This window comes from Humulus lupulus, chromosome 1, assembly GCF_963169125.1.
Source record: "Humulus lupulus chromosome 1, drHumLupu1.1, whole genome shotgun sequence".
In the NCBI taxonomy this organism is placed as follows: Eukaryota; Viridiplantae; Streptophyta; class Magnoliopsida; order Rosales; family Cannabaceae; genus Humulus; species Humulus lupulus.
Window position 1 is genome coordinate 54,734,702 of NC_084793.1, and position 72,089 is coordinate 54,806,790.

A 72,089-nucleotide genomic window follows, 5' to 3' on the forward strand; every position below is an offset into this window, starting at 1 on the left:
AGAGGACAGAACTACATTTATTGATTATATCAATCGACTACAAGAGAAAACTTTGTAAATATAATTCTATAAATACTTAGAGTGCAATTTCATATTTATAGTGGATTAATCATGGAATTAATAAATAAGATTATTGGATTAAATAGTTTAATTAATAATATGGTCTATTGGAGCTTCATATTATAGGTCTATGGTCCCCAGATGATCTCTGTCATACACTGTCAATGGTAAGGATGTCAAAAGAAAGATTTGTAGAGAGAAAGACTTAATTGCAAATGAATTATTTTTCCAAGACAATGAAATAATTATATGATAGTTATGAGCAATTGGTTAATTATTTAGCTATATAGTTTTTATTTTGAAAAGCTATATGTTAAAATAAATATTAATCTTGTTTGGATTAATATATGAAGAGAGATTAATAATTATCTTATTTAGAATGAGATATTTGTTTATTTATTTAAAACTGATATTTTAAGATAAAATTAATTTTGAATTAATTGATATTTATTTTGGGATAAATATATTGTCTTAAATATTAATTAAATAAACAAATGAGAAAATTAGGGATAACCCTAATGGTGTGGTCGACACACTCACGGTATAGTGAGTGTGATGCCACACAGGGATTCCCTATCCCTAAGATTTGAATTTTGAATTTAAAATAATTTGTTTTATTTAATTATTATTTTTTAAATGTGATTTAAATTAAATAATTAAATAAGATTATAAGTGGTCATTTTAATTTAATAAAATAAAGATTAATTAAATTAGTTAATTCTCTTTATAAATCTGAAAAGAAGCGATACTTTTCAAGTTATTGTTTTTCATAGACTGTCGGACTCTTTCTCTGAAACAGAAGCGATAATTTTCCTAAACCTGAAAACTATTCAATTCCTCTTCTCTCTATCAAATCTTTCTAGATCTAATGTGTTGAGTACATCTAGAGAGTCATAAATCAACATTTTGAATCATACGTGCCCACACACGTCCTTGTGTGTTTGAGAATTGGTCTGGAAGATCAAGGTGTGAGCTTTCAGAACTTGGATACGAAGATCGTTGATTTTATACAAAAAGATTCGAAAACACTTGATAGGCTACAAGAGGTAATCTCTAAGATGATTGTATATGATTTAATATATATATGTGTATGATCTTGGTTGGTATTAATAATTATTAAAAATGGCTCATTCCACGTTGTGTATCTTTGATTTGCTCTTTTAATACCAATAGGTCTGAGGCGAGGGAGGAGGGAGGAGGGTGGTTCGTGGTCAAAGGTGATGCAGGGAGGTGGTCAGAGTGGAGGGTCAACAATGAGAGGCAGGCGATGGCTAGGGTTCTTGGTGAGGGAAGAGAAGAAGATGGAAGATAGAGAAAGGGGGTGGATCTGTTTTTTTTTTCTTTCTATCCTCAGGTCTGTGGTAATTTATTACATACACGTTCTTTGTGTGTATATTTCTGGGGGTAACTGGTTACCTTCACGTTCTTTGTGTATATATTTCTGGTTTCTTTATGGTAACCAGTTACCTTCACGTTCTGATATGTGTTATTTAACCTAGATCTAGGATTATTTTTTTACATAATTGTGAAAGATAAGTCAAGTAACTAGTTACCATGACTTTGAAAAAAAATATATACAATCTAAAAAAAGGGGAAAACAATGTTTATAATAAAATAAAAAAATAATAAACACAATTCATATTACAAAAAAAATAGCAAAACAACCAACGAAAAATTAAATATAAAAATAGTTATATAAAATTAATATAAAAAAATCAATTAAGCTAAAAGAATAATAATCAAATTATAAAAACACCCTTCAAACTTAATAAAACTCGATTAAGAGTAAAATTATAGGATAAACCAACTTTTATACAAAAATATAGGAAGTTAAATCTATAAAAGTGAAAATTCTTAAAAAAAAATAGAATAATTAAAAAAAAAACATATTTTTGTAACTTTATTAAAAAAAACTCATATAAAATGTAATTTTCTCTTATTATCACTGAATATCTAATCCTCCACTTAGATGGGCTTAGTTGAGCTAGTGGAATGACTTTTGAGGAAAATTGGAGAGGCGAGATGGCCTTAGTTGAGCTGGTGGAATGACTTCATCTAAAAAAATTAGAGAGGCAGGTTCGAACAAAGAAAATATTATACTCCCTAGCCTAATCATTCTAAGTGAAGATTAAAAAAAAAAACCAATCCTCCATGTCTTATTTTAAATTAGAAAATATAGATACCGTATTAAATTACACCAACTATATTATACCATATGAGATAGTGTTGGTGCTATTAGTGTTCAATAGCAATTTAATATATATATATATGACATGTTAGATAAATATATATCTAATGGAATAACAAAAACCAATCTCACAACTTTACACAATAAATACAACTGGACAAAGTGATTGATAAAACAAAATTGTGATTGATATAATAAAATCATTACTCAATACTTGGAAATACAAATAAATCACTAACTAGATTTGTAACCTCCAATATTATAGTCCTTGACAAAACACATTTGTCACACTTTGATTTATATGTCATATTTCATTTAATCAAACATATTTTATTATAAAATAATATAATATTTCTCCACTTAATTAAATGATTTTTTTAGTAACAAATAATTTGTCACGTTTATTTAATCAATCAAACATTATATTATAATATTTCCCCCAGTTAATTAAATAATCCATTATTTATAGAAACTATTGCAATGGTACATAAAGTAAAGTGTTTTTCAACTAGAACTCTACTATAGTGTAATTATCACAAGGTTTGTTGAAATCTTTGGTTGCATTAGGTATTGGACCAGCTATTTCTTCGTAAGAAACTAATGATAACACACAAATTTGTTATCTTTACTTGAGACCTCTTGTCTCGCTCAGCATTGTTAATGGTCATGTGCACAATCCATTCATAAACTTTTTTGAGAATGAACTCTCAATTCTCATGAGGGACGACACTGAGTCTATATAGTTAAAACTCTTACAATATCTTGTTACCCTTAAGATACTTGTGAGTTTCATTAAAAAAAACTCAGTTTACTTAGTTAAATGTAAACCTACTAAGTTTAGTTACCGCAAATGTTATATCAGGTCTAGTACACTGAGCGACATACATAAGACTCCCTATAGTACTTGCATACTCCAACTGAGCCACCACTCTTCCCTCATTCTTTTCTAGTTTTGCACCATGTTCGAATGGAGTATTGAATTCTTTGATCTTGAGATGATTAAATTTGCTCAATACTTTCTCAATATAGTAGGCTTGTCCTAATGCAAAATCTCCACTACTGTTATTCACTACCTAGTGTTTATCCCAAAAATAGACATGGTGATATGGCATATCAAAATGACATGTAGCGCTCATAAGCATTAATTTTATCAGCCATGGTCGATTAGGCTTGTTGACGTCATTTTTCGTCAACTTAATTATGTAGAGCAATAAACAATGAATTAGAAAGAATAGAAGAAATCAAAGATTTTAACGTGGATCAACAATTAAAATCTGCTTACGTCCACGAGTCACTGTTATTATGAACACTCTCTCAAAAGCTTCGAATGAAAGCAATTTGGCAGAGTTTCTTCCTGGTACAAATTTTGTGCGTCCATACAAATGACCTAGTCTAGGCTATTTATAGACCTGGTTGTAGGAACATCTTCCCTCCAATTCAGGGAAGTTACAATCAAAATGTTTAAATTCAAATAAATATCTGCATTAATAATACAAATTAAATGCGTTAATTAAGTAATACCCCGTGAAAATAAGGATTCAATACACAGTGTTAACAAATCCCTGTGAAATAGGGATTTCCTAACGGCTTTTCCGTGTGGTAAATGTGTCATTGAGCTCGAACGTTGTGTTGACGCGCTTTCGAGACTAGCCAAGCTTCGAGCTCATCATTCCAGTTGTTGCCTTCTCCTCATTCAGTAATTCAGTCAAACTCATTCATCGGAGAAGGTTGGTATCTTCGAGCCTACAACTCATGCTCGAACACTGATAACAGATCTAGAATCGTATGTCAAATTATACAAGTGTACTGCTAGCACTTGTTATTTTCGAGCTTATTATTTACGAGCCTACATTTTGAGGCTATTTATTTAATCTCAAAATTTAGGTGTAACAAGGCTCGACCAAAAGATGAAAAGTTGCCCTCCTCGGGTTCATCAAATAGAGTTAAAGGATGTTGATCGAAGAACAAAGAGTACAATCTGACTTCATGCAAACTATATGTCTGCTCAAAGGAGCTCTGGTCATAAGATATCCCCAAAATCAGTGTAGACAACCAGAACAACCCGAATCTTACAAGATATTTGTTTAATTTTAATTTATATGTAATTTTATATTCTTTTATTGCACAATCAGTTGTAAAATACCCACATTTTGTGTGTATGTCCCATTTCATACTTGTAAGGTCCACTAGAGACTATAAAAAGAGACTTCTCACAGTCATTATTTTTTCATGCACACTTTACATACAAAACTTTGTCAAATTGTATTCCATTTCTCATGCTTAAGAAACTCAATTGAATCTTGTTCTTCTGATCTTGAGTTTAAGACCTTTTTGGATTAATAAAAGTGTATAAGGGGACGTAGATCATTACCAACATCTGGGATCGAACCACTATAAATGTTTGTGTCGTTTACTTAAGTTCAGTTCTCTTATTCATTACTATCATTTATATTGACTCAGTGTTGTTGACCAAATTGATGATCAACATTTTGGTGCTTTCATTGATAGTTGAACTCAAAAAATATATTACCTCCTTTTGTCAATCCACTAAATCTGAACAAATGGCTATAACTACAAGGAGTCAAAGTCAATAACCCTAAGGGGAAAACCATACCACTAGATAACATGATCGCCCCTCGAGCAGTTAGTTCCCTCCCTTGCACTATGGCCAACAAGTTCCTCTATCGGGGAATCAGGCCAATACAGAAATACATGGTCACAATGAGCCACATGTAGGCTTGGGGTAGCATCTTAACCGCGACATCGAACAACTAAAGGAAGTCGTGGGGAAAATGAAAGAACAGTTTGTTTCAATGCATGAATATTGAGCAAAAACACAAGAGGCAGTATCTGATGCCCTAAACAAGCAAAGACAAGACTTCCAAGCTTAGACGGATCAATGACATAGGACCCTCAAAGCTCGTCAAGAAGAAGCTTATCGTCAGAATATTGAAGCATCTAGATTACTATAAGTTGCCTTACAGCAAGCCCAACTCAATGTGAATCGACTAGTTAATCCACAAAACATCAATGTTGGTCGAGTCAATGCTGCTTAAGAACAGGTCGGTCGAGTTGTTGAACCTTGTTGACGCGGTTCTTCGCCAACAGGAAATTAAGAAAAGAAGAGAAAGGGATTAGTGCTTATGTTGAACCGAAATAGATATATGATCTTAGGAAATGAAATGGTGACTCAAAGTACGTTTTTTGAGTGGTTCAAAGGTTAAAATCCTTCTACTCCACTAGTCAGTATTATTGCCATATACTGGATATTTGATTACAGGGTCTTTCTTACAATAGAGAATCCAACCACTATTAACTCCCAAGGTCTCCATATTTATAGGAGAAGGCACCTGGGAGTTGGTAAGAAGGTCATCCCGTGACCTTCTTACCTATCATGTCAACTCTGTGACATTCATGATTAATTCCTAAACCTGACACATAAGTGTGGTCAAATCAATAGGTAAGGAGATAATGGGCCGCATGGCCCAACCCAGTCGTGGGTGTCTGAATACGCACGTTCCTACTGCGTGTCCGAGAAGTCAGGGATATATCAAACACGTGATGTCTGATATATGCACGTTTACCTTGCGTGGCTGACTTTATAAAGGGTCATAGCCTCCAACTCTAGCTCATACTACGAGCTAGATACTTAACTCGACCTTCGGCCTTCAGAGCCCGGACTCTGTCCTTAAGTTACCAGAGGCGAACCCTTAGGTTACCTCGAGCTAAGGAGGTATGATCTTATGACGGCAGCTCCGGTTTTGGGGATGTCCACGAGATAATCATGATTAGGCCGCAGCTCAGCTCGCTAATCAGCTCGTGGGAAAATCAGGGCGTACATCTACCTTCGGCCTTCAGAGCCCGGACTCTGTCCTTAAGTTACCAGAGGCGAACCCTTAGGTTACCTCGAGCTAAGGAGGTATGATCTTATGACGGCAGCTCCGGTTTTGGGGATGTCCACGAGATAATCATGATTAAGCCGCAGCTCAGCTCGCTAATCAGCCCGTGGGAAAATCAGGGCATACAAACCTAATCAACAAACCTGATCTCAAGATCAAGTTGTACCTCCTAGACAAGCGCATAGCAATCATGCCTACAGGGAGAATCGACCAGTGCATCATCACCAGTTACATCAAGATGAACAAGTTTTGCATAATCGTAACTATGAACCGTGTCATGTCAGACAAGTATCTGAGGAAGGAAGACCCGTAGATGGACAACAACCAAGGAGATCAGTCTCAATAGGAGGTATTCCTCATAATCAACGAAACCAATGTGTTAGTCAAAAATTCCGACAACCAACGAATGAACGACCAGTAGGTCAAAATCGAGGGCAACATCCTCAACGTAACCGATCGGCTGGATATTACCAAGAGCAACAACTAAAGCATTATTGACATAGAAATGACCAAGAAGTAAGCGAAAACTATTGATCATCTTATTGTTAAGGTTGGTGCCCTAAAAACATGTGAAAAAGACATTTTTATTGATTTAAAAGTACAATTTTGTTATATTTGATTATCAAAATTATTGTTTGAATAATTTATAAATAAATATCAGAAAATTCCATATTCATTTATGAGAATATGATCTTGTATACGTATGAGGGAATTAAGATCATAAATAATGAATATAATAACTATCAACATATTAAAGTATGGAATCTTTAAGTAATGGTTGCTAGTACGTTTTACTAAGCAAATAAGATGGATGCAAGTAATCTAGATTCGGATTACTGATGTGGATATACATCTTGGTAAACCTACTTTATATAATTATGATTATATATGACAAGACCGATGTGAATTAATTTCTTTATAAATTTACCGTTTGCCATAAAGATTTAATTCATATCTTAAAATATGATCATTTGTAGATCAGTGTAAATCCTGAGTAGTCATGAACTCTTGTTCATGTTTATTGGATCTCTTGATTCACTCGTTAAGGTTTCTTAATATAATGAGATTGGTGATTTTTGTTTTGGAGATTCAATAGCTTGAATGGCTAGGATCATGATTTTATAATAATGGAATCCATATTTTCCCAACAGATCCAATAAATGGAGGACAATTCTATATATATATATTGATTATATCAATGGATGACAATAGATTACTATGTAAATATAATTCTATAACTACTAAGAGTACAATTCCATATTTATAATGGAGTAATAATATAATTAATAAATAAGATTACTTAATTAAAGAGTTTAATTGATAATCATGTTTATTGGAGCTCAATACTATAAGTCCATGGTCCCCAAGTCACTTATGTACTACACTGTCAAGGGTAAAGATGTCACATGCAAGATTAATAAATAAAATGACTAAATTGCAAATGAATTAATTTTACAGGGCTAAGTGATAATTATGTGTGATTAATTAATTATTTGACTAATTAGTTTTATTTGAAAAACTTTATATTAGTTGAAATTAATATTAATCAGTGTTTGAATTATTATTACATACAATTTAATATTATCTCAGTATAAGATAATTGTTGATGCCGTTTTTCGTCAACTTAAATTTGAAGAGCACTAAACAATGAATTAAGAAAATAAGGAAGAACAATGAGAATTTTACGTGGTTCAGCAATTAAAATCTACCTAGTCTACGAATCAATATTATTAATTGGTGGTATTCTCTTAGAGCTTTTACAAAGCAATTTAGCAGAGTTTTCTCAGTACCAAATTGTGCATATCTACAAATGAAATTCTCCAGCCTATTTATAGACCGGTTAACAAAATATCTTCCCTTTATTTTGGGAAGTTACAATTCAAATTTGAAATAAAAATAATTAAATGCATTAATTATATAATATCCAATGATAATTGGGATTTAATACTAGACAATAACAAATCCCTAAGGAATAGAGATTTCCTAACAGCAACCGTGTTCACACTGCATTACTGACCTTGAACACACAGTTTACACGCCTTCGAGATCGACCAACATCACGAGCTCGTTATTCTAGTCAGCCCCATCCTTAGCCAGTGATCTCATCGAGCTCAACCTTCGAACATCAATATCTTCGAGCTTGCAACTAGGGCTCGAATAACACACATGCCTCAGAGAAGATTCGTTCTTTCGAGCTTGATGCTTAAGCTCGAGCCTTATGAACTTGTGCTCAATCACCAACAGGAACAAGTCATGAATCATGCACATTTATACAAGTGTTGAACCATTACTTGTCATTTTCAAGCTTACGCTTTACGAGCCTACATTTCGAGGCTCATTTATGACGATTTCAAAATTTGGGTGTAACAATAATTATTCAAATCTAATAATTTAAGATAAAGTTAATTTTGAATTAACTAATATTTATTTTTAAAATAATATTTATATTATTTTTGAATAAATATATTGTCTTAATTTTAATCAAACAAACAAATGAGAAAAATTAGGTCAACAGGAGTGTGCTACATACCACTCACAGTGAGTAGCGCCACACTCACTAACATGTGTCCTTGGGATTTGAATTTTGAATTGTTTAAAATTCAAATATTATTTGTTCATTTAATTATTGTTTTCAATTAATTAAAATAAAAATTTAACAGATCATTTTTGAATTAATTAAATTAAAAGAAAATAAAATTGAACAAGTCGATAGAATTTTCTAAGTCTGAAAAATTATCTAGAACTCTCTAAAGCCTTTTCTTCTCCAAACTCTCTAGATCTCATGTGTTGAGAACTTCTAGAGAGCCTAAATAATCAAACCAGTGAATCTCACGTGCCCACACATATCCTTGTGTATTTGAGAAACGACTTGGAAGACTTTGGTGTGAGTATTTGATGTGTGTCTTCGCGTGATTGTACAAAAAGACTCAAGGACTTTTGATAGACTACAAAAAATATTATTTTGTTCTTATTTTGTGTATAGATTTAATGTATGAATATATGTATTGATCCTGATTTGATATTAATGATTTTAAAATCACACCCCCTTCCGTTGCATCCATGTTTTTCTAAAATAATACCAACACATAAGTGTGTTGTTTCATTTTTTGGGTAAGTGAAAACCTAGACACTCTATTCTCCTTCTTGGCCGCCCACTCTCTTCTCTCTTCCTCTGAAATTTTGTCTCATGTGTTGAGAACTTGCCCACACTAAGTTAGACTTATTTTAGAGATAGGCTTGAAAGAGTGTGGTATCTTTCTAATCGATTTAGATTCTTGACTATTCCTAGCATTCTGAAATGATAAAAGGATAGAGAATCTAAAGGAATGAGACATTGTTCCGCTACGTATTTTGTAAGTACTTTATTTCAATTTATGTGTTTACATGAATATTCATATTTGAGCTTGTTTTGGTGTTTTCTATTTTATATTATGTATATGAAAATATGAAGTATGCAACAAGACAAAAATACTTGAGATCCTACACCAAGTTATTTTTAATTCTTTGTTTTTGTTATTAAAGGTACCGTGTTACTTTTAGTTATTTGTTTTTGTTACTTAAGGTTCAAGGTTATTTTTAGTTCTTTGTTTTTGTTACTTAAAGTACTAGGTTACTTTTAGTTCTCCGTATGTATAAGGTTACTTTCTTTGTTGTTGGTTTTGATATGACTTTTAAGAGCATCTCCAATGGAGTGCCAAAAAATTGGTGCAATGCTATATTTTGCACATCTTACAAAAAGTATGGCTCCAATGGTGTTGCAAAAAGTGTGTCAAACTTGACACATGCTAAAAGTTGTGCCAAATTTGGTACAAAATACAGCATGAGCCAAATTTGATACATCAATAAATGCTACTTTTTTATTTACCATTGTTTAACGCACAAACATGACTTCCACTTAGCGGTAGTCATAGTATAGATGAGCGGTCGATTCCACAAGGAAGCAAAGAAATAAAGTTAATCAATACATAAAGTTAAGAGATAAATAATGTGAGGAAAATAGAACAAGTGATATTTTTGTTGTTTTTGAAATTTAAAGATGAGAAATAAAGACAGAATAAAGTGTGATGCAACAATAGATAACAAGTAGGAATGATCAAGAGTCATCAATATGCATACTTATTTATTTGGATATTTGATTCACAAAAGTTACACAAATAAGAAGTTCACATCCCAACTATTCATTTGAAAGATTTAACATTAAAGCAAAAATATGTTTTACAAAAATGTATTCAAGTGATTATTATTCTTTACCATGGAAAGATGAGATAAATCTTATGAGAAATCTAAAAATGACATTATACCATTGGCAATAATGCAATAAGAGATTGAACATAAAACCTAACACAAATATTACTTTTACTATTTATAAAATACATAGAAAGAGCATGACTAATTATATATAGATTTTAGCAAAAGTAAATATATATGAATGAGATGGAGAAAATGATAAAAATATTATCTATATTATTTTCACTAATTGGATAATACATAGAAAGTACTTGACAAAATCTATATACTATTAGTAAACATAAATATAGATAACAAGATGAAGAAATAGAGATGAAAGAAAATAAATCACTCAAATATATAAACTTTAAGCACATGGTGAATCAAAAATATCAAATAAAGTCATAGTGCATATAGGATCATCCTAACCTTCCTAAGAAAGTTAGCCTATTATGCTAGACATTCTCATCAAATTCTAGAGAGAAAATGTGAGAAATGAGACTAAAATTTGGTAGAGTTTTGCTACCTAAAAATTACATAGAAAATATGAAGAAAGAGTCTCTATTTATAGATGGAGAAAATGACTAAAAAGAAATTAAACAACAAAATGGGGTTTACAAAATAAATCTAAAATATTAATAATAAAATATAATTTTGAAAAATGAAATCTTATTATAAATATTACCCTAGTTATTTTGGTGTATGGTCAATATACTCTTTTTCTAAAGCACCAAAAAAGATGAGCTTTAAAGCTCAAAATAGCAATTTTGCAAGGCCCAAGGTGCATGAAAGGTTGGGCTGGAATGACTATTGCAACTGGAAATTTGACCCAGGGGCAGCCAATGGGAGTGCGCCACGTGGCGCTGGCTAAAGGAGAAGAAAGGCTGAGGCGAGTTGGGCCGCTGGGGTGTTCGGCCTTTGTTGGGCCGCTGGATGCTAAAAGAGATGGCTTGGACTCGAGCTGGGCCTTCGGATGAAGCATTGGCTGATGGAGAGTTGAGTTGGCTTTGGGCGTGACTGCTGGGCTTCGGATGAAGCATTGGCTGATGGAGAGTTGATGCTGCTGGGCTCTTTGGGCCGAAGGTCACCAGATGAGGCCGCTGAAGGAAGCTGCGGAGTTGACCGGGTCAACGGCTGGAGCAAGGGACCCGAGAGGTTGAAGTGCTGAGAAGAAGTGAGGTGCTGGGCTGCTGAGGAGTGAGGGAAAAGGAGGCTAGGCCTGAAATATTATTTGGGCTTCCCTCTTTCAAAAATACTACAATTCTTTTTCTTTCTTCAATTTTATTTATTTCTTTTTTTCCTTGTTTTCAAGTGCTAAAAATACCAATTAAATCCTACAAAATAAAACAAACTAAATTAAAATTAAATATTTTCATTTATAAATTTAATCATATTAATTCGATGAAAATATTAATTAAAACTTAATTTATTTTGACTATTAAAATCAATAAATGTGTATTTTTGGGCACTAATCAACCATATTGTCACTAATTATTATAATTTAGTTGTTGATAATTAATGACCAACTATACATCATTTTTTGTTTTTTTTAATGACAAATTTCTTGGAGTACATAATTTGGATTTAAAAAATTTTTAAAAAAATAATTTTTGTATGTTCTCAATAAATATTAAAAGAGTTATTGACTTTTTTTTGTGTTAATTTGCATCTTGTGTATTTGAACATTATTGCAAATATTAAGCCAAATATAACAATAACTCATTTTTTGTGCTAATTTTGATACAAAATTTACATCTTGCATTGGAGATGGTCTAACGTACCAAGTTACTTTATGTTATAAAAGAATAACCTGGTATCATAATAGTAACCTAATATGGAAGAAATGTACTAAGTTATTTCTGATGATAACCTAATATGGAACCAAGAATCAACTGAAAAACTAACATTCAATGAAAAAAATAAAAAAGAAGTTATACAAACAATGCATAAACTTACACAAATATTCTTTGGAAATTTAATGAAATAAAAAAATACAAAACCATAAACATTAAACTAATACAGTTGTTAATATAAGGAAATTTCAAATAAACACAAACAATATGGAAATGTTTATCTACATAATTATCTTAATTTAAGAAAAGTCATAATTTATGCAAAATCTAAAAAAGTTCATATTTATGAAAAAAAATATATAAACTAAAAGTCATACCTTACATAATTTCCACATAATATAATGTATTACCTCTAGACCTGGACAAAAGTATTTAGACTCGACAAAATGTCTAGTCTCCCTCCCTCCCCATTATCTAGGCTTGTTGTGAACTGGACTAATTTGTTCAGTCACCCAAAATAATCCGACTATTTCCACCCAAAAAATTGGGATATACAAAGACGTTAGTAAGATTCATTTATTATTAATTTTTTAAAAAAAATTATACACATATAACATTCTTAACAAATACTTTTAAAATATTAATATTATTGTTGATGCGATTTTTCGCCAACAGTATATTAAGAAATCAAACATGTAAATTAGTGCAAAATTATAAACCGTAATGAAATAATAAACACCTTCTCGAACACACACAATTTTTATGTGATTCAGTAGTTAAAATCCACCTAGTCTACGAGTCAATATTATTATTTTTCTCTCTTAATTTCTGTAGAGTTTTAGTAATACAAAAAATGGTCGTCCCCTTCCTGTCCATTATCCCTAGTATTTATAGGGGAATTTTATGGACATGTTTGGGTAACCGCGTGAATAAAAAAAGTATATATTTAATACATATTATTCTCATTTACATTGGGATATGATTTGGTAATAGAATAGAATATACTCCTGCTATCTTGGATAATAAATGATATATATGCGATACAGTATGGGCATTAATGAGCGTATAAAGAGCCTCCGACTCTCTTGGGATCCTTCAATATTCGTTTTGTTCAGGTTTCCGCGAGTTGAATATCTCACCCGAGATCGTGTTCAGAGTCTATCTGAACCCTAGCTCGTAGTAAACTCAGAGCGCCCAAAATTGGATCTAGTCATTATAAGTCTCGAACTCAATTATTATCCTAAGAGGTGGTCTGATAATAACATGTGTATCGTGCTGTCAAGCCCCCAAACTCGAGCTGTTCATATCTTCAAGACAGAGCACATGTCTCCCAGATAACGACTCAAGGAAAAGTTAACAAAATCCTACTGAGTCATAGGATAGAGATGGGAGTTGATGGCCTTATTGTTCGACCTGCGCTGGAGGGAGAGCGGAGCTGTGCCCCTTTCCAAGATGACTATTGTAACGACCCCAAATTCAGTAGTAAGGCTTGGGGCCTGGGATAGTGTGCCTGGAGGGCATAAAGGAATTCTGTGTGTGTCTTTAATGAGTTTTATGCATGATTATGATTTAATGCACGTTATATGATTATGTGATTAATTGTGATGCATGACTACGTGAATTAGTATGCATGTAGACCTGATTGAGCATAATTGTAGTTTGGCCATGTTGGGCATGACTATGTTGATACCTGTGATCTATGACTCGAGACGATCTTAGAATGAGCGGGTTAGCGGAAAGTCAAAGCGGGAACCTGTGCCAGGCTTGGGTTAAGCCTGGGGAGTTTAATTGAGAATCTGGGAATATATTTGATGATTAATCCGGTATTGGGTAGCGAGCGGGAATTATTAGGAACACTTGAGGAATTAGTGGGAATTTGGGTAATATGACTAAAATGCCCCTTTTTGGACATAAAGGTTTAGAATTAGTAAGGGAGGGCATTTTGGTCATTAGGCTTGTAAGAGATAAAATAAAGAAGGTCTTTATACTTAGTGGATTTTGTAGAGAAAAGCTATAGGCTGAAAAGAAAGAAAGAAAGAAGAGAAAGGAAAAGAGAGGGAAAGCTGAAGGGTTTGGCTTTGAAGATTCGGTTTGTGGCTCCCCCAACCATTTCCCTTGATTTTTCTTGAGGTTAAGCTCAGTGGGAAGCTAGGGTTAGCTGAGCATCAAGGATCCTAAGCTAGGCTTGAGGATTGGCAAGGGATTAGCAAGATCACATCAGAGATTTGAGGTAAGTTCTTGAGGTTTTCGGTTTTAGGGTTTTGCTGGTTTTGAGCTGTGTTTTTGAGCTAAATGGATGGGGTTTTTGGGGAAAACAGGTCAAGGTTGTGAAGGTGCAAGCCAAGGAGGTCTAGGGTTCAGTTCAAGGTCAAAATTCCACCCACGGTATGATTTCTAAGACCCTATCCTTGTTGTTTGAGTGATTTTCTGGTTTTTGGGTTCATTGGGTTAGATTTTGAATTGTGGGTTGCTTGAGCTTGGGATTGAGTTCATGGGGTGCTTGGGATGAGTGTGTGGTGTGTATAAGTTTGTTTTTGGGCTTGAGAAAGAGTTGGGCAAGTTTGGGGTCGAAATGGGGGAAGAAAATCGCAAGATGCGATTTTTGGTTTTGGCCTGCTGCAACTAGCGCTACAGCGCTAGGCAGGGGGCGCTGTAGCGCTAGCCCCTGTCTGGTGAGGGTGGTTCTGCTTGTAGCGCTACAGCGCCCTCTTTTGAGTGCTGTAGCGCTGCACTGTTCACAGAGGGGATTTTTGGGCTTTTGTGAAGGGATTTTGACCTAGGGTTCGGGGCTCGATTCCGCCACGTTGTTTTGGGGATCTAGGACTTCCCGGGGGGCTCGGGATTAGTCCCGAGGCTAGGTTTCGGACTTGAGGATTGGTGATGACTTTGACTTGTGGATTTTGCTTAGGTAAGCGCTAGGGCTCGGGTAAGATCGTGCTCAAGGAGTCAAGTTGATCAAGGCTACTGAATCTAAAGGTAAGAAAACCGTAACACCCGAGATTAGGGCATGGCCCCACTGTGTGATTGTAGGGCATGGCCCAGATTGTATTATGTGCAAATGTTTAACCTTAAATGAATCATGATGTGTGTGAATGATTATTTCGAATGTACTATATGTGTGATTATGATGAAATGAACGGCAAGGGCCGAGTGCGGCGTAGGCCGGGTACGGCCGTGGGGCCGAAAGTAACACACAGCACATGGGATGCTTATATTCAGGGTGGGACCCAAGGGATACATGAGTTATCCTCGCGGTGAGAACCGAAACCCCAGGCTTTGGTAAGGCCTCAGGGGCGGCATGGCCGTACTTGTTTATTATGATGGTTTTCCTGTTTATCAGTGAATTATGCTAGCTATATGATTTGCATATGTTATGTACTATTTGGGTTTTCTTGCTGGGCTTCGGCTCACGGGTGCTCCGTGTGGCAGGTAAAAGCAAGGAGTCAGTCAACCGGCCATGAGTATGGAGAGCGTGGGGGCGGCGCATACATGTTCGGCCTGCCCGACTGCTTTGGTTGGGGGCATTTTGTATATGGCTGTATTAAATCATTATTTTGATAACTGATCAAGTGTAAATCTATTTTTGAGTTGTAAATATTTTGTAAACCTTATTTTGGGATCCCAGATGTTTTACATTTAACATTTTCAATGAAACTAATCATTTTCGAAGAGTACAGCCTTACACTCTGATTTATTCACACTTTTGGTTTTAGAAACCACTTAGAGTCAACTAAATGCACAATTTCTTTTTTTTAAACTCACTTAGTAACGGCTCTAAGGTAGTAGGGCGTTACAACTGACTATGGGGCTTGGAGTGATGAACACTTGAAGGCTGGTGCCTTTCGCCCATTGGACCAGTATTTCGCAGACTTTCTGAACTACGTCAAATTGGCTCTTTTCCAGCTCCCCCCAAACTCATACAGGCTTTTGGCATGGTTGAAATATTTGTTTCTGAGGCACGAGTGGGAGGTCCCCACTCCGGCAGACTCTTGTACTTCTTCGGCCTCAAGGCCAGTCCCAACTAGAAGGGGCGAGGTGATGGCTTTAACTACCTCACTCGCTTCCCAAACTCTGTCTCTGCCATTGACCTCCCCAGCCACCCTAATGACTATAAAGATTTGTTCTTTATGTCAAATGGGTTCAAGAACTGCGACCATTGATACTTCAACCGTCCTCTATCTTTGTGAATTCAACACATGAACTTTTTTTATCACTTTTGCACCATATATATTTTTTGTTTAAGAATTATGATTGAGTTCGCTCTTTGTGCAGTTATATTTGTGAGGACAGATGGGTCTACAACCCTTGGGGGTCAGTACAAGACCTTGTCTAGTCTTCCTCCCAGAGAGAAAGACTATCGTCAGAATGTGAACGACCCCACCATGGTGGCTTGCAATTTGATCAGTAAGGGCTAGACGTTAGCTTTGAGGACCCAAGCTCCTCTTCCCGTCATCCCCGAGCTCCCCCTTCTCAAGAGGCCTTGCCAGCAATGAGGATGCCGAGGAGGAAGAAAATGTGGCACCGCTGGTGCGTAAAAGGTGAGCTCCTGAAGATAATCAGGGGCCCAATCCCGAGCGAGCCGTGTCCGGGGCAATAGCCGGCCCCTCTGGCCAAGGTAGCCCATACCCATACAGAGAGTTAGATCAAGTTGCTGCCAGGTATAGGCTAATTCGATTCAACCCTAACCAGCTCGTTAATCGTTACCCCACTGACCCGGACCTAAACACAATCCTCCTCCAGTGCATGGACCATTTGGTGGTACATTATGATCACAACTACCCCAAAGGTACCATCGTAATGACAACACTCTTCATTTTAGATCCACCATTTTTTAGGAGTATGGGAAAAACCGTAGGTCCTGGCCTTCCCTGCATCAGGGCGCGTATGCCCCTGGTTTTAGAAAGTACATAGATGAGTCCAACCCCGAGGAAGGACCTGAACCCCCTAGGATCCAGGAGGTCGTAACTTTAGATTCTCCCGTACCTCCGTTAATCAAAGAGTTAGAGGTTATGCCTAGCCCAGTTAATACTCCTGAGCTGATCGTAGTAGATTCCTCCCCTAGCCCAGAGGGTAGGGTTCTTGCTCCTCTTCTTGTGTTTATAATACTTTTGAATAATTACTTCTGTAAATTGAATCCTTTGCTCGCTCTTTTTCAGATGAAGAGATGGAACTGCCAGGAGCCCTGGATTCGAGGGGTACTTTTAAGGCCGGCGGGACCGGAGCTGGTCCCGTGGTGAAGAGGCCTAGGGTGACAAAGAAAACAACTTCGAAGACGGGGGGTACCACCAAATCTCTGGCTAAGGACAAGGGTGTTAGCATTGCCTGGGAGCAACCACGGTAACAACGACTACTGTTCAACAAGCTCCTCCTCCTCCTTCTCGACACATACCTCCATCAAACCCTCAAGTGATCTAAGGCGAGGCTCCCCACTATCCAGATCCCGATCAAGCCACACGACCTGGACAAAATCTCGAGGCCTTTCAGGGTATTGTGTATGAGACAGCAAGCCACATGGTCAGCCACGCCTATAGAGCCAACGCCAAAGATTTAAGGGCTATAGAGGAGCGCAGTCCTGAGGATGTCCTCGAATCTACCATGGGGATGAACCTTACTGTGAGTCCTTTTCACTCTCCTAACCTTTTCTTTTTCTTTAGGTTTCTTTTTAAACTATTCTTGACTTGCTTCATTCTTCTCCAATCTGTCCTGGGCCAATTTTGAGGCATAGCTCGTGTTAAAGTCAGGGACGAGGAACTCCGAGTTGCCCTGGGCGGCGCTCAAGAAAGTGAACAGGCCACCAAAGTTGCCCTGGTTTCTGCTCAGGAGGGCGAGCGGTCTGCTAAAGCTGCCTTGTCCGCCTCCCAGGATCAGGTCGTGGAGGCGAGCCGTCGCGTGGATCAACTTCAGGGTGAAAATGAAGAACTCAAGAAGAAGTTGATTGAGGCCGAGGCTAAGGCCAAGGAGGAAGCTGCAAAGTCCTTGAATCAAATGGAGGAGATGCTTTACCATTGCTAGGGCTTCAACCAGGACGGGAAATTCTCTTTCATGCAGCCCGAGTTGTGGGATCCGTATCTTGCTCGGTTCAAGATTCGATTTTCATAGGAACCATCAGAAACTGGCAAAGCTTCTGGAGCTGCCGAGGGGGATGACAAGGAGGTGACTTCTTTAGAGTGATCTGGCGGAGCTTAGTGATTTTATTTTTCACCCTTTTTATTATTATTATTTTTTAAACTTTTGTAACAGTCCCTTGGGACCTAAACAATTGCCTTCGGGCTTAGGTTGAGGTTTTTTCTCCTCGAGATGACAATATACTTTTGAATATACATCTAACTTGTGATCTATTTGTGTTTCCCTTAGTCTATTATTTTCTCACATTTATGAATCCTTAAATTCTTGTACATTCGAAATCTTAGGGGTTGACTTTTAGATCGAGATAAATTTTATCGATATCTTAGTTGTATCCAAGATTTTGCTTGCTTGTACCTGTTTAGAATCAGGCCTCAGACCTGGTTATGTCTAGGGTTTTTAATAGGCTTAATAGCTTTATACTTGTTAGGAATCCGGCCTCGGACTTGGTTATATCCAGGGGTTTTTAGAGATTTCTCAAACTTAGTTCGCGTTAGGTTTATTGAAAATTTGAGCTTTTGCTTTTTTTTTTTTAAAGCCGTTGAATAATCAATTTCTCCAAACTCTAAGTTTTTAATCCTTATCCGAATAAACTGAGCTTTCTAAAAAACTCTCCTCGGTTATGTGCCCCCCAAGGAACCAGAACGTATAAACGTTCTTGGTTGCTTTTACAATGTGAGCTCGAAATAAAAAAAAAAAGAAATGGTTATTTAATAATCCAGCTGTTATTGAATTGAAATGAATTTTATAAATAAGCCTTACATAAATGGTAATACTATTGGTAATACTTTTTTAAATGTAGGGCATTCTAGGTCCGTGGGACTATTTCCCCACTTAGCCGGGCTAGCTTGAAAGTTTCTTTGTGCAGGACCTCTATGATCTGATACGGTCCTTCCCAATTCGGGCCTAACACAACATCCTTAGGATCTTTATTTTCCAAAAAGACCCTTTGGAGAACCAAATCGCCTAATCTGAGTTTGCGTTCCTTAACCTTTGAATTGAAATAATGAGTGATCTTTTATTGATAATGGGCGAGTTGTAATTGCGATGCCTCTCATTTTTCTTCGATCAGATCGAGGGATGCACTAAGTAGCTCGTTGTTATGATCTTGATCAAATATCCTTTGTTTGTGAGTCGTTATCATTGCCTTAATTGGAAGCATAGCCTTACTTCCAAAGGTTAGGGAAAAGGGGGTATGTCCCGTGGAGGTTCTATGCAAGGTCTGGTAGGCCCAGAGTACTTGTGGGAGCTGCTCGGGGCCATAATCCCTTGGCTTCATCTAATCTTTTCTTCAGGCTTGCCTTCAGGGTCTTATTTACAGCCTCAACTTGCCCATTGACTTGTGGGTATGCCACCGACAAGAAACTCTTGGTTATGCCATATTTTTCACAAAAGTCTGTGAAGAGATCACTAACGAACTGCGCTCTGTTGTTTGACACGATCTTTTCAGGGAGTCCAAATCGACATATGATATTCTTCACAACAAAATCCAGGACTCTCTTCGAGCTGATGGTTGCCAAAGGTTCAGCCTCTACCCTCTTCGTGAAATAATTGATCGCCACTACTGCATAACGAACCCCTCATTTTCCCATTGGAAGGGAACCTGTCAAGTCAATTCCCCACTGCAAATGGCCAAGGGGATGAAATCATGGTTAACTCGACTGGAGCAGCTCGGGCAACTATGGCGAAACGCTGGCATTTGTCGCACTTTTGCACATACGAGATCGAGTCCTTTGTTAAAGTGGGCCAAAAATAGCCCTGTCTCAATACCTTTAGAGCTAGGTTTTTCCCCCTAGCATGATCTCCGCAGAAGCCTTCGTGTATTTCTTGTAAAATAGTTTTTGCTTCCTCAGGTAGAACACATCGCAGGATGGGCAACGAATGCCCTCACCGATATAGGATTCCCTCAACAATTACATACTGCAGAGCTTGATAAAGCAACTTTCTCACATCTTTCATGTCATCAGGTAACTTCCTGGTCGTGAGGTACTCCATTATAGGAGTCATCCAGATCGATTTTATGTCAATCATTCCGACCTCCACCATTTCTCCCATTATACTCGGGATTTCCAAGAACTCCACCGGAACTACATTCAATGTATCATCCTCTTTGGTGGTAGCGAGTCAAGCCAGAGCATCAGTGTTGAAATTCTGGTCGTGGGGTACCTGCTCAACGGAGCTAAACTCTAACTCAGACAACTCACCCTTTACCTTAGCCAGGTAGGTCGCCATCTTGATGCCTTGAGCTTGGTATTCCCCCAATATTTGATTTACCATGAGTTGGGAATCACTATAACATTGGATGGCTTTCGCCTTCAGCTTTTTCGCCACCTTTAGCACAGCCAATAAGGCCTCATACTCCGATTCGTTGTTGGATGCTTCAAACCCGAACTTGAGAGTTTTATAGAACCGATGTCCTTTAGGTGAGATTAAGATTATCCCAGCTCCCAATTCGTTATCATTTGATGATCCATCAATGAAGATTTTCCGTAAGTCCTGCTCTGGCTCCCTTATCAGCTTGTCCTGAAAACCAGTGCACTCATCCACAAAGTCAGCAAGGGCTTGGCTCTTGATTGCTGTTCATGGCATGTATAATATCTCGAACTGGCTAAGTTCAATGGCCCATTTTAATAGACGTCCTGACGTTTCAGGCTTTTGCAACACCTGCCTTAAAGGTTGTTCGGTTAAGACGTGAATAGAATGGGACTGGAAGTATGGTCTGAGCTTCCTTGAAGCCAAAATGAGACAAAATGCAAGCTTCTCTATCAGTGGGTACCGTGATTCACCCTTGAGAAGCCTCTTGCTTACGTAATATACGGGTTTCTGCACCCGGTTTTCTTCTCGAACTAATACGGCAATGACTGCATTTTCTGTCACAGCCAGTTAAAGAAACAAACACTATCCAGATATCAGTTTTGATAGTATGGGAGGTTCAGCTAAATGCTTTTTCAGATCGTGAAATGCCTGTTCGTATTCTTCGGTACATTCAAATTTCTTGTTTCCCTTGAGCAAGTTATAGAATGGTAAACACTTGTTGGTGGATTTTGAAACGAAACAGTTTAGAGCTGCCGCCTTTCCAGTTAGACTTTGTACTTCCTTACGCGACCTGGGCGAAGACATTTCTAGTAATGACCTGATTTTTTCTGGATTCACCTCTATCCCCCTTGTGTTGACTATAAACCCCAAAAACTTTCCTGACGCAACTCCGAAAGTGCACTTCTGGGGATTCAACTTCATATCGTACTTTCTTAATATACCAAAACATTCTTCCAAATCGGATACATAGTTATTGGAAATCTTTGATTTGACGAGCATATCATCGACATACACCTCCATGTTTTTCCCGATTTGGTTGATGAACATCTTGTTAACCAACCGTTGGTACGTAGCCCCGGCGTTTTTCAGCCCGAATGGCATAACTCTGTAGCAATATATGTTATGCTCGGTCATGAAACTGGTATGTGCTTGGTCTGCAGGGTTCATCACGATCTGGTTATATCCAGAATACGCGTCCTTGAAAGACATGAGCTCATGACCGGCCATGGCATCAACCAACTGATCAATTCTTGTTAGTGGGAAACAATCCTTGAGACAAGCCTTGTTGAGGTCGGAGAAATTGATACAAGTTCTTTATAATGACCCGACTAACTTATAGACCTCGGACCATTAAAACTACTAAGCATAACTACTATTTTGGAATACATACATAAAATAATAGAACTTTATTATAAAAAATCCAAAATACAGGATCTCATTGTTATTACATAAAAACATTAAGAAAACTTAAATCTTTACTTTAATCGTTCAAATACTAAGTGCGGAAAAACATAAATACATAATTAAAAAGACTTGAAACAAAACATCATCCTCGATCTTTCTCATCAGTCCATTCATTTAGTTCTCGCCCAATACACATGCCAAAGCTGCCACGAATCCGTCCCGCCTTCCAAGCTCATTTTCCTGCACCATCTAAAATAAAAAGGAATGAGCCTAATGCCTAGTAAGGAAAAACTACTGAAGCATATCACAAATCATAAGACATAAAAACATAAATCATAAAACGTACAACGTAAAAACGTAAAAACGTAAATCATAAAACATAAGACTACAAATTAATGGTCGTTAACTCATTACCGTAGTATGTGATAGAAACCATCTAGGTCCTCTTGCTACTATTTAGATGTAGGTTCAAACACAAATATAGTATATGATAAACCATCTAGGTCCTCTTGCTACTATTTAGAGGTAGGTTTAAACATAACTATAGTCTACGATAATGATAAAAATCTTGGGATTTGCTTATTTGCTATCTAAGCAACCATATTTCCCAAGCGACTACAACATAAAACATATACATACACATAACATATAAACATAATCACAACACATAAAATCTAACCTATTTTCCTTACCAAAAACTGGGATATTGGAGACAAGAGCAAGATTAGAAACTCCTAAAACCAAACAGTAAAAATCATAAGTTTCCTAAAGAAAAGAGGATGAAGAGAAGATCTAAACCATCAAGATAAGAACTTACCGAAAACCTTAAGTTTCAAGAAAATAAAACACCTAACCAAAAGCCATTATAACAAGTTAGGATTTGGAAGAAAATGAAAAGAATAAGAGGAACTATAATGAACTAAACTTGAGGATTGAGAGTACCTTAGACAGCTTAGAACTTCGATCTACACCTCAATACCAAAATAACACTCTGTCTTACTTCCCAAGTGTTTAGAAAAGCTTGGATTTGAAAGCTTTTAACCCCAAAACCCTAGTGTTTCTTTCTAGAATGAACTTAGCAGCTTGGAGGCTCTGAAAAATGCTTGAATGATGATGTAAATAGCTGAGTGAAGGGTCTTATTTATAGAGTTCAATGAGTGAAACTAACTCATTTTAAAATAAATAAATAAATGAATAAAAATTGAATTTTCTGCTCAACCGATGCTCAGAACTCGGTCAAAAACGTTCAAGAGCAAGTCCAAGTTGTTGAGGGCTGTTTCTAGCTCGGATTCCATGGATTTTAAAAAATGCATAAGGGAGCCGATATATCGCCCCCTATAGGCGATATATCGCATGCCCCATAATCCCAAGCCTCTGTGGTTTTGTTCGTCCAAAGTCAACGTGTTTTCTGTATCAATCATAGGCGATATATCGGCATACACTGATATATCAAACATGTTTTTGCACACTTTCAACAACTTGAATTTGTTTAAACCACTTTCACTGAGTAAAACATGATCCTAACAGCTGAGGGAATGTTCTAGACTTCCTAGGTTTATCATAGATTAATTTATTCATCTAAAATCCTTGATAAACATACATATGACAAGTGTCACGCTCTTAATTATTCTATCTAAACCTTAGGTTATAATAAATATCATTTCTAGGACCAGCTATATTAATCAAACCTTATGTTAAAATTAATATTTCTAAACTATAGGCTAAACTGATAAAATTCATAACTATCTCTATGAGTTTCCAACTAAATCTGGCTTGAACCAATAACCACGAAAACTAAAATACTACAGAACAAGCTACTACTATCTAGCTAAGTGAAATTCTGAGACGCTACATTCTCCATTTCCGGTTTGGCTTCGGGACCAGCATGTGGTTAGCAACCCAGATTGGGTATTTTACTTCCCTGATAAACCCGCATTTTAGTAGGCGAGCTACTTTTTATTCTAATGCTTTATATCATACTGTCCCTAAAAGCCTCCATTTTTGGGATTTTGCAGGCACACTCTTGTCCAAGTTTAAAGTATACATTATTATACTCAGACTGATTCCCACCATGTCCTCGTGCGACCAGGCGAAAACATCCAGGTTTTTTCATAGAAACTCGACCAGCTCCTTCTTCCTTTCAACTTCAAGATTTTTCCTAAATTTCACAACTCTTGAAGGTTCTTTCGAGTCGATGTTTATTTCCTCGAGCTCTTCTATTGGTTTAAGCTCAGACCTATCTTCGCCTACCCGCTAATCAATGTCGTCCCGTTGGGAGACCTCGCCATCTTCTTCTCGAGGTTCTTCCGTCCCATAGGTGACTTCCATTACTTGGGACTCCTCACCTCCCTCACTTATGACCATCGCCTATTGCCCGGGTTGTGATTTTTCCTTCATAGAAATACTATAGCATGCTGGTCTCTTCTTACTGTGCATATCCCCGAGGTTAAGGGGAATTTCATTGCCAAGTGTTGGATCGAAGTGATAGCTTCAAATTCCATCAGTGCAGGTCGGCCCAAAATCGCGTTATATGCGGCCAAACAATCAATTACCATGAACTCGAGTATTTTAGAGACAGTTCGTGACTCTTCTCCCAATGTCACCACTAGTCCCATTGTCCCTATGACCATCATTCCTTCACCTAAAAACTCGTACAGAGTCATTGAGGTCGCCTTCAAATCGGTTACGGATAATCCCATCTTTTCTAGGGTGGACCTGCAAAGTAAATTTATGAAACTTCCATTATCCACCGGTATTATGCGTACCCTTCAGTTAGCTAGCTGCACGGTTATCACCAGCGGGTCATTGTGTGGGAATTGAACGTGGCTAGCATCCTCTTCTATGAAAATGATTGGTTGTTTTTCCATCCGCTGTTGTTTCGATAACCGTTGCTCCGGGATAAAATATGTACCATTATGAGTTGTCAACTCAGTAATATACCTCTTTTAGGCCCCGCTGCTCGTGCTTGCCAAGTGAAGTCCTCTGGTAGTGCTTATATCTCCTCATACTATCGGGGGAGGGTTGACCTGATTCTTCTTAGCTCCAAGTTGACCTGTCGGAGCTTCTAGAACTGACTGAGGATTTTGTCCGACAGGTTGATTGAGAACTACTCGATTTCGGGCATACTGGGCTAATGGTCCAGCTCGAATGAGAGTCTCAATTTCATCCTTCAGCTATCGGTAATCATCAGTGTTGTGACCGATATCATTGTGGAATCAACAAAACTTTGAAGGATTTCTCTTCGTCCTCTGATGCCTTAAAGGTTCTGGCTTCTTCCACGGGAGGTGATTAGAATTAGCGAAGAAGATATGTTCTCGAGTGTCTGTTAAGTCGGTGTAGGTGGCATAAATGGGCTTGAATTTCTCCATAGACTTGTTCTTCTTCATCCCATTCTGGTCGCCCTCACCATTCCCATTCCTTTTGTTATTTCCCGCTTGGTTATTATGGGTAACAGGTTGAGCCGTAGCTGCAACATCCGTCACCACTCTAATGGATTGGTTATGGGCCTGGCTGGTTCCTACGACAATAGCTCGTGCCTCTTCTAGGTTTATCCACTCCTGAGCTCGGGCAAGAAAATCATCTACGCTTTTAACTCCTTTTTCGTTAGAGTTCTTGCCATAGGTCGCCTCCCACCAGGATTCCTATTCTCATTTCCATGAGCTTGGAGCTATCATCAGTGTCCTTAGCCCGCGCTGTAACATTGACGAATCTGCTCAGGTATGTTTTTAGTGTTTCACCAGGTTGCTGCTTTACATTGGCCAATGCATCGACTTCAACACGAGCTTCCTGTGAAGCTTGGAATGCTCTTTTAAACTCAGAAGAAAGTTTCTTCCACGAGCTTATCGAATGCTTATTGTATTGTTTAAACCACTGTCTGGAGGTCCGACCAGAGTTGCAGGGAACATGATATATCTTAGATTGAGCCCAACATTGTGGGCCATCATCATTGTGTTAAACATCCCGAGGTGATCAGATGGATCTGTGCCATCAAATGTCGGCATGTTCGACATCCTAAAGCCAATAGGATATGTAGTCACTGCAATGTTTGGAGCAAAAGGTTCGAGCTCCTCATCTGAGTCGCAATCGTCCTTTCCCTTTCCAGATAAGAGTCTTTTCATTTGTTCTTCCATCAAAGCCAGTCTCTCAAGGGTTTGGTCCTTGGTCCCTAGGTTAGCTGTGGCTGCTCAACAGCTCCCATCCTATTACACACATTTGATGGGTTGTTGTCCCTCCAAGTTCGAGCTTGGTTAGGGGGGACATTCCTGTTGGGGTTTTATGCCCTAATTAAAACTCAAATTCTTTGTAATCTCATTTTATTATCAATAAAAGAATAGAAATCATTTTTTGACTTGGTCAATCACTTTGCTCACATGTTTTATTTTCATGATTATTTATTTAATATAAACTTCTATTAAATCCCGAGCATATAGCTAATCTTATTTATAGTGACGTAATCACAGTGGAATATAAATATGATTATATGTTCAAAAATAAGTTAGTCCTAAGATTAGTCAGTGCACCGGATTTACACTGACTTGCCAATCTACGATATGATCTACTTACACATTACAGTGTTATGTTCTTTCCAGAACATTAGCAAAGTAGATAAGATCGGATGTATTTGTTACATCGGACAGGACCGATATTGACAGTTGATAAGATAAGTAAACATACCGCTATTATCTATTCTAGTCATATCATATAGTTGACCATAGGTCAATTCAATCTCAATTCTGAGTGGTTAGTATTCTAACTGATTGTATTATTTGAGTTCTTTGACTTGTTCGTTACCAGCTTACCCTACGGACTAGCCCATACTTACATCTTGGGAACTTGGTAGTATAATTGAGTGGGAGTGTTAATCATAGATATGAACATCTATAGCTTCTGATGAAGAAGTGAAACGATGGTTTCCTTTTAGTTTGGTTCAAGGTGTTAAATGATAGAGATCTCATTTCAGTAATTAAATTAGTTTACTGAAATATCATTTACAAGGAACTAAGTGTTTTAAGGATAAAATACAATGAGGGGTAAAACGGTATTTTAGTCCTATCTCATTGTAGACCGTCTATAGAGGATTGAGTGACAATTATGATTGTAACAATGGATAATTAATAGCGTATCTATATTTGTTATAAAGCGTTCTATGAATTCAAGAGTGCAATTCCAAGTCTATAGTGGAGTCACGAGGAATTAATAAGTTAGTAAATTTATTTGTTAGATTTATGATAACTTATTGGAGCTTGATTTCATAGGCCCATGGTCCCCATTGTACCTTGGATAAAATCATCTAGATAGTCTCAATTAATTGATTTAATCATCAATTAGAATTATCAAAGTTGACCAGGTCAATTTTGGATAGTTTCACAGAGTTGTGTAATTTTGAGAAGAAAAGAGAAATTATGGCAGATTTATTAATTAAGATAAATTGGTATCTAAATTAATAAATAAATTTAAATCAAGGTTCAAATTATAAATAATTAATTTGATAAAGGATTTAAATAATTATTTAATTAATTAAATCAATAGAAAATAATACAGGCCTTGATTTTAAGTCCAATGGGCTTATAATCAAATGGGAAATTTCACGGGCCTATAGCCCATGATAATTTCGACCTAGGGCTTCAAAATGGCTGTTATTTTATTGATTTTTTAATTAAATTAAATGGCCTAATTGAGTCTATAAAAGGAGTGCTTATAGAGAAGTCAAAACAAGGGTTTTTGATAAGTCAAATTTTCTGATAGTTTTATATTCTCTCTAAACACAAGTCCTTTTCTAAGCCACTTTCTTATTTTCTCTTCTTCTCTCTATATCTATCTCATGTGTTGAGAATTGCCCACACTAGTCTAGGTGGTTCTAAGGATACATTGGAAGATCGTGAAGAAAATAGAAGATCGGTTCAGTTTCTTGATAATACTCTGCGACAGAGAGGATACAAGAGTTAGAGAAATTGAAGGAATGACTCTTAATTCCGCTGCGTATACTGTAAGTATTCTATTTTTGTTTCTCTTTGAATTCAATTTTAGAAACATGTTTTAGGCTATCTCGTATTAATTTGTTTAATATTAGATATACATGAAAATAAATAAAGATCCTGTATAAGTTTTTTCCGACAATTCCCATTGTCGCATACAATGGACGGACCTCCCTTATGCCAAGTATAACTTACATCCTCATTTCGAGCTGGATACCTTCTTTGTGAGTTCTAATGATTGCACAGGTCGGGCTGTGGATCATATCGAGGACTTTGTGTTGAGCTCAAGTGATTTCTCAGGTCACACCCGGACCTGCCTTCACGCTGGCTCTCCGTCCAGTAACTTCCATTTGTAAAACTTATGGCTTGCGGTTGAGATCGAGGACCTAGATTCTCAGCACACGTCCGTGGGGTGTAAGTATTTACAGATGGGGGAGGATATTCTCCTATTGTTCCCACGAGTTGAAGCATTTCGTTGTGGGCGAGGTGGTGTTGGATGTCTTACCGGTGACGGAGGATGCCTTATTGGCGAGGCTATATTTGTTTCATCGCGACAAATTAAATTAACCTGCCTCGGCTCCACTCCAATGTCCCTAGTTCTCCATGCCTAGGGTTTTGATCGTGGCACAAGATAATTCGCTGGAGCACTTAGCCTTCGTGAGCTCGTCCCAGCCCCTCCCCACGGGTTGTTGTGGGCATTTCTAGGAATCTGTGAAGAAGGCACAGAGCTGGGGGTCGCGGTCCTGACTGATTGACTGACATACTGATGATGACCAGTGGGCTGATCACTCTGGTGGCTTCGCTCTGAAGGCACATAACTCAGAGTGGTGGTTCTGACCTTACGATTGAGTTTAGACCGGTTATTCCTGTGGGACTTATGAGACCCACTTTGCCTCTTTTCAACATTAACGTCGGTTGCAAGATGGGGTAATCGAGCCAAGACCTCTTCGATATGCCTGTTTTCCCTAGCGATATGGCTCCTTAACTGGGCATTTTCCATCTCGACGGCAGTCAAGTATCCTGGATTAGGATTTGGTGGGAGTGACACTGAACTCTCAGCGTCGTCCTGACCCATCGGTTGTTTCCCAGGACGTTGTTCAACATCCGGGCCCCTTTCAGTGGGAACAGCGGCATGATGGGCCTCCTGCCCACCAGGCTGTGTAATCTCATTATTGTGCATCGATCGAGTGAGCACCATAATGAGTGTCGACTGAAACTTGTGAAGCACTAATTTCCTCTCAATGAAAGCACCGAACTGTTGACTTGATTTTTCGCCAACAGTATATTAAGAAATCAAACAGGTAAATTAGTGCAAAATTATAAACTGTAATGAAATAATAAACACCCTCGTGAACACAAACAACTTTTACGTAGTTCAGTGGTTAAAATCCACGAGTCAATATTATTACTTTTCTCTCTTAATTTCTGCAGAGTTTTAGTAATACAAAAAATGGTCGTCCCATTCCCTGTCCATTATCCCTAGTATTTATAAGGGAATTTTATGGACATGTTTGGGTAACTGCGTGAATAAATAATGTATATATTTAATACAGATTATTTCCATTTACATTGTGATATGATTTGGTAATAGAATAGAATATACTCCTGCTATCTCGGATAATAAATGATATATATACGATACAGTCTAGGCATTAATGAGCGTATAAGGAGCCTCCGACTCTCTTAGGATCCTTCATTATGCGTTTGGTCCAGGTTTTCACAAGTTGAATATCTCACCCGAGCTCGTGTTCAGAGTCTATCTGAACCCCAGCTCATAGTAAACTCAGAGTGCCCAAAATTGGATCAGGTCATTATAAGTCTCGAACTCAATTATGATCCTGAGAAGCGGTCTGATAATAACCTGTGTATCGTGCTGTCAGGCCCCCAAACTTAAGTTGTTCACATCACTGTTAGCTAGATATTCTACTTGACTATTTTTCCACATATTCATCTACCTGCCGTATCCGAGCTGAATAATCAAACTCGTCCTAATTTGAAGGTACAACATTTACTATTTAAAAATAATTAAATCAATTTTTTTACTAGAAAATAGTTATGTTAAATAAAATTATTATTTTAAAATATTAATATTGTATTATTTCAATTATCTATCAGATAAAACATATGATAAATTATTCATTCTAGACTTAAACAAAACGAGTACCTAGCCTTTCAAGAATAATAGAAAGAATTTACTTCTATGTTGAATTAATATTAACATTAAAAATAAAATAAAAAAAAGATGTCTCTCTCTCTTTACAAAGAATTCCCGTTTTTATTTATTCAGACAAGCAATCCAAGTCTATAATACTATGTTTGGTAGATAGGAGAAAATGGCGAATGGAGAGGTATTTGGTAAAGAGGAGAAAATGGGAATGGAGAGGTTGGAGAGAGAGTAGTAAAGGGAAAGGTAGAATCTAAGAGAGAGAAGAAGGGAGATGAGACGTGGAGGGAGGAGATCTCCCTCCAAATTAGTGAAAAGGTAGTTATCTATTTGATATTTTGAATTTTTTTTTTGTAAAACATCGTTTTGATATTATGTGTTTATAATAATATTCATTTAGTATTTTGTATTTTGAAATCATACATGTTTGCTACTCTAAATATAAATTTAATTAATAAAATTTTACCAATTTAATTAAATTGCTCTCAATTATATAAATTCAAATTTAATTACACAATTCATATAACTCATGTCAGATTGATTATTGACAAAATTTTATTTATTAATTCTGAGTCTAGGGTATCAAATATGTATGATTTTAAAATACATAGTACTATATAAGCATTATTGAAAAATGAGAGTACCAAAACAATACTTTGCAAAAATACAAAGTACCAAATGAGTATATTCTCTTATTAAATTTGATTATTTTTTTTTGGGTAGGATTAAAAAAGACAAACAAAATATGTTAAATATCATAATTATCCTTTTAAAAAAATAACAAATAATTATACTACAAAATATAATATAATAGTTTAAATAATTAATCTACTACTCTAATACCAAAACATAAGAGATACAAAACATAACATCCTTCCTACCAATACACAACAATTTGTCCAAATTATTTCCCGCCATCTTCAATTTTCCGAAAAAATATGAAAAGCCAAATCTGCCACGCTGGCGATCTGTGCCTTCCACTGTCAACCAATAGAAATGCTCTCCCTTACTCGTAGCTGTATTCACTTCGTCTGTATAAATATCAAACCGTCTTCGATAACTTCCTGCACAATTCAAATTCTCTATTCGCTTCTTCTTCTCAAAAATCTCAACTAAGAATATCAGAATTCCGTAGCCCTAATTTTCGTATCAATTTCGATGGATTCCACCGCCGCAGCAACCAAGAAGGGAGGCAGAGGAAAGCCTAAGGCTACCAAATCGGTTTCCAGGTCTTCGAAGGCCGGTCTCCAATTCCCTGTCGGCCGAATCGCTCGATTTCTCAAGAAAGGCCGTTACGCTCAGAGAGTCGGCTCTGGATCACCGGTTTATCTCTCCGCCGTTCTCGAATACCTTGCCGCTGAGGTTTGTTTTCATCTCCATTCCTGTTTATTAATTTTTCTTATGCTTTCTTGAATGTCATTTTCCAAGAAATTCATTGTCAAAAGTTGTGTTTGGCGTTTTGTTGCAGCTATTGGAGTTGGCCGGAAACGCTGCTAGGGACAACAAGAAGAACAGAATTGTCCCGAGGCACATTCAATTGGCTGTGAGGAACGATGAAGAGTTGAGCAAGCTTCTGGGAGCGGTGACGATCGCGAATGGAGGTGTTCTCCCTAACATTCACCAGACTTTGTTGCCGAAGAAAGTTGGAAAAGGGAAAGGCGAAATTGGATCTGCATCTCAAGAGTTTTAGTTTTCGTGATTATTAATTCTACAGTACAGAACGAAAAAAATCTGAGTTGTTTGGATCTAACTTTTCTTGATGTGTTTTGATTAGTGCATCGACAGTGTTGTAATGAACTAGTATGTTTAGATTTGTAAAGGCTCCTCCTTCTGTGGATTGCTTCTTGCTTCTTTCTTTGTTCCACCATTACTGGTCTTTTAATCAAAATCATTGAAAAACGATTTAAATTAATCTTTTGAGACTATTTTGTGTTCTGTACCTTGATGAATTAAAAAAAAATTAACATTCAGATGATGATAATATGCATCTGATTATCTCAACGTGATGTTTCTATTGTTTATCTCTCATCTCAATGTAATTTATAATGCTTAAATTATTCTATCTTTGTATTTATACTCTTATAAAGCTAGTCTAATAATATATAAATACTAACACGATTAAATACGAAACCCTCAATGAAGAAATAAATTAAAATACGTTTGGAGTAGTATGTAATAACGAAATATGTTCACAATGACAAAAAATCAGTTCGAGAAGTTGAATATGTGAAAACTGACTTTAAAAATTATGGGTTGAAAAGTAATTTATTTTTTTAAGAAATGGATTGAAAGTTTTTAATTAGGTTGTTTACCATTGTTTAATAGTTTTTATCATAATTATTAACAGAAATAAATTTAGGATTCAGCTGCAAGTTAAACATGTGGAGGTAGATCCAATGTGTCCAATGTCGAAATTATACATAATCTATCTTACATGTTGGTTTTTTGTTGCTTTGCTCGGTCTTGCTGGAATCGTTCAGCAGTAGATGCTTTGAGCAGTGGGGAGAGTGAATTTACCACGTTGGTTTAATGCTGTGGTAGAATCAGATTGCCTTGATGCTGACAGGTAGTTCATAGCTCGGTCCATATGATATCTGATTTTGGCATGTTGGTGCAGGACTGCCGCATGCTCATGTCTAGTTTGAATAATGTTTCTCTGTCTGTTATTTGTTAAACGGTCTGACAATAGAGCAGCTCATTGTCTTGCAAGAGGCTCTGTTTTTAGTTCAGGCCGTAGTATTGGGGTGAGCAATGCTCCCTCAGATTTCTTATCTATTGTATTGGAAGATTCATCAGTTTAATGAAGTTAACCATTTACTCAAAAAATAAATAAATAATAATAATCACATTTACTAACAGTGTAAGAGCCAAAATGCTGATGATGAAAGAAGAGGGATAGGTTGGAAGATGAAATCGAACAAAAATTCTAATCTTATACTTTGTTGTACGATATGAAATTGTCTCAATGAGATTTAAAATTATTAACAATAATTTGCTTATCCTTTCTATATAAAGCCATTTTTTAAAGTTTTGTATTACAAAGTGCCTATATGTTTAGACTGTAAACAATACGATTTGAAAAAAGAAAATTTATAGTAAATATAGTTTTTGTAGAAAAATATGGGAATAAAAAAATGAGGATGTGTGCCTTAATTAAAAAAAATATTAATCTTCATAAATTGTGGAAGAGAAAAGTTAAATCAATTTCTATATTTTTTTATATATAATTTTTTATTGAAAGTATACAATTTTTTTTTAAATATTGATGATTTTAAAAAAAAAATGAAAATATTGATGATTTAGGTGTAAAAAATAAAATTTTAATAATAAAAAATAAATAAAGGCAAAGTTAGTTATTTATTTTTATGTATTCTTTTGGAACATTTTTAGATTAATTCTTAGATAATTTTTTTAATGTTATTTTTTAATATAAAATCACCTATTTTTTTTATTTTACATAATAGTTTTTACAATGTATTATACATCATCTATTTTTAAAAAAAAAAATATTGTATATGTATCATATATGAAAAATATTTTGTTTGAAACAATATATTTAATATTAAAAATAATTATATATTTATCTTATGAGGTCTCAATTTTTTTTAATAATATCAAGTTACCAAATTGATTGGTATAATTTAATAAATTGACATATTATATTTAAATTAAAATATATAAAATATAATATTTAATTGCACCTATGCCATATAAAATAGACTTAATCACCATTTGTGCTAATCTTCCATTTTCTTAATTTCTACAAAATCGTAATTCGTAAAACCTTCTCAAATAAAGAAAAAAAAAAAACGAGGTTGCCATGTTGGCGATCTACGTCTTTGGGTGTTCACCAATTATATTAGAGCGCCCTAATACACATTTCCCAAATAGCTTCGTATATATACGCACACACTGACATCTTCTACATCACAACACACCCACTCTCACAACTATAGGCTTCTCTGGACTTTTTCTACTTCGATCAGATTCCCTAGGGTTTATATTTGCATTTTCATCCGGACACTAAAACCCTAAAGATGAGTACAGCCGCTTCAACCAAAGGAGGCAGAGGCAAGCCTAAGTCCTCCAAATCTGTGTCCAGGTCTTCGAAGGCCGGTCTCCAATTTCCCGTCGGCCGAATCGCCCGATTCCTTAAGAACGGAAAGTATGCCGAGAGAGTAGGTGCCGGTGCTCCGGTTTACCTATCTGCCGTTCTTGAGTATCTAGCCGCTGAGGTATGTATTTCACTTGGCTCTTTGATTTTTCCTTATTGGTTGATGAAAATGGAATATTTAATTTTTTCGTTATCTTTTTGCTATTTGGCTACTTTTGATTTGGTTTTTATATTTGTTATTTATCGTTATTCAGAATGGACTATTGCTTTTCGTTTTTGTTTGGCTCGCTGTTGTGCCTTCAGTTTAGAAATGATGTGTCTGTGCAATAGGGTTGATGATAGATACTGTTGAAATGGATGCTTATTGCACAAATTGGGATTGATGTGCTTTCATCCTTGTTTTTTCGTAATCTATTTGCTTTGATTTCCCTTATACTGTTCCACCGAGGAATCTGTGGTAGTGCTATAAGCTTTGGAGGCTGTGGAAGTTGTTTATTTGACATATATCTTTCTTTCCAGGTTTTGGAGCTAGCTGGGAACGCTGCGAGAGACAACAAGAAGAACCGTATAGTGCCAAGGCATATACAGCTTGCTGTGAGAAATGACGAGGAGTTGAGCAAGCTTTTGGGAACTGTTACTATTGCTAATGGCGGTGTTTTGCCAAACATTCACCAAACTCTCTTGCCTAAGAAAGTTGGGAAAGGAAAGGGTGATTTTGGTTCTGCATCACAAGAGTTCTAGTGTGGGGGATCTTTTATATGGTTTCATGTAGGACATGGGCGGAAGTTGTTGTTTTGAGGATAAAGCCTTGTTAAAGATTGGCTCTTTTCCACCTTCTTGGTGTCTTGTAAACCCAAATTCTGGGCAATTTTATTTTTGATGGTTTGAATATAGAACAAAGAAATTCTTCTCTTTACTATATTGATTCAGTGCTACTATAAGTTCACATACCTATCTTGGTCTCTTGTTTACCTAAACTCTTTCTGCAGCCTCTATCTGGCTCGGAAACTTTTCTGTTAGCCTTTTGTTTTCGGACTGAGATTACCGGTCACATTTAACTTTTTAGTCTTTATTCAAAAAATGACATTTGAGTCTTTTAAAGTTTAACAAAAAATGTATAGGCGCCCCATTGTCTGTGGATGGCATCGGTATTTCGCACAAAACTTGGAATCAGTGTCTATGGGTGTAACTCCATTTCAATTCAGGTTTTAGATTTGATAATAGCTACTTTTTTTATCAAGTTTGGGATTCTAAAGGTGGGAAGTAAACTCAAATTCATTTATATTCTTTCTTCCACGAGCTTTCTGTTTTCTCAAGACCAAATAAAAGAAATTAAAATTTTGAAGACAATAGTGCATCACTGAGGTTGTGAAGAGATTTTACTTCGAAGAAGTAAACTATTAAATATTGAATCTTCGCAGAGTGAAAAATTTCATTGAGTTGGTATCTCTTGATTTGAGGGACAGGCAGGAGCCAAGTTGCATAGGTGATTTCGCTCCATTATTCGTGTATAACGTATTCTAGTTTAGTACTTCTCTCTCTTCCACACACACAGAAGCTGAAAAGTGTACTCTGCTTTTTAAAAATAGAATTGACATAAAATTAGCTCAATTCACGTAAATAAAGTTTATAAGATTGATATAAGTTAAATAACTCTCGTTGAAGTTTCAAGTTGGGGATGTAGCTCAAATGGTAGAGCGCTCGCTTTGCATGCGAGAGGTACAGGGTTCGATCCCCTGCATCTCCACTTACTTGTTTTTCTTCACACGCCAAAAACGAACTTTATATTTTCTTTTGCTATCTATCCCCGCCAAACTCAGTACTCGATTAGTTTTGAGGAGAATGGCGGTTCCGCTGTTCAATCTCGCTCCCAACCTCTCAGTTTCAAGGCTCTGCTTCGGTTCAACCACTTTCTATTTCCAATTCACTTACAGTTCTTGTGCATTATTGCTATGATTTCATCAACTGTGTTAAAACTTGAACTCTCCTCAGGGACCATGACATTCGGCGAGCAGAACACCTTATCCGACTCTTTTCGTCTCCTTGACCAAGCTTTTAGCGCCGGAATCAACTTCTTCGACTCCGCCGAAATGTATTTATTCAACTCATTCATCTCTTATTACTTCACTCTCGCTATTCCTCTCTCTTTCTGTTAATATTATATGGGGTTCGATGATTCCAGGTACCCAGTTCCTCAGCGTGCCGAAACTCATGGAAGGAGCGAAGAATATCTTGGCCGTTGGATTCGAGATAGGATGATTTCACGGGACCGAGTCTTCTTGGCCACTAAGGTATTTTCTTTCACTATTATTCTAATTCTTTCGCAGTGTTCCTCGTTTAATCGTTTTATATAATTTTTAATATGTTTCACTGTAGGTTTCCGGACCATCTGGGCTGATGACTTGGATTCGAGGTGGACCGATGTGCTTGGATGCTAGAAATATCACTGAGGCCATCGACAACAGGTATCAGCATTTATATAATAATAAGATGTATATAGTTATATACAAATTATGTGGACTATTGCCTGGTTGTTATGTTGTCGTTTAAGCTAATATCGAACTTGGGAATATGAAGTTGTTCAGTGTAGCATGTACAACTTTTGTTCAAATAGCTTATTCTTGTTATTCTCAGTTCCCATCAAGCATGTAGAAACCTTTGTTATTGTCTATTCGTCTTATATTTGATTTTTATTTACTTGGTTGGATGCAGTTTGTTGAGACTCCGGACAGACTACATTGATCTTTATCAGATTCACTGGCCTGATCGGTTTGTATGTAGATCCACCCTTTATTTGAAATAGGGATGGTATTTGCTTTGTGCCTTGTACTAAAGAGATCCCTTTGATTTATGCTTCTTCACCGTGGATAACACTTCAGCTGATGCTTTCTTTTTACTAGTTATGTTCCCATGTTTGGAGAAACTGAGTATGAGTCAACCCGGCAGTTTTGTTCGATTAGCATAGAGGAACAACTTGGTGCTCTTGGCAGAGCTATTGTTGAGGGAAAGGTAAATTTGATATTATGGTATGTGCCTTTACAATTACCATTTTAGCTCATGTTAATTTCAACTAAAGAAGAATGTTTTGTTTGCAGATCAGATATGTTGGTCTCAGCAACGAAACGCCATATGGTGTTATGAAGTTCGTTCAGGCAGCTCAAAGAGATCCATGCCTTCCAAAAATCATATCTTTACAGGTTTCCTTAAACATTCCAGTTCAGAACTCTCAGGGTTTTTTCCCTCTTGCTCTAGAGTTTAGTTTTGGGCTGATGCAGTGGTTTTGTTTGTGATAGAACTCATACAGCTTGCTCTGCCGAACTTTTGATTCTGGATTGGCTGAATGTTGTCACCACGAAAGGTATTTGATGATTTTATATCATTTGTCTTACCAGGTCTTAACTTTGATAGAAGCATAAATATTATTTCATTTTCCATGGTACTGAGGTGCCAACGAACGTTTTGGTAACACGATATATATTATATGTATATCAGTAGTTTGAGCTAGATAAAATTAGAATTCCAGTATATTTTTAGTGTAGGAGCTGGACAAATCAAAGGAACTTATGGGAATGTTTCTTTATTCATGTGTGGATTTGGGTTAAACTTGACTTTATTTCCAATATGAATGTTTTCAACCGTGTTATCTATTATTCTATGCTGAGCTCTACATTCTAATTTGAATGTATAACTTTTTTGTTGAAGAACTGTTCAGATATATCATCCAGTGCAATAAATTAATGTTTCTTTATTGAGCGTTTTCAGGATTGCCTTATTGGCCTACAGCCCACTTGCAATGGGTATACTCTCTGGGAAGTACTTTTCGCCTGATGGAAGTCCAGGAGATGCTCGGTTGAATATTTTTAGAGGTCTTTTATTAGATTGTTTGGTTAGTAGTTAGGTATGTGGAAAACTAGTCTGTTGCTGACGTCTCAGTTCTGTTATCATCTTAATTTTGCAGGAAGGTATTCAGAAGGGGAATCTAGATATAATCTATCCAACAAATTCATTGAAGCAGCTACTATGGTATGGTGGATTCTTTTGAGTTTGGTTTGTGCATATTCTCATAAAAGAAAGGACTATTAATAGTCAATCATAGATTAGTTTCTACAACTTGGTGTAATCGATACATTACATGGTCGTTGATTTTGCAATTATTTTCATGTGTTAGTGTTCAGGGTTTTCTTTCAAGGAATACCTTATCTTTGTGTAATACATGTGTAACATGGTAGTATGGTAACTGAATGTTAGAAATTCCCCATCACTGTCTAGAATTACAGAAAAGTTTGATTGGGGCACTTAGTTTGGTGGAAGAAATGAAAGTTGGTGATCAAAGTATTTAAATGTAGTGCTTGAAAATTAAATTGTTAAAATGTTAACGTCAAACTGTAATGGCTGGAAATATAAGGACCTACTTGTATATAAACTATTGAAAAATAAAATACGGGAAACATAAAAACAGGTATTTAAAGTGCTGGAAAAAAATGAGCATAAGAAATAGGGATTACAAGATTTCATTAACGTAGTTCTTTACTACAATTTAGGCTTATATAAGAAGGGGCTTTGTAGCTCAATACTTGCTAACCAATCTTGATCATAAACATAGAGTACGTAGTACAAGAGATAAGATTTAGAGAGTAATGCATCTTAGAGGGAAAAAAAATCCGAAGACTTTGACGGTAGAAACAATGATGTACTTAGAGATTGTTAGATAAATTTGGATGTCAAAGATTCTAACTTCAAGATGTAATATGATATTATGTGATTATACTTATGAATATTAAAGAGAGATACTGAATAATAAAGATGGTCAAAGCTATTTATTGTACTGGAATGAAATTTTTTGGATGAGAAAGAATTTACAAAGATGCTTTTGTATTTGGTCCTGTACGAGCATAAGCAGAGTGCTGAATTGTTAACGAAGAGGGTCTGACAACGTATGAGTTGGGGAGATGCATAATTTTTAAACTTGTAATGATAACAGAAGTAAAGAAAATGAAGGAGAAGATGGTTGCAGTAATATTAAGAAAAACAGAACAATCAAATGAAAAGAGAAAAATAAAATGGCCGAAAGAAAACTTGTGGGTGCTAGTGCATGGTCTGATTTTCTTGTGTGATCTGAATTGTCCATTTTGGTGTGTAAGACCTCTATTTACAAGTGTCCGGTTTCTGCTCCATTAAGTAGTTTCTTGTGACCTTCCTAAAGGGCCTCGTTTGGTAGTGGAGTGCTTTTAGACGTCTTGTGAAGGAGTTTCTTCGAGGTGGTTGACACCTTGTATTATGTATACCCTACAGTGACAGTTTATGCTTGCCATTTGGTGGCTGATTTTTAACAGCTACATAGTCAATTATTTAACTAGTTTTTTTTTCTTTCTAATTCTAGTATCTTTCTAAATGTATAAATGAACTTTTATCCAAATCAATGTATGGTTACAAAAAAATGGCAATGAAACTTCCAGAGTGTGGTCAGAAGAAATCTTTCATTCCAAAATGTGGTTTCCTTGTTGATATTATGTCCAAATCTTTTGAAATTCTCGTTTCGTATTGTTTCCACTAATCTAATCTTTATTTTCTGACTGAATTTCACAGGAGTACCTTGATATTGCAAAAATTTTTGGTCTTAATCCAGTATCTCTTGCAATTGGTTTGATTTCTCTCTATACTCAATGCATTGTTTTTGACATTTTCTTATATTTGTTGCAACTGGCAAATTATATCACAGAAAATCTGTGTCACTAAACTATATTTCTCATCTGTGACTTTATTTTTGATGTTGCAGCTTTTGTTTTAAGACACCCTCTTGTTGCTAGTGTCATTTTTGGAGCTACTAAGTCATGGCAGCTTCAGGAAATTCTAAATGCATGCCAGGTTGAGCTCACAAATGAAATAATTGATGAAATAAACAAAATTCATGAAAAAATTCCTAATCCCTGCCCTTAGTATTCATGTTACTCCACTGTTTTGCTAGGTAGAGACTTAAGAAACCTGATTCAAGTCATCTTGCTTTGCAAATCTTGAGAATTGAGATGGAAAAACTAATGTTTTCTTTTGGAACAAGAAAAATGTTTGCCTCAAGGTTTTTTGAGATCCTGATTTTCTCTTTATTTGATTTTTCCCTCCATGCTTGAGAAAAAAGTTTCAAGTGTCAATTTTTTTTAGAGGAAAGTGTTATTAACTTCAAGGAATATACCAATTTTAGTACCTTAGTGTTTATCTTGTTATTAATTTTGGTAAATATTTTTTATTGATAAAAATTCATAATATGTTTTAAATCTAAAATAGTATGATCCAAACTTTAATAGTTATTTATTATCAATAATATCTACGGCCATATATAGAAAGATGAATAACTCTGGAAAGCATGCCCTTCTTTGCTCAAGTGCGAGTGGATTCATAAAAAAGTCTTTTGGTACAATTGATCCCATTAATGACACATTAATTAGTTGACATTTCTTTTGTTTAATAAATACTAAAAGAGTATTACATATATGTATTTTTAAGGGTAAAATATGAATTATAACACACAATTTAAGGAATAGATTTATTTGCACAAAGAGCAGAAAAAATCATAGAGGGAACTCCCCCATTCCAAGAAGCCGATGTCTTTACTAATAAAGCATGCTTGGCAATACAATGAGCTACAACATTAGAGGATCTTGGATTGAAGCTAAAGCCTTTAAAGCTATCCTTAACAGGCACATCTCTAATGTCATTCACTACCCTAATGTCACTGTCTAGATCCCCATGAGACGGAGAGGTCTTGTTGGTCATATCAATTGCCACCTTACAGTCCGAAGAAATGGAGAAACCAGGAAGATGAAGCCTCATGGTAATGTTCAAGCCGTGCTTGATGGTCGAGAGCTTAGTACCTAGAGGTCAAGGTCCCTTGGTACAAAATGAAAGAGTCATTTCCCCACACCAGTTTCGGACCACAAACCCAAGCCCACAACAATCCTCAACCCTGTTAATGTCAATGTCGACATTCACTTTGTAGCAACCAATCTTCGGTGGTTCCCAACAGGTAGAGGTATGTTCTTCATTAGCGTGAGGCTCCCTGTTTAAAGACGTCTTGTTCGCCCATTTGAATTCCTTCAAATATCCAGTAGCCTAGTCAAGTGTATAGTTGGGTTTGGGCACTGGTCTCCTCATCACTTCACTATTTATGCAGTACCAAGATTGCCAGACAACAACAACAAAGAATTCAAAGTTGTCCTTACCAATGTTACCAGCAACATTACTTAAGAAATCAATGGGGTCTTCTTTTCTTGCATCACAACAAATGCTCCTTTTGAAACCACTTTCTTTCCACAGATGTTTGGCCTTCGGGCAATTCCACAAAGCATGTAACCAATCCTCCTGTTCGGATTTAACGGAGCATCTGCTGCAAAAATTATCATCGGAAACTTTCCTGCAAAAGAGCAAACTATTAGTGGGAAGCCACTTGTGGCAAAGTTTAAGTAGAAAGTGTTTAATTTTACTTGGTACACTTGAACTCCACAAGAATTTCCACCACTTTTCTATCTGTCTAATGTCCGATCCTTCAACAATCTCTCTCTCATTTTGAGCAACTCCATAACCACTGCGAGTAGAGTATTCACTGTTTTTGTTGTAGTGCCAAATGATTTTGTCTTGGTGATCAAGGGAGTCATCAGCCCCCCCTCTCTTCTTTCTTCTACACAAAATCTCCTAATTGCACCAATGAATCTTTCTTTCTTTTTTTTTTCGTTGAACCCCACCAGAATTTAGCTACCATACTATGGACATTGTTGATGAAACTTTTAGGAAACTTAAAACAACTCATTGCATAAGTTGAGATAGCTTGAATAACAACTTTATCAGAATTTCTTTATCATATGAGGAGAGCAGAAAATGTTTCCTGCCACTTAGCCGATTCCAAATTATGTCTTTTACTTGAAGGTATCGCTTTCTTTCTCCCCACAAAACAAGGAATACCCATATATTTGTTGAAGCAGTTAGAAATTTTAACTTAAAAATATCAACGATATTATGATGAAGACTAGGATCCACCCTACTCCCAAAATAGATCTCCTATTTATTGAAATTGATTTTTTTGACCCGTAGCTTCACAATAATCATCAGTTTGAGGGCCTCACAATGATCTCTCTTTGCATCCAGACAAAAGATGCTGCGTCATCCACGAAGAAGAGATGGGAGATAAGAGCACTCTCAATAAATGTACTATTTCATCTTTTAAAATACCTCCCCAAAACATAAGTTTTTCTATTTTACCTCTAAATTTTATATTATACCATACATCAACTTCTGTGTATATTTCTCTACATCATTTAAATATTATATATTTAAATATATTTTATTAATTACAATAAAATAAAATAATTGAAAAAGAAAAAATAAATAATAAATATATATACTAAATAGGAGAGAGAAAGTTTATAAAGAAAAATAATAATATTAAAATATTATATAAATATATGTAAATGTTATGTAAACGTAGATATGGATTAATTGGAGTTTGTGTATAGCTATTATAAATATATGTATAAAGGAGCTGATATTTTTGTGAGTTTTAGCTAAATATTATAGAGAAAGTGTATTACAAAATACACCACCAAAACATATTTTTTTTTATAATATACCTCAAACTTTTACATTATACCATATATCAGTTTCTCTATTTTTTCTCTACATCATTTAAATATTATATTTTAAAAAAATATTTTATTCATTTTAATAAATAAAATAATTAAATATAATAGTATTGCACTCATATATATACAAAAGTTTATAAAAAAAAAAATAACATATTTATAGCATGATGTGTTGACGCCGTTTTTCGTCAACTTAAAATGTAGAGCACGTAAACAGTAAAGAATTATGGCCAGAAAAACACAATAAAACAAGGAGAGTTTTTTACGTGGTTTAGCAGTTAACTCTGCCTAGTCCACGAGTTTTTGTTATTAGAACTTAGGAAATTTCTGGAAATCCTTCAGGGATGAATTCTCCAGAGTTTCTCTCAAGACCACAAAATTTCCGTCATTTACAAAGGTACATGACTTCTCTATTTACAGAGGAAGTCTCAGAATACTATCCCACACGTTTTTGGGAAGTTATCCTATATATTAATAAATTTAATGGCTTTAAAGCCTGTAACTCCTATATACAAGGAAACGTCTCCTGAAGACCAGGGGGCGTGTAACCGACTAATAAATATCCCTTTATTGTAGGGAAGTTACAACAATAATATCTCTTGAATGCATGGACTGTGTCCCTTCGAGTGACCTATTAAGCCGTTCGAGATCAGCAATCAGCATCAAGCCCGTCTAAGTCTCTGAGTGAAGTACAAGTTGTCTTGTTTTCCCGAAATCAGTTCGGAAAGGGTAAGTACCACCGAGGCTGCCTTACCCCGAGCTCACACTCATGCCAAGCTCGGGCCACTTGATCCGAGGTCATCTGATAATGGACATACTCCGATGTTCTGTCTTCCGAGCTTACAAGAACTTCGAGGCTGCCCATCTTCGAGGTTGCCACCTGCTTTGAAGGTTTGGTATCTAGTTTAGGAGCATGTATTTCGACCATCTCGAACTCACCCCTGACGGATCCAGATTTCGAGGTCACAACCTCAAGTCTCGAAATCTGGGTGTAACATTTTGCCCCCTCAAAAGTATTTGTTCGAATCCTGTGAGAAGGAAGCTTTTGAACTACTTTCTTTGGGAATTGCACCGTCACACATACTCGAGTGTGGACACGCGTCGGTTGAGTATTGCTTATTCAAGGTACTCGAGTGCCTCGGTAATCTGCCCATGATCGTTCGCCTGCCACCTTTACGGCACCATCTTGTCTCCTATCCCTGACCATTGGATTTGATACGGAATCTAACCAATGGCCCAGATTACTCCTTCTATTAAGATTTTTGATAGCCTATATATAAGACTTCAGTCGTTCTCTTCCTCTCATTTTCACGTTTACCAGAAGAAAAAAGAGAAGAGAAACCCAGAGGCAAGCCCAGAAAGTGTTTGGTGTTACATGTTCTCTCGGCCAAAGAAACAAAGGACCACCAGCTTGTTCGAGACCGTGAGATCATACCTGCAGCCTCTTCTTCAGTCATCTGTTTCTCTGCAACCACCATCTTCAATGTGTAAGTATCTGATCTTAACTTTTATGTATATCTTCTTTTTGTTCTTTACGCCAGTTTCTGCCTTTGTTGCTTTTACATTTCTGGGAATGTGCTGGTTTATTCTTTAGTTTGATATACTAGGATACTTTGATCGATAGATATTAGTTTAGGTTCCCCATTACTGGTTTTGAATCCAGTTCAAATGTAGGAAGATCCAAATATGGTCTTTTTTCTGGATTTTCAAATTTTGGAGGACATATCTTGCACACCAAGATATCAGGTACAAAATCTTGATTTTAAAGAATGCACGATACTCAAAAATACCATTTTTGAATAACCGCCACCTTTTTTCCTGATATTTCGGGATTCTAAAAAATTAGACCCACTTCCCTCCCTTTTTCGTGAAGTACACGTCGTGACACTTAGTCGGGTCTCCAGGATCGAACTCATCTTGTATCCAAGTATTTTCGAGCTTGACCCACCAAGATCGTTATTCTTGATTCCTTGCATGCATGGCCCTCACCATTTTTTCTTTCTTGCTAGATGTCACAGAATCTGGAAAGACGGTGGGGGTCGTTGCTTGCCATCCCATTTCGCCAAAAACTCCGAGCCCGGAGTTGTTGTTTACTTGGAACCAGCGTCTGATTCGTGAACACGAGCTAGCTCGCGAACAAGAAGAAACCCGAGCTCACTATCGTCGTCAAATCGTCGAAGTTATAGAGAAGAAGAGAAAAATCCTTCGAGAGGCTCTTTATCAGGAATCTGACTCAGGGCCCAGATCGATCCCCCTTGATCCCAGGTTGAAAGTGATAGTCGCGTACAACCCAGGAGATCTTCGATTCTCACTGATGGGGGAGCCCTCTACCTCACAGCCGAGGAGGGAAATTTTCGAGGCCGAGCATTATTGGAGCTCGGTTACCTCGCTAGGTCAGATAAACGATATCCTGGCCTTTCATGGTATAAGATTATCAGGCTCGCTAAGGTGTTGAGCCCCTACCTCCCACAAGCGAAGCTGCCGCGCTCCAGGAGATGGAAATCCTGACAACAAGATGAGATACGTGGCTTGGAGCCAGGAGCACATGAAGGCAGGAGCGATACTGCCTTCGAAGTCTTTCTTCAAGGACTTCACAGACTTCGTTGGGTTGGATCCATTCTAGCTCAACACTAATTCTTACAGGGTTCTGTCTGCTCTGAGGTCGCTATACCACGAGCTGAAGTGGGAAGGACCATCGCCAGAGGAGATCCTGTATCTTTTCTGCTTGAAAAGAAATCCCTCCCGAGCTCGGGGAGGAGACGACTTCTATTATCTCTCGAGCTACCCCAAGGAGAAAAAGATGTTTGAGGATCTTCCCAACCATCCTCCTGACTTTAAGAAGGCCTTCTTCTGGACAGATGGCCTAGCTCCGTCTCGATACTACTCGTTCAGACGGATTCGTAAGTATCCCAACCTCCTTCTTTTCTATGCTCGGACTTTTGTCTATAGGCCGGTACTTAGTTGAAATGTATTTTATTTTCCAGTCAACTATCATCGTCCTACTCCTACTGACGAGATGAAGGAGCATAGAGAGACTCTGCTCCAACTCCCTTATGGCAGGAGATCCCTCTCATACCTTTTGCATGAAGGTAAGCTCTGAGCTTGCGGGCTCTTGGGAAATGGCCAGTCCACCTCAGATTGGTCCAATAAAAAATATGACCGCTGGGAGCTCGTGCCTTTGCCAACAGGCATCCTCCCCCCAAGGAGAGAGGTGAGGCCCCCGCCTCTAGTTCGTCGAAGGAGCCCGCAATTAGGGAACGAGGCCAACGATGAAGCCTCGAGCTCGGGATCGGATGATCAAGGTACAGTCATCCTAAGCTCGAAAATGTGGTCCCCCACCCTATTAAAACACAAACCCAATAGGTTAGTATTGTGCGAGGACGATAGAGACCATTTTTGTGTATGGACTTGGGTAGATGAACGAGTTCATAGGTTCGATAGCTGGCTCGGGAAATACGACACTATGTATAGCCTGAACGAGGTATGGAACGGAATAGCCGTCCAATATGGGACCAACGACTATTGGGACCTTTCGAGGTTGACGTCCACCTATAGGGAAGGTACTCCCCCCGCTTCTTCTGAAGATGGGGGAATTTCATGGTCTCCGAGCTCAAGCTCGGAGGAGAGTTCCAGTTAGGTTTTTCTCCACTTGTTTTTTCTTATTTCTTCTACGTTTGTTAGCACCATGCTAAATCTTGATTGCAACTGTGCAGGTGCTATGGACTCTGACCTTGACGCTGTGCTCTACAGTGGCGAGGGGGCTCAAAAGAGTAAGCGCCCAAGAGGCTCGCGGAGGTCAGACCGACCCTCCAAAATCCTCAAGCGCACTGAGAAAACTCCATCAGCTCTAACTACTGCGAGTACAGCCGAGGACCCGACTGCCCAGGTCGATGCATCCGTCTCAGCCGCATCTGCCGCGCTTCCTCCGGCTACAATTCCTCCAGCACTCGGCCCATCCCCGAAAAAACCCTCAACCTCCAAGTCACTCTTGCCGTCGGCCCGACCTCACGTTGATGAGTTCGTGCTTGATAGTGCTGCCGGGGCCCACAGAGCTGTAATTGGCTCGGATATCCTCTCTCGGGTGGGTCAGAGTCTTACGGGATTCGACAATGATCACTGAGAGTTTGTGAATAAGGCTCGAGACTGCAATACTCTTTATGATAAGAGTATTGAACTTACTGCTGCGGTAATTTTCACAACTTACTTTTAATTGCTTATGTACCTTGGCTTATGTTCTAATTCAATCTCTTTGTGTTTCAGGCTCTTGTCGTCTCCGCTCAGCTTAATTATAAGCTGACCAATGAGGTGCACTCGAGCATGTCTTTGGCCCAGGAGTCAAGGAATCTCTAGCTTAAAATGGCTGATGAGCTCAAGGACTCGAAGATAGAGCTCGAAAAGGCGAATGCTCGGCTTGCGGAGCTGGAGAAAGCTAATGCCAAGCTCAAGGAGGAGAAGGCTGCCACTTTCGAGATAATCGAGAGTGAAAAGGCTCGCCTCCTTGCCGAGTACAAAGAGAAGAAGGACAAGGCGGTTGATCAAGCCATGTACAGGATCTGGGCTAGCAACGCTAACCTTGATACCAGCTTCCTGGGCTCTTTCGAGGAAGGATTTGTGGCCAAATGGCAAGCTCGGCTTGACGCGGAGGAGGCTACTCGGGCTGCTTGGGAGACTGCTCAGAAGGATAGTCATACTATTCGTCCTGGAGAGTCTAGTGCTCCTGGTGATGAGAAGGCCAAGGAGACTGCTCCTTCATAAATTTCACTTCGGGGCTGTGTCCCTTTATTTTTGTAATTGTTTTAATTTATGCCCGTAGGGCTAATACAATTTCTTTTTCTTTTTGGCTTTCTTTTAATATATATGCTTTACATTTCTTGATTTGAAATATTTTGCACATTTTATATTAAAGAATCGTGTATGCCTGTTTATTCGCACAAACATAGTTTGGATTTAGGCTTGAGGTTCAATGCATTCACGCACAGTTTGCTCGAATTATCCGCTTCCGATCTCGTTATTTGTCAAGGTCGGATATTACTTTAACCATGAACCTGAAAGTACTTGTATGGTGTGTAATGCAAACGGTTTAGTTATATCTTATTTTTTAGTTACTTTTTCTCGTCCTCAGTTATCTCTCCGAGGTTATGAGTTCGAAACTATTGTTTTATAAGATACTCCAGCCTCGATCTCGACTTAACTCGAAGTGGGTTTATGTTCCAACTTACTGTCGATTAGTTTTAGCTGGTTTGCTCCAAACCTATTAAGGTCGTGTTTGGTTCGTAATCCACACACTTATATTTTTAATCTAGTTCGCATATTTGGTTACATCCAAACATTTTTATCTTTTGATAATTTGGTTACGTCCAAACTATCTAAGCTCGCGCATCTGGTTACATCCAAACACTTGTATGTTTTTGATAATTCGGTTATATCCAAACTATCTTAGCTCGCGCATTTTGGTTATCTCCAAACACTTGTATGTATTTTGTATATGTTACTTTATTTTTCAAGCTGGTGGTATTTATATATACCAATGATGCCCCCTTAATATCCTATGAATGTGACCATAGGTTATTAGATTAAGATAGATTGCAAAAATAAACCATATTAGACGAAATAAATCTTTATTTGATAAAATCCAAAAGCAGGCAAAACAGTACAGATAAAGAAGCATGGTTACAGGCAACATCCTTCCTACACTATTGATAGTAAGGTCTTAGGTGTTCGCCATTCCATGCTCGCGGTACTAGGCTCCCATCCAATCTCGCTAACTTGTAGACACCGAGTCGGATGACTGACTCTATCTGGTAGGGTCCTTCCCAATTTGGCCCGAGCACGCCAGCTGCTGGATCTCGCGTTGCCAAAAATACACGCCTTAGCACCAAATCTCCCACACCGAATATTCGATCTCGAACCCTCTTGTTGAAGTACCTGGTAGCTCGCTGTTGGTATGCAGTGTTTCTTAGCTGAGCTTCGTTTCTTCTTTCTTCGATCAGGTCTAAGGTTTCTTCGAGCTGAGTGTGGTTCGAGTCTTGGTCATAAGCGTGGGTTCGAATTGTAGGAATTTCGACCTCAACTGGCAACATAGCCTCGCAACCGTACGCTAGAGAGAACGGGGTATGTCCTGTCGATGTTCGGGCTGTAGTCCTATATCCCCATAGGACTTGGGGCAATTCTTCGGGCCATCGTCCTTTTGCTTCTTCCAACTTTTTCTTCAGCGAACTCTTGAGAGTTTTCTTTATAGCTTCGACCTGGCCATTCGCCTGGGGATGAGCTACTGACGAAAAACTCTTTATTATTCCATTTTTTTTGCAAAAGTTGGTGAACAGATCGCTATCGAACTAGGTTCCGTTGTCGGATACAATTTTCCTCGGCATCCCATATCGACATATAAAGTTCTTCACTACAAAGTCAATGACTTTTTTAGAGGTTATTGTTGCTAACAGTTCAGCTTCTGTCCACTTCGTGAAGTAGTCTACGACAACTACAACATACTTCACTCCGCCCTTGCCAGTTGGGAGAGAGCCTATGAGGTCGATTCCCCATACCGCAAATGGCCATGGGGAGGTCATCATGGTCAGCTCGGACGGTGGAGCTCGAGGAATTGTGGCGAATCGTTGGCACTTATCACACTTCTTTACGTACTCAAAAGAGTCCGACTTGATGGTAGGCCAGAAATAACCTTGGCGTATGATTTTCTTGGACAGGCTATGCCCCCCAGTATGGTCTCCACAGAACCCTTCGTGAATTTCTTCAATGATTTCCTTGGCTTCAGGTTGAGTCACACACCGAAGTAATGGCATGGAATATCCCCTTCTATACAGCCTGCCATCCATGATGGTGTAACGGGGGATTTGATACATCAACTTTCGAGCCTGGTTCCGATCTTTTGGAAGGATGCCGGCCTCGAGATATTCGACTATTGGAGTCATCCAGGTAGGCTCGGAATCAATCATACATACGTATTCCTGCTCTGGCTCGTTAATACTAGGTGCCGAGAGATGTTCAATTGGCACAACATTTAGCTCATCATTCTCGGTGGAAGTAGCGAGCCGAGCTAAGGCATCTGCATTCGAGTTTTGCTCTCGGGGGACCTGTTCGATCGCGTAAAACTCGAAATATTCCAATGCTGTCTTTGCCTTTTCTAAGTAAGCTGCCATTTTCGTGCCACGAGCCTGGTATTCTCCCAAAACTTGGTTAACTACTAGTTGGGAGTCGCTGTAACAATGTATTGCTTTAGCGTTGAGCTCCTTGGCTATACAAAGTCCCGCCAGTAAAGCCTCGTATTCGGCCTCGTTATTTGATGCGTTGAAGTCGAATCTTAAGGAAGAATGGAGTCTGCTTCCTGAGGGAGTGATCAAAATGACTCCTGCCCCCGATCCATTTTCATTAGATGACCCATCAACGTAAAGTTTCCACAGCTCGTGGGCCGGGGTTATAACTTCATCGTTGGTCATGCCAGTACATTCCACTATAAAGTCTGCCAAGGCTTATGCCCTGATGGTCGTCCTTGGGTGGTAGGTGATCTCGAATTGCCCGAGTTCAACCGCCCATTTAAGAAGTCGACCTGAAGCTTCTGGCTTAGACAAGACTTGTCTTAGTGGTTGATCAATTAATACATGGATGGGGTGCGCCTGAAAGTAGGGTCGAAGTTTTCGAGATGAATGAATTAAGCTGAGAGCTAGCTTCTCCATCAAGGGGTATCTCGACTCTGGCCCCAGTAATCTTTTACTGACGTAATATACGGGCCTCTGCACCTTTCCTTCCTCTCGCACGAGCACTGCACTTATGGCGTGCTCGGTAGTGGCGAGATATAAATATAGCACTTCTCTCGTAATAGGTTTTGATAAGATGGGGGGTTCTGCGAGGTGCTTTTTAAGCTCCTGGAAGGCTAACTTGCATTCTTCCGTCCATTCGAATTTCTTGCCTCCCCTCAATAGGTTGAAAAATGGAAGACAACGGTCTGTAGATTTCGAGACAAACCTACTTAGTGCCGCCATCCTGCCTGTCAAACTTTGGACATCTTTGTGTCTCCGAGGTGAGGGCATGTCGATCAGGGCCTGGATCTTATCTGGGTTAGCTTCTATTCCACGAGTGTTTACAATGAAACCCAGGAATTTTCCTGAAGATACCCCAAAGGAGCATTTCTGAGGGTTAAGCTTCATTTTATACTTCCGGAGCACGGCAAAGCATTCTTCGAGATCATCAACATGGTTATCGTTAAGTTCGGACTTGACTAACATGTCGTCAACATAAACTTCCATGTTGTTCCCTATTTGCTCCGAAAACATCATGTTCACGAGTCGCTGGTATGTGGCCCCAACATTTTTGAGCCCGAATGGCATGACGCTATAACAATATAACCCCTTGTCCGTTATGAAGCTCGTATGTTCCTGGTCAGGGGCATGCATGGCAATCTGGTTATATCCAGAATAGGCATCCATGAATGACATCAGTCCATGCCCTGCCGTGGTATCCACAAGCTGGTCAATCCGTGGTAAGGGAAAACAGTCTTTTGGACAGGCCTTATTGAGATCCAAATAGTCGATGCAGGTTCGGCACGTCCCATTGGGCTTCAGAACCAGTACCGGATTGGCTACCCAATCGGGGTAAAAAGCATCTCTAATGAATCAGTTTGCTTTTAACCTGTCGACTTCCTCTTTCAGTGCCTTCTTTCTATCGTCGTCCAACTGTCTTCGCTTTTGTTGCTTCGGTGGGAAGATTTTATCGATATTTAACGCGTGGCTCACAATATTTGGACTTATTCCCACCATGTCCGAATGTGACCACGCGAAGACATCCTGGTTTCTCTTCAGAAAGCAAATTAATTGCTATTTAGTTTCTTCGCGTAGATGTTTCCCGACCTTTACCGTTCTCAATGGATCTGACTCTTCGAGCTTGACACTCTCGAGCTCTTCTAATGGCTCAAGGTCAGCTCTTTCCTCCACTCTTGGGTCGATCTCCTCGTTTATCTCCAAGATCGTCCCGTCCTTATTCTGGATAACGACGAGTATTTGTTCGCTTGCCTGTTTCTTTCCTCTTACGGAAATGCTATAACATTCCCTTACGGATAACTGATCTCCTTTCAGCTTCCCGATGCCACTAGAAGTCGGGAACTTGATGGCCAGATGCCTTACAGACGAGACTGCCCCCAGCCCTATTAGGGCGGGTCTCCCAAGCAGCACGTTGTAGGCTGATGGCATGTCCACTACTACGAACTCCATCATCTTGGTCACCGAGACCGGGTAGTCTCCCAAGGTTACTGGGAGTTCGATGGACCCCATATAAGCAATCCCCTCTCCTGAAAATCCGTACAAAGTTGTTGCACACGCTTTTAGGTCTCGAAGCGCGAGTCCCATCTTTTCTAGGGTAGCCTTATAGAGGATGTTCACAGAGCTCCCATTATCAATGAGAACTCGGTGAACTCTCTTGTTCGCGAGCTGGAGAGTGATGACCAGTGGGTCATTGTGGGGGAACTGAACATGGGACGCATCATCCTCAGTAAAGGTAATCGGTTGAGACTCAACTTTTTGGCATTTTGGAGCTCTAGGTTCGGGTTCATATGGAGACCCATCCCCAGTCTTTAGCTCGTTCACATATCGTTTTTGGGCATTCCTGCCCATACCTGCGAGATGAGGCCCACCCGAGATGGTTATCACGTCTTCTCCATCAATTGGAGGGGGCCTATCTTCTTCCCTAGCTCGGGAATTGTTGTTTTGTGCAGGTTGTGGCGCAGCTGCCCTCTGGCTTGTGGACGCCTGATTAGTATTATGGTTTTTGACATACTGTCTGAAATAACCTCTCGAGATCAATCCTTCGATCTCGTCTTTCAACTGTCGGCACTCATCAGTAGTGTGCCCGGTGTCTCTGTGAAATCGACAATATTTGCTGGAGTCCCTCTTGGACTTCTGATTTCTCATGGGGTCTGGATGCCTGAAAGGGGCCTGGTTTTCATAAGCCAGGTATATATTCTCCCGAGACTCGTTGAGCTCGGTATACACTTTGTATACGAAGAAATATCTTTCCCCCTTCTTCTTCTTTCCCCCTTCGGCCTCGGGGTTACTCCCTTTGTTCTTCTTTCTCTTGGAAGGGTTTTCCGCAGTAGGCTTTGAGGCTGGTGGGTCCGCCGAGATTGATGCAGAGTTTACGTTTATCGTTGTAGTTACGGGCTGAGAGGTCATATTCAGTGTCGACCTCGCCTCCTCTACATTGACAAACCTCTGAGCTCGTTTATTAAACTCGGTTAGGGACCTCACCGGTTTTCTCTGCATATCGTCCCAGAGAGTACTTCCTGGCATTACCCCAGCTTGGAAAGCCATTAGATGACCGCTGTCATCCACATTTCGAGCCCGGGCAACTTCCAAGTTAAACCTTGTAAGGTAACTTTTCAATGTATCGCCTGGCTGCTGCCGAACGTTAGTCAGAGTTGATGCCTCAGGTCTAACCCCCATCATGGCTCAGAACTTCTTCTTGAAATCCTTTGATAGCTGATTCCAAGAAGTGATTGAATGTCTTTTATATTTCTCGAACCAGCTTTTGGCTGGTCCCGTAAGCGATGCTGGAAATAACATGCATCTGAGCTCGTAACCCACGTTACTTGCTCTCATTATGGTATTGAATGTACTCAGATGGCTGTATGGGTCGGACTTTCCCTCAAAAGTTGGGACATGAGGGATCCGAAATCCTTGAGGAAACGGAGTGTTGGAAATATGGGGAGCGAACGGTTCGAGCTCCTCGTCAGAATCCTTATTCCGACTCCGACCTCGCTCATTTTGCAAAAGTCTGAAGGCCTTTTCCAACTGATCAATTCTTTCCTGGACCGGGTTCGCGAGGGGTCTTGCCTGAAATTGGTTATCATTGATCACAATTCCAGGCTTGCGCCTTCGCAAGGGATCTTTACGCCCATTTAGGCGATCTCTTAGGTCCGGGTTTGACGGGTTAACATTACCCCGATTCTGATTCAAGTGTTCTCGCAGGTCGGAGCGGTTCCTGTGGTTCCCAGTATTCTTTCAACCTCGATCATACATACTGACTGATCTAGTATCTCCTGAGTCGTCACTGGTAAGACTCGTCGCATGATTATTTCGAGATGGGTCTCTCTCATGCTGCCTCGTCTCTGCAGTGCGAGACCGGGACATTTGACTTCTTGTAGATTGGGCGCCTCTCCGCTCCCTGAAGGCTTCTCTGCTGCCTCGCCTCCTTCCCACACGTCTTTCTTCATCATCTCGAACTGGTTGAGCATTCCTGCGAGGCGGTGAAGGGTATCTTATAGGCGATGGAGGGAATCGTATGGGTGACGGTAGCTGCCACCCATTTCGAGGCCTAGACAGTCCGGAGTTCGCCCGAGACGGGTCGGTGACATTCTGCGTGTTACCAGGGATCTGAGTCTGAGCCTTTGTAGGGGCTCAGTTATTCCCAGTTCCCACTGGTACCTCCGCAGTTGAATTAACCAGAGCCCTAGCTCGGGTACTTCTTCAGGGTCTCGAGGGAGCGGATTGCTCTACTGGTGCCGGAGGTTGCTTTGGCCTCCTCGTGGCAGCATTTTTTCGAGGATGTCCACGAGGCCTGCGGGGAGGAACATGCACGTCCCTCAAAGGAGGGGCTTGATTCTCACACGAAGGTGGGGGTTGAGCCGCCTGAGCCTCTGCGGCTAACCTAGCCAACTCCTCATTCCGCTTATTGGCTTCAGCCAATTATTTTTTCAGCTGTTGGTTTTCAAGTTCCACAATGGGGACGTACCGTTCAGGATTGTAGTATATATCCTCATCCCTTGGGGCTGGAGGTGCTAGAGGTCCCCGAGAATCGAAGGACTCGCTTCTCTCTTCAGTATCTGGGTTTACCATTGGCTGCTTCCCAGGGCGTCTTGGATAGTTTTCTTCAGGAATGTTTTGATCGTTTGCGGCGATAACTGTTCATGGATCGTACTGCTTAATGCTCTCAATGAAAGCACCAAACTGTTGACGCCGTTTTTTGTCAACTTAAAATGTAGAGCACGTAAACAGTAAAGAATTATGGCCAGAAAAACACAATAAAACAAGGAGAGTTTTTTACGTGGTTCAGCAGTTAACTCTGCCTAGTCCACGAGTCTTTGTTATTAGAACTTAGGAAATTTCTGGAAATCCTTCAGGGATGAATTCTCCAGAGTTTCTCTCAAGACCACAAAATTTCTGTCATTTACGAAGGTACATGACTTCTCTATTTACAGAGGAAGTCTCAGAATACTATCCCACACGTTTTTGGGAAGTTATCCTGTATATTAATAAATTTAATGGCTTTAAAGCCTGTAACTCCTATATACAAGAAAACGTCCCCTGAAGACCAGGGGGCGTGTAACCGATTAATAAATATCCCTTTATTGTAGGGAAGTTACAACAATAATATCTCTTGAATGCATGGGCTGTGTCCCTTCAAGTGACCTATTAAGCCGTTCGAGATCAGCAATCAGCATCATGCCCGTCTAAGTCTCTGAGTGAAGTACAAGTTGTCTTGTTTTCCCGAAATCAGTTCGGAAAGGGTAAGTACCACCGAGGCTGCCTTACCCCGAGCTCACACTCATGCCAAGCTCGGGCCACTTGATCCGAGGTCATCTGATAATGTACATACTCCGATGTTCTGTCTTCCGAGCTTGCAAGAACTTCGAGACTGCCCATCTTCGAGGTTGCCACCTGCTTTGAAGGTTCGGTATCTAGATTACGAGCATGTATTACGACCATCTCGAACTCACCCCTGACGGATCCAGCTTTCAAGGTCACAACCTCAAGTCTCGAAATCTGGGTGTAACATGATGAATAGTGTTTCATTACATATAGAGAAATACTATTCATTTAGGTAAAAAAATATAACTTTACATCACCCATTGGAAGGCTATTTAACAATTTTTTCTCTATATTATAAAAAATTAAACATTTTACCTCCTCCATTGGGAGTGCTCTAAGGGGTCGTTTCTACCAAACTTAAGACCTAAAATTTCACCAATGGCTTCAACATCAATGCATTTATCAAATAATATATAGCCTTAGTACAGAAAAGGAAGAGGAATGGGGATAAGGGATCGCCCTGCCTCAACCCTCTCCACGGTGATATCCTACTTTTAGGCTCCTCGTTAATAAGAAACAAGAAGGAGAACGAACAAATCTAATTCATTAATTTTTTAACCTATCTCGAATTTAGTAGAAATGACCCCCTTATTTTATACACTTAAAAATGTAGGTTTAAATATTATTACTACACACTTATTTTATACACCTAAACGATAAAAATCATTCAAATTCAAATTCATACAACATGTAACATTTTTAGGAAAATTTACAAAAAATGCTTGATTTTGCCAAAAAAAAAGAAGATTTTTTTACGTTCTAACAAATTTTTTTTCTTCACTATTTTAGGTAAACTTGCACATTTTTAAGGTTTGCCTTTTTTTTTTTCCTTATTTGTGTTGTTTTTTTAAAGTTATTTTTAGGGTTTTTTGTTGTTGTTAAGTTGTTCTTATATATTGTTGTGTTATTTTCAAATTGTTTTTTTAGTTATTTTTCTTTTAAGTTTATGTTAGTTTATGTTAAAGAAATGGAATTAACCATCAGTTAATGGTTATCATTCTTTATCAAATAGAAACCATCCTTTAGTTAAAATATAGGATGTTAAAATTTAGTAAGTATGAAGGTATATAACTGTTATCCCCATTTCCTGTGAGGATTTTGGGCCTTCGCCCCGGCCCACGGTCAGGGGACCAACTCGGCATTTGGGCCTTGTCCGGGGACTCTGGATTGGGCCTATATAGATGGGTCCGGGACGCTCCTCCGGGTTCATCTTCAGCTTGGACGGTCCCGGCGGTGTCCGAAGTGCCCGGCCGTCGTGGCCATTGCGTCCCTGTCCCGGGCCTGGTAGGGTCCGGGCTCGAAGTAAACGTAGCGGGCCAAAGGTAAACGAACCTGGACCGCTTCATCCCCAGGCTACGACCCTGGCATCCAGGATATTGAAACCGCCTCATTTCGCGTGAGCGTTGTCCCCCCACTTTTCGCCTGCAGAAAGGGTCACCTTGGGATTGTCTGCTGGCATGTCAGGACTGCACAGCCAAGTACTCTGACCGGTCTTGTCTCCTGAATCGGCCTCGTGACTCGAAGTGGTCAGAGCCAAAGTGCCGTTTTGTCGGGAGAATGCTTGCGTCTCAGGGCAACTAGTTGGGCCTTAGCTGGTTTGGGGTTGGTGTATTGTATATCTTTTTAGCTTGGGCCTCCACTAGAAAGGCCCCTTGTGCACATTCCTCTGATGGGTCTGGGTCGGATCCGGCCCATACCTGATGTCCCCCTCGGCCTATAAATATAAGTTGTAAAACAACGTAGAAGGGGGGTAGAAGGCAGAAACTCTGTTCAGATATAATTAGAAAACTCTATTGTAAAAGCTTATCCTAGCTCTAATACAGATTTATATATGGACTCGTGGACTAAGGCTAGTTAACGCCCCAACCACGTAAAAACCTTGTGTCGATCTTCCATTTTCATTATTATTATTAGTAAACATCCTTCATTAAGATAGTTGCCGAAAATCTCGGTTAACAATAACCATTGGCTAAATTTCACCACTCATTTTATCTCTTCCAAAGCTTATATAAACCCACATAGGTTTTATTTTGACATATCCCAAAACAAAAAAAGAAAAGCTTAGTTTAAAGCTTTTGAGAGAATTTTGTGAGAAAATTATTGGGTGTATTTGGGGTGTGGGTTGTGAGTAATAAGTGTTGTAAACACTTTGTGTAATTTTTATCTTTCTAATAAAAGTTTTGCAGCAGATTTAGATACAGAGAACCTTGCCAAACTTGGTTATCAAATTTGTGCATTTGTGTGTATTATTTTGTTATTATTTTTATTCTCACTAATCTGATTCATAGGAAAAATTGCGTATTTTTCCCCAACAGTTTAATGTAGTAACTTGCTGTCGAGTTGTTTTCTAGTTGATTCTTAGTTGCTTTTTAGTTGTTATTGCTGTTGAGTTTTTTTTCTTTCTGAAACTTTAAAATCGTATTTTTTAAAACTTGAGTTAGTAAAATTGAAAAAAAAATTAGGAATCATAAAAATGAAAAAAAAACATAAAAAATATGTATGTAAGAAAACCCCATATTTTTTTTATGTATTTTAATATTTTTATTGTATATATTTAATTCATTCAATTCCATGTATTTTAAATCATTCAAATTCATTAATGTGGGATTATACACTATTTTTGTATGTAGTTAAAAAAAAATGGGGAGTTTTTGAAAACTACCCACTTTTATTATTCATTAACTATAAATAGCTGCATATTCTATTTTTATGATTAATACCACATTTAGAGACAAAGTGACTTAAATACATTTGATTTATATTTTTAGGCTTGTAGTTTATATTTATGAACGCGTGTCTTACATTTTCAGCTGTAGTTTACATTTAAAAGCTTAATGATTTACATTTTAAAAGTTGTAGTTTATATTTCAAAGGATTGTGGTTTACATTTTAAAGCATTAGAACGTGTAAAATAAGCATTGTGATTAAAAAAATGGGTATTAATTAATAATTTTAAAATTTTGGGTAAAAATGGAAGGGACTAACTTAATTTGAGTAGTACATGTAATTTATTCTTTAAGATGCATACCACATGTAATATTTTCATAATGAGTAATATAAAAATGTTGGTTTAAATATTTTATTTGTCATTCTCGATTTCACTCACGAATAAACAAACAATATGGAGGAAAGTAATTTTTTTTTTATAATGAAGAAAGTTATTTTTTTTTTATCTATTATAAAATTTCTCTCTCTAAAACAAAAGTGTACACAACCGATAGATTGAGTAGATTGTGCTGTTTTTTATTTTTAAGAACTCACAAGTGTCCATAACTCCGATTTTTTATGGGTTATTTTTAGCAATTAATTAGGCGAGTTTTGTTAACTCAAACCACTAACTAACATATTATGTTGAGTTGGTTTGGGAACTCAACACTCCAAAGACCCCAAAGTTAGATCTTTTGCTCATTTTTGATGAAGCCTGCGCTATTGTCAAGTACTAGGAAATTGAGAAGCTTCTTATGTTTCCACGGTGTGTGTAGTATAGGAAGAATAAGATTATCCATGAAGGAGTGACGTTGACAAAAGAGCTCACTTTCACTTAGGACCTTGATTACTTGTTTCGGTTTTAGGAGGCAAACTCTCGACCTACCCCCAACGCCCTCAATGTCTTCCTCTCAAAATTGGCTAGCACCGCCCTTGGTATGGTTAAGATCAATTCTAATGCAGCTATTGACAAGGGATGGAGCAAAGTCGGCATTGGAGTGTGTATTTAGAATGAATATGGTGATGTCTTAGCTTCGACAATCCACCAAATGGATGCAACCTTCGAACCTCTAGTTGCTGAAGCACAAGGCATTTTACAAGGTGCTTTATTGTGTAATCGACTTGGTTTCACTCAAGCCATATTTGAATCCGACTGTCTTAATGCAGTTTAATCTCTGAAGATGCCATCTGGTTATGCTGATGTTATATTTTCAGACATTATTTCTTTGTGCCATCATTTGCATATTGTCAATTATAAACATTGTCTTAGGGGTGCTAATTGAGTCGTTCGTGAACTTGGTAAATTGTCGTTCTATGGACAATAATCATGTATGGTGGCTTGGATTTCCAAGTTCAGTGATCCTTTTTGTAATTGATGATATTCATTTATCAAAATTCTGCCTTTTATTCAAAAAAAAAAAAAAAAAACTAACAAACGATCAAATTATTTATATATAATTTATGAACTTTAATGAGAAAAAAAGTCCACAAATAATATATATCCTAATTAACCAAAATAATAGAAATAGAAATACTAGATAAAATCATTTTTAAAATCTAGAATTCCACTGTTGGTGTATTTTTTTCATGCATTGAACTTGATGTTGAGACATGCATTTCATGTTATAACACTGAAATCCCAGAAAAACGTGATTTTGTAATTCAACACATGTTTTCCTGAACTAGCTTTCCCCTTTTTTGCCCTAGTATATATAGTCGTTTTGTGTGAAGTAACCCTACCTTTCTGAGCAGCTAAAAAGTGGCTTCTTCAAGAAACATTTTCTGCAAAAGATCTGAAGCATTTGTTGATTCATTGTTCATTGATCCATGACATTTTGGTGAAAGTTCACCATTCATTTCGGGTTTTCCGGTTTAAAGCTTGAAGGGAGTTCAAGCTGAGTCTTGAGGGGAGCTCGAGTTGAAGCTGGAGGGAGTCCAGCAGACCATTATACCAGCGGGAGGCTGGTTGCTTGAAGATTTTCACTAAAATAGGGAGTTGATTACTTGTTTTGTAAATCAATTTGAAAGTAAGTTTTAAATTGTTTTTACTACATTGTAACTTATAATAACTCTCATTATTGTGAGTGGATTTGCTTCACTTTTGGACAAACTCTCATGGAATAAATTGTGAGAAATCATGACTGAACCATGTAAAAATAAATGTGTCATTCTTTATTTTTATGTACATTTACTTTAGCCAGCTTTCATCCATTATTATCAATAAATAATAAAATTAATTACTCAATAATGAACATAGCAAATTACTATTGCAACAATACAGCCACACATTACCAATATGACAGATTCAAATTATTGAACAAAACTAAGAGCATCATAATATATATACTATTTTTCTTGGTTTTAACGGTTAATTTTGTTAACTTCAACGGAATATTATAAATATTTAACAGAATATATCTTTAAAATTAATTAAAAATATGACAGAATAAATATTTAATAATTATATTAATATAAATTCAATATTATAAAATATCATCATTATAATAATATTTAATAATTATATTTATATAAAATTAAATGTGATGAAATATCATTATTATAATAATATATAATACAAAATTAAATATTTAATAACTATATTAATATAATTTTAAATGTTATAAAATATTATTATAATAATATATAATACATAATTTTAATTTTTATATAATTTTGATAGAATAAATATTTAGTAATTATATTAATATAAATTTAAATATTATAAAATATCATTATTATAATAATATTTAATACAAAGTTACATATTTAATAATTACATTAATATAAATTTAAATGTTATAAAATATCATTATTACAATAATAACGTAGGATAATTCTTAGAGCACTCCCAATGGATGTTCTAAACTAGCAAATATGTAAAAATAAATAGAAAATTCATCTCTACTCTAAAGATTTAGCTATAATACATAGGCTCTAACACTAATATATTTTTCACCAAATGTAGCTAAGCTTTTAAAGCTTCATTAAATATTTTTTTAATACATTTTTTTTATCATTTTTCCCTCTCTCTTTCCCATTAGTTATTTTTTAGAGAGTTTTTCATAAATACCAACTTTTTATGATATTTTACATTTTTATGGTTCTTCATTTTTTTTACACTTTTACTAACTCAAGTTTTCAAAAATACAATTGTAATGTTTTAAAATTACAAAAATATGATTTACACTAAGCATCAACCTATAAAACATAACGTTACAAAAACAACAGGAAAGCAACACGACAGCAACCTCACAACAATGCAGTCTAACTCATTGCAGCTACAAAAAAAAAAAAAAAACCAAAAAACATCAAAAAATTCATTCTTACATTTTAAAAAAACAACACACTGCAATACAATATTAAAAAAACAACTTAAATGCAACACGACAACAACCTCACAACAATACAGTGTTGAAAACATAATTAGACATCAATTCATTGCATTAACTTAAAATAAACTAAAATACAACAAAAAAGCAACCTCAAAACAATTTTCCTTGCATTTCAAATGTGTCAAAAATAAACTCAAAACAACTAAACATATATCCAAAATAAACTAAAAAAAAACAACAATCGGAAAACAACTAAACATTAACTCACTACATACTAACACATTAAAAAACAATAATTGGACAATAACTAGAAGTCAACCCATTGCATACTAACATATATTTTTTTTAAAAATCAAATTATATTTGAAAACAACTAAACAATAATTAGACATCAACAGAACAACATAACATCTATATATAAACTTAAAAAAATAAAAAACAACATGAAAATAACTATACATAAATCTACTACTTAGAACTAACAATTGTTTAGATTATAAATTTTCATATATAATTGTGCTCTTTAACATGCAACAATATACTATTCCATTTTGAGTTTACTTTGTGTGCTTTCTTGTGTTGTGTGGACCAGTGTCTACTAATATTACATAGATCAAACACGTACAAAAGTTTAGCTTTCGGTCATGGCTTCCCCACATTCTCTAGATGGTGTGATGCCAAGTGTATTAGAAGTGTTCATGCTTAAATTTTATGGATTTGGCGAAAGAAAGTAACTCCATGCTCATGCATGACTAATTGAAATGAAATTTTTATATGTCAAATCCAATCTTCTTGATATATATATATATATTTATATATAAAAATCTTTGTATGTTGTACATGTATTAACACTTGAAATTAAAAAAAAAAAATCTTATGTTACATAACTCTCACAAGAACTGATCTCTAGACATTAGACAATGGAGCAGACTTCCTAATCTCTACTTCTTCTTCCTAGCTTTTTCCATTAATGAGCTCCTCCATAAAATGAGTCATTCAAAACAATTTAATGTGCTCATAATTCTAAGATTATTAAACATCATCATCATAAGGTTTCATTTTATTTTTTTGTAGAAAATAACAAACATGCATCACGTGTTCATATAGTATTGATATTTATTAAACATTTATATGTACATATGATCACATAAGGGGAAAAAAAGAACTTTGCTTCAACTCCTTTGTCTCTTTCAATAAAAACAGAGGAAAAACCATGGTTAAACTTCTAAATATAACAATATTTCAAAACATGGCATGGTACATGGATGGATGACCATGGTTATAACAATTAAAGTATATATATATAATATACTGTTGACGCGGTTTTTCGCCAACAGTGAATCAAGAAATAACAAGGTTGAATTAGTGTTTGATGGTAAACCAAAGTAAGAAAATTACTCTCATTAACACTGGTCATTTTACATGGTTCAGTGGTTAAAATCCACATAGTCCACGAGTCTATTTTAATACTGTTTCTCTCTCTCTCTCTATTTTGACAGAGTTTCGGTATTTCAGAATAATCCTCCTTTTTTCCTGTCCAATATTCTCAACATTTATAGAGAAATTCCTTGGACAGGTTTGGGAAACCGCGTGAGTCAATCACGGATTTGCGTATATATTACTTTTATTATGAAATATTCCCATGTATACTAGGATATGATCTGATCATAAAATAAATAATCTCCTAGTATCTGGGACATTAATTATCACAGGCTGGCCATAAATGATTGTATAAAATATCCGAGTCTTCGGAGATCCGTGGACACGCCATATCTCCAAGTTACCACGAGCTGAATGCACCGCTGAGTTCGTATCATGGAGGCCATGTCTTGTACATATTACAAGCTCGAGCTTTTCAATTTATGCATCCCTAGCTCGTGTAATCGTCATGAGAATGGTGCTGTCAACGTGGAGAATACCTGCCAATTGTACACGATCTGAGTAAAAGACTCGTGCTGAAATTAGGATACACATTTGCCCCTAAGTCCCTGCTCGTCATCTTCTGACCTACACAGTAGGGACTTTTAGCCTTCTATTGCAACTTCCCATACTTGTCCACTACTCGAGTACTGGACACGTGGAACACTACCATTGGCGTTTGTTCGAGTTTCGAGGACTGCAATAATGGTCTTGTCAACTTTTTGCCATCGTTTTGTCCTTTGAAACACAGCCCTCGGATCTTGTACTGACCAAATCGGATGGCTCACATTGATTTACACCGTTTACATATAAATAGGACAGACAATTATCACAGTTCATCACCTTTTATTCAAAAACTTTCTCTATCTGTGCTTTTCAAACCTTCTTCTTTCTCAGAGAAAAGAAACCCCAAAATCTCTTCATTGCAAGATCTCTCCGACATCCAGTTGTTCAATTATTCAGGAGTGAGTCTTCCAGGCCTTGCGAAATTTACTTCTTCAACCGACGAACACACTGTAAGTCTTGTCATTTCAAATAAAATATTTCTTTACGGATTTCTGTGTTTTATTTACCATGCTCATCCATGCTTTGTCGTAGTTGATATTAGGGTGTTTTCTCGATGTTTTTGGCACTTAGGTTTCAACTTTAGGTTTACAGAGAAGGTTTAGAATATCTCTTAAAAACCATGACATTCACGAAACTGGGTATTTTCTGGGTAAATTTTAGGAAATACCCATTCGGGGTATAGAAGATGAAAGGTTAGGGTTCAAGAACCAGATTGCTTAGGGAACACGTTTCTTGGGTGGTTTTTCTCTAAACCGCCCCCAAGGACAGTAGTGGCTGGATTTTCTGACACACAGATCCCTAAACATCAGGGGTTTGTTGGGGAAACCGAGGCGTGTAGCGTAGGGTAGCGCGTGACATCATGCAACGGGTTAAGACTAACTTAGCTCGTATATTAGAGACACCATTTTCCTCCGTACTTCCGTGTCTTTACCTTTACAAAATCTTAGGTCGCCTACTAAGTTACTCGTCATTCTTGTTCGTTAGGCGATCTAATGGCACCCAAGAAGAGCGTACCCAAGAAGAGCATACCCAAGAAAAATGCACCTGGCCCATCGACTCAACAAACCAACAAGGGAAAAGAGATCGCCTTCGAATCTCCTCTTCCTCATTTCAGACCTATAGTGGAGAAGGAGATCGTGATTGACCCTAATGCGTTCTTCGAGGCAGAGAAAATCGTCTCCAAGATCACGACCCAAGGAAGGGTCAATAAAATAATGCTAAGTCACAATATAGAGGTCGGGTTCGGTGTCCTCATTGCCCGACCTTTGTTCGAAGGGGAATGGAGCTGCGCCCCCCTCCAGGACGACTTTGCGGCCTGGAGTGACGAGCACTTAAAGGCGGGGGCCTTCCTTTCCCTAGATCAATATTTTGCTGATTTCCTTAACTACGAGAAGTTGGCACCGTTTCAGCTTCCCCCAAACTCATATCGACTTCTGGCGGGGCTGAAATACCTCTTTTTTAAAACACCAGTGGGAGGTCCCCACTCCGGCAGATATCCTCTACTTCTTCTGCCTTAAGGCCAACCCGGAGCAAAGGGGGCAAGGTGACGGGTTCTACTACCTCACCAGATTCTCAAACTCAGCCTTGGTTATCGAGCTCCCCAGCCACCCCAACGACTGCAAGGATCAATTCTTTATGTCGAATGGGTTCCGCAACTGCGAGCATCGATACTTCAACCGTCCTCGTAAGTCTTCTTTCTTTTCTCAGCTCGCAAAATCATTCTCTCTTTTTAATAGAAATATTCCTTGTATTTATACTAATTGAGTTTATTATTTTTTTTATGCAGCCATATTCGCGAGGATGAAGAAGTCTGCGACCCTCGGGGGTCAGTATGACACATTATTTAGGCTTCCGGCCCGCGAGAAGGATTACCGCCAGCTCGTGACTGACGTCACGATGCTGGCGTGCAAATTGATCGGTGAAGGCCAGACTTTGGCCTTAAGAAGGACACGGGCTACCTTTCTGGTAGTCCACGAGCTCCCGCCTCCCCAAGAAGGAGACCTTGAGGCCGCTGAAGGGGAGGAACAAGAAGAAGATGAAGTGCCTCTTCTGCGAAAGAGGCGGGCTCCTGAGGCTGCTCGGGGCCCTGACCTAGAACGAGTTGCATCGGGGGCAGCAGCCGGCCCCTCTGGCCAAGGTAACCCATACCCTTATAGGGAATTAGATAGGGCTGTCGCCAATTTTAGGCTAGTTAGATTTAACCCAAACCAGCTCGTCCACCGCCACCCTAGCAATCTAGACCATAACATAACCCTGCTCCATTGCGTGGACCACCTAGTGTTGCGCCATGATATGGGTTATCCTAAGGGCATTGTTGTTGTAGATAACTGTTGTGCAAAATAGATTCTAAGTGCAAGTGTACACTGTCAACAAGTAATAAGGTGATAAGAACCCAATATCGTATCCACAAGGATTGTTTTTAAGCTAAAAATGGTGAAATTAAAGTCTAGCAAAATGATTAAAAATAAAAGAACCAAACTCAAATTAAATTGGAAATTGAATTTTTTTATATGCAATTAAAAATAACTAACAACTGAATTTTAAATCTAAATTAATGGGATGCAATGTGTAAATCAGCTAGTAATGAAATGGTAAGCTAGGATAATTAATTCCCCCTATTATGCAATTACTGGAAACAATGCTATGAGAATACTGTAGCATTCCTAACAGTTTAATAATCAAGAATTCTATTCAAGTCCATGAGTTTCTGTCGAAATCAAATGGGTTTAATTCCCTAATTAATTTGCTCATGTCTAAGCCAATTTAATTTCAGGAATTTCAATTAAAGCACCAATTCCATTAGATTATGCAAGGCATATATATATGTCTATACCTTCACAAAATAAAAAAATCAAAGAAATTAATCTTGCACCATTCAAGTCTTTTGTCCAATAGTTATAACCCTTTTCAGCAATCCTAACTATTTCAATCATTTACTAAAGGTGATCAAGCAATAGTAAATATTTAACATGCAAATTACTTGAATGAATAAACCTCAATTAACATTAAGCATCAATAGCAAAGTTCCACAATTACATAATAAAGTTCCTTAACTATCCTAACTTAAAGATAATTAGTTCATAACTTTAAACACAAAATAAACTAGCTTATAATCAGCCATAAATCAAAATAAAATCCAAGAAAGAGTTGAGTTCAATAAGAAGGGGAAGAAAAACAAGCCAAGAGTATGATGGAGTGTCTTCCAAATAGCTTTTCTCTCCTAGTCTTCTTCCTTCCAAAATCCCTTCTCTCTCTCCTTCCTTTAACTCTTAAAATGGCTGCCAAAAATGGGTGTATTCTCTCTTCCAGGCAGCTACTCCTTTCTTCTTGCCTCCAGGGCACCTTTTTCTTGGCTGCCAAAAGAAGACAACCCTACCCTAGGTCACTTTCTCCTCTTTTTGTCATGTGGGCCTCTTTTCCTTCTTTTACTTTTTTTGTCCTCTTGTCCATTAATTGAGTCCAAGGAAAAATAAAGCCTACTAATCCTTTTCCTATATATAATGCAGCCCACTTTAAATAATCCCCAAAATGGGCTGGAAAGTAGTGTCCACGTGGGTCATCCAAATAGGCTGGCTGGCAGTACGTCATGCTGCTGAAAATGCTGTAGCATTCCCTCCTGCTGAAACCATTTAAAACTTAAATCTCTTTCCAAATGACCAAAATTCCACCACCACCTGCCAAAATAAGAATTTCACACTTTAGGATATATTTTTCCAGCAAAATACTAGTATATAATATTATTTTATTATATTTTAATATTTGACAAAACAAAGATAAAGACTCTACAAAACACTCTAACCCACTCTTTCTTGATAAAATTACAAGTTTAAGCGCATAAAAATAACTTTAATTCCTAGAGTTATCAATAACACCTCAACCTTTAGGTCAACCATTTTTGAGGAGTATGGGACCAATTGTTGGTCGTGGCCTTCTTTGCTCCAGGGCACCTTTGCCCCTGGATTTAGGAAATATGTAGATGAGTTTAGCCCCAAGGTAGAACTTGAACCCAAACCTCCTATAATCCAATCAATTGTAGACTTAGACTCCCCATCTCCTCTAGTAATCCCAAGGCCGGAGGTCGTGATAATAGACTCCTCCCCCAGCCCGGAGGGTAGGACTTTCATTTATTTCTTTCATGTAAATTTATGAATTTACTTGTGTATTAACTCCCTTCTTGTTCTTTTCAGGCGAAGAGATGGAACGATCAGGAGCTCTCGACCTCCGCATAACATTCCAGGGGGGAAAAACCAGCTCGGGTCCTACCATAAAGAAGCCCCGGTTTACAAAGAAAACGTCTTCTGCGGCAGGAAACACCTCCAAATCTCTTGCTAAGGGGACAGGTACGAGCTCAGCAGCTCTGATTTCCATCGTGATGGAGAAAAGGATTCCTCCTCCTCCGCCTCCTCCTTGATTTCCACCTGCTCCTGCTCGGGATCAAGTTATACAAGCTAATCCCCCAGCTCCTTTTGTCCCCACTGCTACTGTGCGCATCCTAGTCAATCCTCAGGATCTGGAGAAGATCCCCGATACTTTTCGGGGGACTCTCTACGAGATGACAAACCACATGGTGGAGCACGTATATAAAGCCAACCCGAGGGATTTGAGGATGATAGAAGAGCGGAGCCCGGAGAACGTCTTGGAGTCAGCCTTGGGGATGACCCTCACGGTAAGATATCTTTCCTTAGTGAATTTCTTCTTTTCATTTTGCCCAAGTATGCGTCTAACTTGTCTCTTTATTTTGCAATCGGCCCTGGCTCAGCACCGCAGTATAGCCCGGGCTAGGGCTAGGAATGATGAACTCCAAACTGAGCTCCAGGCTGCCAAGACCGCCCTGATTGTAGCTCAAGAAGGCGAGCGAACTGCCAAAGCTACCCTCATAGCTGCTCAAAAAGGCGAGCACGATGCCAAGGCTGCCCTTGCATCGTCTCAAGAAAGCGAGCAGGCCGTAAAGGTTGCCTTGGCTGCTCTTCAGGTCGAGGTTGCTGAGGCCAAAGCCAAGTAGCAAGAGGCTGAGGTCGCTGTTAAGGAGGAGAAAGTAGCCTCACTCTCCTCCATGGAAGGCATGTTGTACCATTGCTGGGCATTTAACCAGGATGGCAACTTCTCTTTCATGGCTCCCGAGCTGTGGGATCCATACCTCGAGAAATTCAAAGCCCGGATCTTGCAAGAGCAGTCAGAGACTGGGGATGCTTCCACTGCGGCGAGCAGGAGATTGAAAAGGTCACGTCCTCAGAACGCCCTGGAGGGGCTTGATGAATCCTTTTTTATTTCTCTTTTTTATTTTTATGTGTTTGTAAACAATTTCCCTTGGGCCAGTTCGAGGTTCTTTGTCCTTGGGACAACTTGAATTTTAATTCATATATCTAATTTTTAATCTATTTGTCTTTTCCTTGATTATCCCTCATGTTTATGCTTTCTTATACTTGCACATTTGGGATTTTAGGAATCGATCATTAGATCAAGATATATATTTTGAGTTTGGTTATTTCCAAATTAAATGTGTTGATTTATATCATACCTGTTATGTGTCAGGCCTTGGACTCGGTTATATCCGGGGTTTTAAATATTTCAAACTTAGTTCGCGTTAGGTTTATTGACATCTCGGGATTTTAGGAAAGCCATCGAATATTCAATTTTTGCTAACTTCTAATTTTTGGGTCTGGTTGTATCCAGGGTTTTAAGTAATTTGAGCTTAGTTCATGCTAGGTTTATTGACACCTCGTGCTCTTAAGAAGCCGTCGGATAATCAATTTTCCAAGCTTCTAAGTTTTCGACCTGGTTATATCTAGGATATTTTTGTACCTGGTTGAATCCATGATTTTAAATTTTAAATCGACAACCTTGCTCTGATTCATCTCGGGTTATATGCCCCCCAAGTAACCAGAATGTGAAGACTTTCTTGGTTGCTTTTACAAATATTAATACACGAACTAATTTATGAATAACCTTATAAGGGAAAAATATTTAAAACCATACGAACAGGAAACATTATATAACAATCCCTCATTATTTAATTAAATGGCTTTAATAACTAAGCCTTACATAGATGGTTGGTAATACTATTGATAATACTTCTTTAAGTGCATCGCGTTCCAGGTCTGTGGGACTGTTTCTCCACTAAGCCGAGCTAACTTGAAAGTTACCTCACGCAAAATTTCCACGATCTGATAGGGTCCTTCCCAGTTCGGACCTAAAGCGCTGTCTTTAGGGTCCTTGTTCGCCAAGAAGACCCTTCGGAGAACTAGATCGCCTAAACTAAAATTACATCTTTTGACCTTGGAATTAAAATAACGAGTGATTTTCTATTGGTAATGTGTGAGCTGTAGTTGTGAATCCTCTCGTTTCTCATCAATCAGGTCGAGAGACGCATTAAGCAACTCATCATTCTGCTCCTAGCTGAATGTCTGCAACCTGTGCATGGCTACCTTTGCTTCAATGGGAAGGACGACCTCACTTCCGAAAGTCAAGGAGAAAGAAGTGTGCCCTATGGAGGTCCTGTGGGAAGTTCTGTATGCCCAGAGTACCTGCGGGAGCTGCTCGGGATAGACTCCTTTGGCCTCGCCTAACCTTTTCTTAAGGCTCGCCTTTATGGTCTTATTCACAGCCTCGACCTGCCCATTGGCCTGTAGATATGCAACTGAAGAAAAACTTTTAATTATGCCGTGCCTTTCACAGAAATCAGTGAAGAGATCGCTGTCAAACTGGGTTCCATTATCTGACACAATCTTTTTAGGAAGCCCAAATCGGCACACAATGTTTTTAACCAAAAAGTCGAGGACTCTCTTTGAAGTGATGGTTGCCAAATGCTCGACCTCTACCCACTTCGTGAAATAGTCAATAGCCACCACCTCATAACAAACTCCTCCCTTTCCCACAGGTAAAGATCCTATTAAATCAATTCCCCATACTGCAAATGGCCATGGGGATGAGATCATCGTCAGCTCAACTGGAGCAGCTCGGGCGACTGTGAAGCGCTGGCATTTGTCACATTTCTGAACATGGGAGATGGAATCTTTTGTTAAAGTAGGCCATAAATGACCCTGCCTTAATATTTTCAAGGCTAGGTTTTGCCCCCCAGCATGATCTCCACAAAAGCCTTCATGCACCTCTTGCAGAATAATTTTAGCCTCCTCTGGCAGAACACACCGTAGAAGAGGTAGTGAATGACCACGTCGATATAACGTTCCATCTATTATCACAAATCTCAGAGCTTGATAGAGTATCTTTCTCGCGTCCTTTTTTTCCTCAGGTAGCCTTCCTGTTGTAAGGTATTCCACTATGGGGGTCATCCAGGTCGGCCTTGTGTCAATCATCTCGACCTCTATCACTTTTCTGCCATGCTTGGACTCTCCAAGAATTCCATCGGTACTACATTCAAAGTCTCAGCTTCCTTGGTGGTGGCAAGCCTTGCCAAAGCGTCAGCATTAGTGTTCTACTCACGAGGGATCTGTTCGACAATACCGTATTCAAATTCTGACAACTCTTTCTTCACCTTAGCTAGGTAAGCTGCCATCTTGGTACCACGTGCTTGATATTCCCCCAACACTTGATTAACCACGAGTTGAGAATCACTATAACACTGGACGACCCTTGCTTTCAATTCCCTTGCCACTCTGAGTCTGGCTAACAAAGCCTCATACTCGGCTTCGTTGTTTGATGCTCCGAATCTGAATCTCAGCGCATTATGGAATAGATGCCCCATTAGAGAGATCAATATGATCCCAGTTCCGAATCCATTCTCGTTAGATGAGCCGTCCACGAATATTTTCCACAACTCTTGCACCGGCTCCTTCAAAAGCTCTTTTTGAAATCTAGTGCATTCAACCACAAAATCAGCAAGGGCCTGGCTCTTGATCGAGGTCCGCGGTGTGTACAGTATCTCGAACTGGCTGAGTTCTACTGCCCATTTGTAATACCTACCTTAGAGGTTGGTCGGTCATGATGTGGATTGAATGGGACTGGAAGTATGGTCTAAGCTTCCTGGAAGCCAATATCAGGCAGAATGCTATCTTTTCTATTAGTGGGTATTGGGATTCAGCCTCAAGAAGTCTTTTGCTTATATAGTACACCAGTTTTTGAGCACGGTCTTCTTCCCGAACTAACACGATGCTAGCTGCATTTTCTATTACGTCCAAATATAGGGATTCTCCAGATATAGGCTTACACAATACTGGGGGTTCGTGATAACTCTACAAAAGAGAGTTATTTTACCACATTTTTTTTTATGCTAATTGTTGCTTAGTCTTTGAGATTTTAAGTAATTTATTAAGTTTTAAAGTAATTTTGCATTTATTAGTGTTATTGTAATTTTCTAGATTTTTATGTTTTTATAGATATTTTATTGTTTTATGTTGTAATTTAATTATTTGAAATTAGTGTTGTATGTTTGAATGCTAAAAATATGATTTTATTGAAATTAAATGTTATGTAAATTAAATTTTAATTAATATTTTCATGGAAGTTATATGGTATATTTTATTAGTGAAAATATTTAATTTTAATTTAGTTTATGATTTTTTTTTTGTAGGAAACAATGTTGCATTTTGGTACTTTGAAAAGAAGAGAAAAGAAAATAGTTAAAGCTG

The 72,089-nt window shown here is 37.9% G+C and overlaps 4 protein-coding genes and 1 non-coding gene across 6 annotated transcripts; all 5 read left to right on the forward strand.

Moving 5' to 3' along the window:
* Positions 1 to 31,205: 31,205 nt before the first annotated feature.
* On the forward strand, positions 31,206 to 32,150 carry LOC133792617 (histone H2AX-like). The gene is made up of 2 exons (XM_062230524.1): positions 31,206 to 31,511; positions 31,618 to 32,150. The coding sequence occupies exons 1-2, from the start codon at positions 31,308 to 31,310 to the stop codon at positions 31,837 to 31,839; spliced, it is 426 nt and encodes a 141-aa protein (XP_062086508.1). The 5' UTR covers positions 31,206 to 31,307; the 3' UTR covers positions 31,840 to 32,150.
* A 1,912-nt stretch (positions 32,151 to 34,062) lies between these two features.
* LOC133792619 (histone H2AX) lies at positions 34,063 to 35,182 on the forward strand. The gene is made up of 2 exons (XM_062230528.1): positions 34,063 to 34,384; positions 34,783 to 35,182. Exons 1-2 carry the CDS (start codon positions 34,187 to 34,189, stop codon positions 35,002 to 35,004), a joined length of 420 nt encoding a protein of 139 aa, XP_062086512.1. The 5' UTR covers positions 34,063 to 34,186; the 3' UTR covers positions 35,005 to 35,182.
* Positions 35,183 to 35,937: 755 nt separating this feature from the next.
* Positions 35,938 to 36,010, forward strand: TRNAA-UGC (transfer RNA alanine (anticodon UGC)). The gene has a single exon. It is a non-coding gene; the product is annotated as a tRNA-Ala (tRNA).
* Positions 36,011 to 36,014: 4 nt separating this feature from the next.
* Positions 36,015 to 40,471, forward strand: LOC133792628 (uncharacterized). Of its 2 annotated transcripts, XM_062230539.1 has the most exons (13): positions 36,015 to 36,163; positions 36,256 to 36,355; positions 36,446 to 36,554; positions 36,640 to 36,728; positions 36,976 to 37,032; positions 37,164 to 37,272; positions 37,359 to 37,460; positions 37,557 to 37,621; positions 38,026 to 38,129; positions 38,222 to 38,286; positions 39,850 to 39,904; positions 40,040 to 40,128; positions 40,229 to 40,471. In XM_062230539.1, the coding sequence occupies exons 1-13, from the start codon at positions 36,106 to 36,108 to the stop codon at positions 40,238 to 40,240; spliced, it is 1,014 nt and encodes a 337-aa protein (XP_062086523.1). In that variant the 5' UTR covers positions 36,015 to 36,105; the 3' UTR covers positions 40,241 to 40,471. The 2 variants fall into 2 exon arrangements, with proteins under 2 accessions (XP_062086523.1, XP_062086520.1); XM_062230536.1 differs by having other exon boundaries at positions 40,040 to 40,471.
* A 5,056-nt stretch (positions 40,472 to 45,527) lies between these two features.
* Positions 45,528 to 47,718, forward strand: LOC133828076 (uncharacterized). Its single transcript, XM_062258845.1, has 2 exons — positions 45,528 to 47,076; positions 47,151 to 47,718. Exon 2 carries the CDS (start codon positions 47,247 to 47,249, stop codon positions 47,643 to 47,645), a length of 399 nt encoding a protein of 132 aa, XP_062114829.1. The 5' UTR covers positions 45,528 to 47,076; positions 47,151 to 47,246; the 3' UTR covers positions 47,646 to 47,718.
* Positions 47,719 to 72,089: the final 24,371 nt, after the last annotated feature.

Coding starts and splice junctions, on each gene's coding strand:
- LOC133792617 (XM_062230524.1), top strand. CDS start 31,308: ATGGATTCCACCGCCGCAGCAACCAAGAAGGGAGGCAGAGGAAAGCCT. Junction 31,512..31,617: donor TCGAATACCTTGCCGCTGAG/GTTTGTTTTCAT, acceptor GTTTTGTTGCAG/CTATTGGAGTTGGCCGGAAA.
- LOC133792628 (XM_062230536.1), top strand. CDS start 36,106: ATGGCGGTTCCGCTGTTCAATCTCGCTCCCAACCTCTCAGTTTCAAGG. Junction 38,130..38,221: donor TCGGTTGAATATTTTTAGAG/GTCTTTTATTAG, acceptor TTAATTTTGCAG/GAAGGTATTCAGAAGGGGAA. Junction 38,287..39,849: donor TCATTGAAGCAGCTACTATG/GTATGGTGGATT, acceptor TGAATTTCACAG/GAGTACCTTGATATTGCAAA.
- LOC133828076 (XM_062258845.1), top strand. CDS start 47,247: ATGGCTGATGAGCTCAAGGACTCGAAGATAGAGCTCGAAAAGGCGAAT.
- LOC133792619 (XM_062230528.1), top strand. CDS start 34,187: ATGAGTACAGCCGCTTCAACCAAAGGAGGCAGAGGCAAGCCTAAGTCC. Junction 34,385..34,782: donor TTGAGTATCTAGCCGCTGAG/GTATGTATTTCA, acceptor CTTTCTTTCCAG/GTTTTGGAGCTAGCTGGGAA.